Here is a 72,089-nt window from a genome sequence, read left to right on the forward strand (position 1 = left end):
CAAAATTTAATTTCAAAAATCTATCCCTCTCTCATCTTTTTCTATTTATTTATTTATTTACTAACACCTCTCTTCACCTCTCTTCATCTCAAGTCACTGCCCCTATCCTTACCTTTGTGTTTGGATTCTCCTTTCTTTATTCCCTTCTTCTTCTACTAATAATAAGGAACCTCTTTACTGTGACATAGAGGATTCCTCTTCTTTTTTTTTTTGTTCTCTTCTCTTTCATATGAGCAGGAACAAGGAAAAAGACATTCTTGTTGAAGCTGATCCAGAACCTGAAAGGACTCTGAAGAGGAAACTAAGAGAAGCTAAATTACAACAATCCAGAGACAACCTTGCTGAAATTTTTGAACAAGAAAAGGAGATGGCAGCCGAACCCAACAACAATAATGCAAGAAGGATGCTTGGTGATTATACTACACCTACTTCCAAGTTTGATGGAAGAAGCATCTCAATTCCTGCCATTGGAGCAAACAATTTTGAGCTGAAACCTCAACTAGTTGCTCTAATGCAACAGAACTGCAAGTTTCATGGACTTCCCTCAGAAGATCCCTACCAGTTTTTAACCTGCAGATCTGTGAGACTGTTAAGACTAATGGAGTAGATCCTGAAGTCTACAGGCTCATGCTTTTCCCTTTTGCTGTAAGAGACAGAGCTAGAACATGGTTAGATTCTCAACCTAAAGATAGCCTGGACTCCTGGGATAAGCTGGTCACGGCCTTCTTGGCTAAGTTCTTTCCTCCTCAAAAGCTGAGCAAGCTTAGAGTGGATGTTCAGACCTTCAAACAAAAAGATGGTGAATCCCTCTATGAAGCTTGGGAAAGATACAAACAGATGACCAAAAGATGTCCTTCTGACATGTTCTCAGAATGGACCATGATAGACATATTCTATTATGGTCTATCTGAGTTCTCTAAGATGTCATTGGACCATTCTGCAGGTGGATCCATTCACCTAAAGAAAATGCCTGTAGAAGCTCAAGAACTTATTGACATGGTTGCAAATAACCAGTTCATGTACACTTCTGAGAGGAATTCCGTGAATAATGGGACGCCTCAAAGGAATGGAGTTCTTGAGATTGATGCTCTGAATGCCATATTGGCTCAGAAAAAAATGTTGGCTCAGCAAGTCAACATGATTTCCCAAAGTCTGAATGGATGGCAAAATGCATCCAACAGTACTAAAGAAGCATCTTCTGAAGAAAAAGCTTATGATCCTGATAACCCTGCAATAGCAGAGGTAAATTACTTAGGTGAACCTTATGGAAACACCTACAACTCATCATGGAGAAATCATTCAAATTTCTCATGGAAGGATCAACAAAAGCCTCAACAAGGCTTTAATAATGGTGGAAGAAACAGATTTAGCAATGGCAAGCCTTTTCCATCATCTTCTCAGCAACAGACAGAGAATTCTGAGCAAAGCACCTCTAACTTAGCAAACTTAGTCTCTGATCTGTCTAAGGCCACTTTAAGTTTCATGAGTGAAACAAGGTCCTCCATCAGAAATCTGGAGGCACAAATGGGCCAGCTGAGTAAGAACATAATTGAAACTCCTCTTAGTGCTCTCCCAAGCAATACAGAAGAGAATCCAAAGAGAGAGTGCAAGGCCATTGATATAGTCAATATGGCCGAATGCAAGGAGGAAGGGGAGGACGTGAGTCCCAATGAGGAAGACTTCATGGGACATCTCCCAACCAAGAAGGAGTTCCCTATTGAGGACCCAAAGGAATCTGAGACTCATATAGAGACCATAGAGATTCCATTAAACCTCCTTCTGCCATTCATGAGCTCTGAAGACTATTCTTCCTCTGAAGAGGATGAAGATGTAACTAGAGAGCAAGTTGCTCAATATCTAGGAGCTATCATGAAGCTGAATGCTAAATTTTTTGGTAATGAGACTTGGGAAGGTGAACCTCCCTTGCTCATTGGTGAACTAGATACATGGGTTCAGCAAACTTTACCTCAAAAAAAAAAAAAAAAACAAGATCCTGGAAAATTCTTAATACCCTGTACCATAGGCACTATGACCTTTGAAAAGGCTCTGTGTGACCTAGGGTCAAACATAAATCTTATACCACTCTCTGTAATGGAGAAGCTGGGGATCATTGAGGTACAGCCTGCCTTATTCTCATTACAAATGGCAGACAAGCTTATGAATTGGTAGAGGACGTGTTGGTAAAGGTTGAAGGCCTTTACATTCCTGCTGATTTCATAATCTTAGACACTAGAAAGGAGGAGGATGAATGCATCATCCTTGAAAGACCTTTCCTAGCCACAGCAGAAGCTGTGATAGATGTTAACAGAGGAGAATTAGTCCTTTAATTAAATGGGGACTACCTTGTGTTTAAGGCACACGGCTATCCTTCTGTAACAAGGGAGAGTAAACATGCAGAGCTTCTCTCAGTACAGAGTCAAACAGAGCCCCCATAGTCAAACTCTAAATTTGGTGTTGGGAGGCCACAACCAAACTCTAAGTTTGGTGTTGAATCCCTACAACCAAACTCTAAGTTTGGTGTTGGGACTATACAACATTGACCTGATCACCTGTGTTGCTCTATGAGAGCCACTGTCAAGCTATTGACATTAAAGAAACGCTTATTGGGAGGCAACCCAATTTTTATTTATCTAATTTTATTTTTCTTTTTATTGTTCTTTTATATTTTATTAGGTTCATGATCATGTGGAGTCATGAAAAAAAATACTAAAATTAAAAAACAGAATCAAAAATAGCAGAAGAAAAATCACACCCTGGAGGATGGACTTACTGGCGTTTAAACGCCAGTAGGGAGTATCTGGCTGGCGTTCAACGCCAGAACAGAGCATGGATCTGGCGCTGAACGCCAGAAACATGCAGCAATCTGGCGTTTAAACGCCAGGATTGCACACTGAGGAAAGCTGGCGTTCAACGCCAGAAACATGCTGCAGATGAGCGTTAAACGCCCAGAACAAGCTTAGAGGTCAAGCACCAATCTGGCGTTAAATGCCAGGATTGCATGCAGAGGGCATTTTACACGCTTCATTGGTGCAGGGATGAAAATCCTTGACACCTCAGGATCTGTGGATCCCATAGGATCCCCACCTACCTCAACTCACCTTCTCTCTTCTTCCCTATCACCTCTTCACCACTCACATCCATCCATCTCTTTCCCACCCAATCCCACCCATATGGCCGAAACATACACATCTCTCCCTCTCCTCCATATTTTCTTCTCCTTCCATTCTTTCTTCTTTGCTCGAGGGCGAGCAACATTCTAAGTTTGGTGTGGTAAAAGCATAGCTTTTTTGTTTTTCCATAACCATTGATGGCTCAGTAATAGAGCATTTGACTGCACATCAAGAGAGCATGAGGAATTCCCTCATAAAAAATCATTGAGATACCTCAGGGGATACATTTTCCTCCACACAACTATTGGGAGCAACTAAGGATAAGAGCACCAAAATCACTAGGGATCAAGCAACAGAGGCAAGGAAGAGACATAAAGAAGCTCAAAAAGCACCATTGGTCCTTCAAAAGGCGCCACCCTCACTAAGGTGGACTCATTCCTTAACTTCCTTGTTATTATCTCTCTGTTTTTTTCGATTTTATGCTATATGTGTGTTTATGTTTTGTGTCTTTATTACATGATCATTAGTATGTAGTAACTATGTCTTAAGCCTATGAATAATTCCATAAATCCTTCACCTCTCTTAAATGAAAAATGTTTCTAATTCAAAAGAACAAGAAGTACATGAATTTCGAAATTATCCTTGAATTTAGTTTAATTATATTGATGTGGTGACAATAATTTTTGTTTTCTAAATGAATGCTTGAACAGTACATATTTTTTATCTTGTTGTTTATGAATGTTAAAATTGTTGGCTCTTGAAAGAATGATGAACAAAGAGAAATGCTATTGATAATCTGAAAAATCATAAAATTGATTCTTGAAGCAAGAAAAAGCAGTGAAAAAGCAAAAGCTTGCGAAAAAAAAGAAATGGCGAAAAACAAATAGAAAGAAAAAGAAAAAGCAAGCAGAAAAAGCCAATAGCCCTTAAAACCAAAAGGCAAGGGTAAAAAGGGGGTCCAAGGCTTTGAGCATCAATGGATAGGAGGGCCCAAGGAAATAAAATCTAGGCCTAAGCGGCTAAATCAAGCTGTCCCTAACCATGTGCTTGTGGCATGCAGGTCCAAGTGAAAAGCTTGAGACTGAGTGGTTAAAGTCGTTATCCAAAACAAAAAGAGTGTGCTTAAGAGCTCTGGACACCTCTAACTAGGGACTTTAGCAAAGCTGAGTCACAATCTGAAAAGGTTCACCCAGTTATGTGTCTGTGGCATTTTTTATCTGGTGGTAATACTGGAAAACAAAGTGCTTAGGGCCACGGCCAAGACTCATAAAAGTAGCTGTGTTTAAGAATCAACAAACTTAACTAGGAGAATCAATAACACTATCTGAAATTCTAAGTTCCTATAGATGCCAATCATTCTAAACTTCAAGGGAAAAAGTGAGATGCCAAAACTGTTCAGAGGCAAAAAGCTACAAGTTTCGCTCATCTAATTAGAACTAATATTTATTGATATTTTGGAATTTATAGTATATTCTCTTCTTTTTATCCTAATTGATTTTCAGTTGCTTGGGGACAAGCAACAATTTAAGTTTGGTGTTGTGATGAGCGGATACTTTATACGCTTTTTGGCATTGTTTTTAGGTAGTTTTTAGTAGGATCAAGCTACTTTTAGGGATGCTTTCATTAGTTTTTATGATAAATTCACATTTCTGGACTTTACTATGAGTTTGTGTATTTTTCTGTGATTTCAGGTAATTTCTGGCTGAAATTGAGGGACCTGAGCAAAACTCTGATAAGAAGACTGACAAAGGACTGCTGATGCTGTTGGATTCTGACCTCCCTACACTCGAAATAGATTTTTTGGAGCTACATAACTCCAAATGGCGCGCTTTCAATGGCGTTGGAAAGTAGACATCCAGAGCTTTGCAGAAATATATAATAGTTTATACTTTATTCGGGATTTGATGATGTAAACTGGCGCTCAATGCCAGTTCCATGCTGCATTCTGGAGTCAAACGCCAGAAACACGTCACGAACCAGAGTTGAACGCCAAAAACACGTTACAACTTGGCGTTCAACTCCAAGATAAGCCTCAGCTCGTGTAAAGATCAAGCTCAGCCCAAGCACACACCAAGTGGGCCCCGGAAGTGGATTTATGCATCAATTACTTACTTCTGTAAACCCTAGTAGCTAGTCTAGTATAAATAGGACGTTTTACTATTGTATTAGACATCTTTGGTCTCAGTTTTATTTTATTATTCATCTTAGGAGACTATTGATCACGTTTGGGGGCTGGCCATTCGGCCATGCCTGAACCTTCATCACTTATGTATTTTCAACGGTGGAGTTTCTACACACCATAGATTAAGGGTGTGGAGCTCTGTTGTACCTCAAGTTTCAATGCAATTATTACTATTTTCTATTCAATTCCGCTTGTTCTTATTCTAAGATATTTGTGCACTTCAACATGATGAATGTGATGATCCGTGACACTCATCATCATTCTCACCTATGAACACGTGACTGACAACCACTTCCGTTCTACCTTAGACCGGGCATATATCTCTTGGATTCCTTAATCAGAATCTTCGTGGTATAAGCTAGAATTGATGGCGGCATTCATGGGAATCTGAAAAGTCTAACCTTGTCTGTGGTATTTCGAGTAGGATTCCGGGATTGAATGAATGTGACGAGCTTCAAACTCGCGATTGTTGGGCGTGATGACAAACGCAAAAGAATCAAGGGATTCTATTCCAAGATGATCGAGAACTGACAAATGATTAGCCGTGCTGTGACAGAGCATTTGGACCATTTTCACTGAGAGGATGGGATGTAGCCATTGACAACGGTGATGCCCTACATACAGCTTGCCATGGAAAGGAGTAAGAAGGATTGGATGAAAGCAGTAGGAAAGCAGAGATTCAGAAGGAACACAACACCTCCATGCACTTATCTGAAATTCCCACCATTGAATTACATGAGTAACTCTATCTTTATTTTCTGTTTTATTTATTATTCGAAAACTCCATAATATTTACTATCCGCCTAACTGAGATTTACAAGATGACCATAGCTTGCTTCATACCAACAATCTCTGTGGGATCGACCCTTACTCACGTAAGGTATTACTTGGACGACCCAGTGCACTTGCTGGTTAGTTGTGTGGAGTTGTGACTAAGTGCGATTCACGTTTGAGAGCGCTACCAAGTTTTTGGCGCCATTGTTGATGATCACAATTTCGTGCACCAAGTACAATATGCACACCCAAACAATGCCATACAGATGCATATGATGAATGCCTACCCTGTGGCTGATGAGTCTCATCTGTCGGTTATCAAGTCAACCCGACAAGTCCAGTTTGCTAAACCCTTGGACTGTCCTCCGACGCGCATCCCCATGAGTCTATGCATAGCTTTTTCTCTCTCTCACACACACACACACACACACACACACACACACACACACACACACACACACATATATATATCAAATTGCTCAATGGGGGTACCATTACCGGAAATTTATAAGTGTCCGGTCACCCTTACGTCATAGGGTCAACAGAGTATCGAGTCTTAACTTGGAACACGTGGTGGCAAGCCACGATACTTTACCCAAGAAAACTTGTATCTTAGATAAAAGAAGTGCAAAAGCCACATATTCATTTATTAATCATCATTTCCGCACTTCATTAACAATTCATAACAAATCAATCATCATTCAAGCAATAAGTCACTTTTTCTCGAATCTCTTTACTTGGAAACCAAAAATCAATCCATCTAAGTCTTAACTTTAAAATCCTCATTTCTCAAATCATTTTAAACTTATAAGCCACTTTTTGTCAAACGTAAATTCCCCTTTTTAAAATACGGTCGCCCTTAAAAACATCTTTCCAAAACATTTCAAAAATCACACCAATTTAAAAGTCTCTTATGAGAGATTCAAAATCATTCACCCTAAAACAGGATTTGGTAACAAAAATTTCTCAGCAGAGTCTCAAGATATTAGGGGAGAATAACATAACTCATTTCCTCAAATTCGTTAAAAATCTTTAAAGCCTTAGAATTTTGATTTGAATAAATAAAACAGAATTTAAGCCAAACCAAATCAGGTAATCAATTACTTCGAACAATTTTCAAAACTATTTCTTTTACTTAGACCAAAAACCTCTTTCAATTGCCTGATAAAATCGGAAGCGTTCCCAACTGCTCGGAGCAAAATTCAAAATTAAAAGAATACTTTAAACTTCTTTCTAAAACGTTATAAAAATGAGGTTTTATCAATCAAAATTCACCTTCTTTCACAAGCACGTAAACTCCCCCGATTGAAAGATTTTAGAAACATAAATCCTTTTCAAATTTAAAACAGCTTAAAATATAAGTTTCTTCTAAAATATGTTGCTCCAAAAAATATAATACCTTTCTTAATAAATAAAGTTAAATCATAGTTCTCTTTTCGATAAGCCATTCCAAAACACAATTCATCACTTTAAATAGTTCAAGTAAAATAGTACCAGTCTTAAATTTATGACTTTCCAATTAATATTTCAAATAAAACCTTGAATTTCATAGGAATTTCGGCAGTACCTCCCCTAAAACTTGGACTTTACCACCCTTTCCGGGTCCCAACCAGACCATTCCGCAAACCTCTTTAATCGGTTCAAAACCAAATCAGTTTAAAATCAAGTTGGATTCCCAAAAATGCATACCATTTTCATTTTCAAGAAAACCAATTCAACTCAAACCAACCTCCAACGGATTGAACTCAATTTCAATACTTTAGAAGAAATAACTTTAAAGAAACACTTTGAAAACAATCTGTTTCACAAAACCGAACAACAATCCAATCAAACAAGCATTCATATCCATCCAAGATAATCAAACAATACATAAGACTTATATAATCAATAAAAATACATTTCTCACATGGATATCCATATATAATAATTCCAATTTATAAAGTATAATTTTCTGAAAATGACCCCTACCTCGATAAGTCGAAACCATAACCCAAACGCCTCTCAGAAATCCTTTCGTCTTGACCCGAGATCGATGGCAACCAAAACCTCAGCTCCACTTACTTTCTCAATAGCAAAAACAGCTTTAAAATACAACATGCAACCTCGGTTATTAACTTTTAAAACATTAATATCTCAAAGACTTTAGTACACGTAACAGAACACTAACGCAAGGGTTTTCGAAACATACTTACTTACTGAAATGACAAAACAAAGCAACCGCAACTCCGAGCACGATACACAAGCACCAATACACAACCCTATGATAGACAACGCCTAAACACTTCAGCATAAGGTAACATAATAGCGACTAAAAGGGATTTTCGGCACGAGAATGCTTACCAAGACAAAGGATTTAGCGACGGGAGTGGCGTTTCTCGGCGGCAGAGGCGGCGACGGCTCCTAGAATGACGGTACACAGCGGGACAACGTCCTTTTCCTCCTCAATTCAGAGATCTGATGGCGGAGCGATGACTACCACACAACGGCAGCAAGTTGCGAGCAGAAACGGCGACAAAGACCTCGTTGATGGTGACCTGCGACACTGACGGCGAAAGCTTCTTTTTCCTCGTGCTCAGTCATGTCGACGGCGACTGGGCAATGCGCGGCGACAGCGGCGGCGCAGCCCACCAGCTCCGGCACGTCTTCCCCCTTCCACCGGCACTCCCCCTCCATCTCGGATCTCTCTCTTCTCTCTTCCCTTTTCTCATCTTCGCTCACTCTCTCCCTTTCTTTCTTTCTTTCTTTCTTTCTTTCTTTCTTACTGTGTGCATGTGTTGGTGTTATGTGTTTGGGAAAGAGGGATGGCGGTGGGTGAGTGTGAGTGGCGGTGAGAAGTTAGGGTTAGTGGTTCCAATTTGGGGATTGAGTTAATAGATTAGGGTAATTTTAATAAAATTAAGTTATAATGTTTAAATTTAAAATATAACTTAATTTCCTTAAAATTACTATAAAAATTTTATTTAATTATTAATTTGCTAATTGAATTTTAATCAAGTATCCAAATTTAAAGTTAGAAATAATGTAATTTATTTTCTTTATTTATAAAATAAAAATATCAAATTCTAAAATTGCAATTATTTAAACTAAATCAAATAAAATTCTTATTCTTTTAAAACTATTAAGATTTATAATTTAAATATAGAAAAGTATTTAATAATTATAGAATTATTTAAAATTTTTATTTAATTATCAAACCTTAATTTAATTATTTTTAATAAAATAATTTCTAAAAATAAAATCTTTAATGAATAAATAAATTGAAATTGACTCATAATAAAATTTTTTCGAAATTTTTGGGTCTTATACAACCCACATATAGATCTTAGCACAAACAACCCATAATTAAAGTTAAACAAAGTTCAAACAAAAAAATCATCCTAAAATAGAAATAAAATTAGTAAATTGTAAAAATTATTAAATAAATAAGGACAACCCAACAAAATATAGGCACACTTTCTCAAATGCAATTAGTAAGCAAATATTAAATCTTAATATTTTAATTTAATCTATCTTAAATTATTCCTAATATGTGAACTAGTTAAAAAAGTGTTAGAGATTTTTTATTAAAAAAATTAAACTTTAATTCATCCGACTCTATAAAAATAGAATTTTTATCTCTTTTACACTACCAAAAAGAGAACTCAATTATATATTTATAAATTTTGTAAATGTTTAAAATTAACAAGTAAACAACCAAAAAAGAGAACTTAATTATATATTCATAAAGTTTTTTTTTTAATTTTTAAAATTAACAAGTACATATACACACGCAAGCGCACACATACAGAGGTGGTCGAACACATTGGGAGTAAAAAATAGGGTTCGAATTTTTTCATTAAAAAATTAAACAACAGTAACAAAGAGAGATGAAGGATTAGGAAACCTACCTAAAAGGGGAGGAGACACGCAACTCTAGCGACAGAGGGAACACTGACGGCAACGCTACCGATAGCGGCAAAGATGATAGGGAGCATTTGGCTCCGTTTCGAGCGACGAAACCTAATCTACTCGAATTTATGAACTCTTTGGAGAAGAATGTAGGTGGCTGGTGTTGGCAGATAGTGGCCGGAGGAGGCGCCAATGTTAGAGCGAGAAAGAGAGAGAAAAGTGGTGGAGAGAGTTAGGAGATCTCAAAAAAGAGGGAAAGATTTGCACTTTTTGAATTTAGGACATCATTACCGTCGGATTTTTATTGACGGATAAATCCGATGGTAACATAATTAACAACGTCAAAATGCAGCATTCCACTAAAACTCCATAAATTTGTCCTTAGTTTTCGTGGCAATTATTTTATTTTTTCCTCCAAAAATTACTGACAAATTTACCATGAGAGAGAGACTTATAATAGTGAAAGTGATGCTACCATTGCAAGCTCCAGCCACTCACGCACCATGTGTGCATGGTACACAAATCGGACCGTTTAATTTCTGTACTTTACACGGAGAAAAGTTATCTCTAGTGATCCAATACAGAAAAAAAAGTTCTTGCAAAATAAATAAAGAATAAACATTTTTGTAATTATATTTTTATTCCTTCTCACTTTTTTTCCCTTTCAACACCACCATTAGCTACCACCTCCTACAGTTATCGCCAACTACTTTCGTCAGTCATTCGTTACCAATTACCTTAAATTTTAAATTCTAAATCCTAACTTTAATTCTAAGGTTTAAAATTTAAATCCTAAACCCCAAATTTCAAATCTTAAATTATAAATTCTATATCTAAATTGGTTTTTATTTTGTTTCACCTGTGAATGTTCTTTTTACTTTAGTTTTAAATGCTTTTAATTTTAAATGTTTCTTTTAATTCAATTGTTGGTTGAAAAAGTATCGACTCCCAATACTTTCTAATAAATATAAATGATATATTGTACTTACTCTATGCTATATTAAATTCGAAAACTCTTTTATTTATAAATAAAACTTAGACAAATTCAACATTAATTATTTTAGTAAAGTTAGAACACATGTTTTTAATTTTTTTTTCTTAGAAGAAAACTTACAGATTACTTATTAATTAAAGTGACCTTCACATCATCGGTAACAAAGATGAAACTTAAAAATTCAAATAAAATTCGACTTTATTGATGTTATTAATTTCGCCAACTAAATTAGCTAATTAAATTGTGGTGAATAAATCTTTGAGACGTCTCAACCTTCATAATTTTAACATGCGTTTTAATTGATGGAATATATACATACAGTCAACATCACATTATTACAATTGTCGTGTAGTTATATACCATATATGATGCCGCATCCATAAACGACAAATGACATTAATTATTTAATTGTAAACCATGCATTTGCACTAAACTTCTTAGATGTGATATTTTAACCTATAATGCAACTGCAAAGCGGGGAGAATAAGAATGCGAGATTTCTAAGTTGGGACGAGAGGATGTAGTAGTATTTCCTATAAGATAACTTAAGGTCTAAGATTGGGTATGTAGCTGATTAATACACCTTCAACTAAATCTTTACTGTAAATAAAGTATGCTAGATCTTTGAGGGGATAGTTAGTTAGTGCCTTAGTGGTATGGAGCTAATGTAGCTCTCAAATTAGAATGACCAAAGGATAGAACGGTCATGATCTCGCTATTTTGAAGTTTCAGTTCACTTCTAGTCCGTCAAAGGGAGTTGCACTACTGACTCGTTTGAACTTTGAACAATGTTTCCTTGATGTATCACCATAACAGAAACTTTTGGCCCAGCCGCTTTTAGTAATTTTGGCCATTGTTTGATTAATATAAATATTAAATTATTTTTAATAAATAAATTTTATTATTTATATGCATAAATTTTACAAAATATAAATATAAATTGTATTAATTCATGTATATAAATTTTGATAAATAAAAATATAAATTATATATTTTTATGTATAAATTTTTATAAATATGAGTATAAATTATTACTGACTAAATATTAGTCTAAAATAATAATATTTGTTAATCACATAATATTGTTCATCTAATTTGAAAATTTGATTTTAATATTATTTTTTATTGTTAGAATTTATGATAATAACTCAAAAGTATATATTAAATATTATTGTTATATATTGTATTTGAGTATAATAAATAATGTGAATTTATTGGCCAAAAATACTATCTAATCATAATAACGAAATTAACATAATATCAAACTAAATAAATATAAAATTAATCTAAAATATACTTAATATTTTATTAATATATAATAATAAGTTTGTAAATAGGTATGATATATATGACCTAAAGGAAGACTAGTTTACTTTTCTCTTCAACCAAAATAATTTCATCAGTTAGTAATAATCACATTTTGTCCCTATACCACGTAGGAGGAGGAGTTCCGGGCGTGTGACCTAGATTAGGATTCAGGACTCGATCTTTTTTCTATTTGGGTCGTTAGCAGACCCGTTGATTTGTTGGGCCGGGAAGCTGTTTTCGTATGAGAGAATTTGTAGCTAATGTACAAAAATAAATAAATAAATAAATAAATAATACAAATATTAATTAATAATGTATGTTACATTAACAAAAAGTAATTTATTAAATGACTATTTTCTTAAAAAATATACAAATAGAACCATGAAATTAGATAATAGTGTAAGGAAGTTTTATATTAATAGTGGATCAAAAGTAATCTCTAATATTTGCAGAAATAATGATTTTTATTTTTTTTTTTCGTAAAATGTGTTAACATATAACATATAACATATAACTATAAATTATTATTTATAATCATATATCATATATGTTATACTAAAATCACATTTTAATGTGGGGGCATTAATAATAATAATAATAATAATAATAATAATAATAATAATAATAATAATATAGTAGGATAGTTACACAATCAAATTAAATATGATATTAATATTATTTACAGTATGACTTTTTCTAAGAAAATTATATGGTACAGATCTAAATCTGTACAGATTTAAAGATATAATGATGTGGCAAAATCTAAACCACACATTCTAAAGCTACACTTTTCACTCAAACCCATAACTCTTCACAAAAAAAAGCGTCACCTAATGGAAAAAAGTAAATTAGAAGATTTAAGAGAAGAAATAATTAAGTTATCAAAATTAATAGATCAAAAATTAATGATTTTAACTAATATTAATTGTAATGACACCGAATTCTTAAAATCAATACAAAATGATTTTTCTCAAAATCTTTATTTTACTATAAGTTTTATTGAAGGACTTCAAAAACCTGAAAAAACTTATTTTTCACACGGAATTTCTAAAAAATGTTACCATAGAAATGATTCCCCACATCTTTATCATACCTTCAACCCACAATTAAATTCTATAGTAGATATGCTTGAAGAAATATTAGTATCCATAAAATTTCAAAGGGATAAGGAAAAAGAGAATCCCAAAGAAGAAAAATTTTAAAATATAATCAACATAACAGATCTAAAAGTAAAACCACCATTGAAATTATGAATATTGAAGAAAAATTAGAAGAAGTTACAATGCTTTTTAAACAATTAAAAATGACTCAAGAAAATAATATTATGGAACATGGTTTTCAAATAGAAGAAGAGTTAGTTAATTCTGAAAATATAGAAAATGAAGAACACATTCTAGATTATTCAAGTGACGAAGAACCATCAATTCCAATACAAGTAAAAAATGAAGCTGGAACATCTAAGGATAATCAATCTCAATTTAAATGGGAAACAAGTTTTGATAATTATGCTTTCAAAAAAGGGTTTATAAATAAAGATTCAAAATATACAAAAATACCATTAAAATACGTTCCTAAAATCCAGGAAATGGAAGGAGAAAGAATGCTTGACTTAGACTGTAAAAAGAATGAAAAGGAAACTTTCGAAAATTGGTTGAATTCCTTTTTATTAGAAGCCTTTACTAATCCAAAACTTAGTGAATTGTCTGGAAGAGATATTTGGAATTACCTAGGGTTTCATACTAAAGGAACTATAAGAGATTATATGACATCAATAGAGAACCAAATAATAGAAGAATTAGCAACAAAAATAACATCTTATGATAAAATATTATATATAATGATGATTCTATATAAAGAATTTTTTGGAAAAAATATTATAGATCATAGACAAGAAGTCTATAATAAAGAATATCAAGAAGCAAAAAACCATCTAGCTAATATTCAGATATATGATCTATGTAATGTAGAATCTTATATATGTGAATATAGAATACATTATTACAAATTAAAAGAAGAAGATAAAAATTATTATCTTAGTATGTATATAACAAAACTTCCATATCCTGCTAATAAATTTATAATGGGAAGATTTATAAGAGAAATAAATAGAGGGACAATTGAAAATAATTTTGGTGGAGCAACCTCTGCAATAAGAGAGGAAATAAAAGAACGTTGTATGCAAGAAGCGACTCAAAAAAGATTTGCAAATATAATTAGAATTTGCTGTCATGATAATGAAGAAATACCCCAAAAATATGGTCTTAATAAAAATTTTCAAAGAAAAAGAAAATATCAATTTAGAAAAAGAAAATACTATCCAAACTGGAGAAAAAAGAGGTACTTTAGAAAAAGAGATAACAATAAAAACAAAAGACAAAAAAAATGACTATTGCCCGAATAAAAAAGAAAATTGCAAATGTTGGTATTGCCAAGAAGAAGGACACTATGCAAATGAATGTCCCAAAAAGAAGGATAAAAAAGATCTTACTAAGCAAATAGAAATTTCTAAGTCTTGTTTCATGGAACCATTAGAGGAATCTGATGATAACTTAGACTATATTTTTGAATATGTCACAGAAACAGACTCAGAGATTGAGTAATAATGCTACATTTATTACTATAAAAATAACAGAAAAGTTTATAAATGCTTTCATAGATTCTGGAGCAACACAATGCTTTGCTAGTTCAAATATAAAACTTGATTGGAAAAAATTAAAGAAACCATTAAGAGTTAGAATAGCTGACAAATCAATACATAAAATTGACCAAAAAGCAGAGATGGCTGAAATTTTTATTCAAAATTATAGGTTCATTGTTCCATCTATATATATGTTAGATTCTGGAATGGATTTTATAATAGGAAATAACTTTTTAAAGCTATATCATCCATTCATTCAAGAATTAACATATATAGTTTTAAAAGCTCCACACGATTCTTCAATAAATCAAAAATCAAAACGTATAAAAATACCGACTACTACTATAGATAAGATCTTAAAATTTAAAATATTTTCTATATTAGAAACATGTTATTTAAATTTATACTTTCAGATAAATATTCCAAAAAATAATATTGAAATAAAGATAGAAGAACTTTTGGATAAAATTTGTGCTGAAAATCCTTTAGATATTAAAAATACAAATAACGAATTAGTAAGCATTAAATTAAAAGATCCTATAAAAGAAATAAATGTTCCAAATAAAATTCCTTATTCCGCAAGAGATAGAGAAGAGTTTTCATTAGAATGTAAAGATCTTTTGGAAAAAGGAATTATAAGATTAAGTAAAAGTCCTCATGCGGCTCCAGCCTTTTACGTCGAAAACATTAATGAAATTAAAAGGGGAAAACGAAGGATGGTTATTAACTATAAGAAAATGAATGAAGCAACTATTGGTGATGCTCATAAACTTCCAAGAAAAGATTCTATTTTAGAAAAAATCAAAGGAGCAACGTGGTTTTCATCTCTTGATGCAAATCAGGATATTGGCAACTTCGTTTAGACGAAGAAACAAAGAAATTAACTGCTTTTACTTGCCCAACAAAAGAATCAACAAGTGTGTTGCTCTATGAATGGAATGTATTACCATTCGGATTAAAACAAGCCCCAGGTATTTATCAAAGATTTATGGAAGAAAATCTAAAAGAGTTAAATGAATTTGTTTTAGTATACATTGATGATATACTAATTTTTACAAAACAGGATAAAGAAGATCATCTTCAAAAATTATTAATTGTTTTAGAAAGATGTAAAGAAAAAGGATTATTTCTTAGCAAAAAGAAAGCAAGAATAGCAAAACAAGAAATAGAGTTTCTTGGATTAATTCTATCCACTCAAGGAAAGCTAAAACTTCAGCCAAATGTCCTAGAAAAGGTAAATTTATTTCCTAATAAAATAGAAGATAGAAAACAATTACAAAGATTTTTAGGGTGTATAAATTATATTTCTGATCAAGGATTTTTAAAGAATATAACAGAATACACTAAAAGCTTATTTCCAAAAATAAGTACTAAAAAAGAATGGAAATGGGATGAAAAAGACAGTATGCAAATTCAAAGGATTAAAGAATTATGTGAAAAACTTCCAGAACTTTATATTCCAGAAGAAAATGACTACTTAATAGTAGAAACAGATGCTTCAGACATAACCTGGTCAGGATGTCTAAAAGCTAAGAAAGCTATAAAAAGTTTGGAACAAGAAAAAGAATCACTAGATTCTAAATATTCCCCAAAGGAATTACTTTGCAAGTATATTTCAGGGATTTTTACTCCAACAGAACAGAGATATACCACTCATGAAAAGGAAACTCTAGCAGCAATTAAATCTCTTAAGAAATGAAAAATTGATTTACTACCCAGAGAGTTTACATTAAGGACAAATTCAAGTTACCTAACAGGTTTCATACGATATAATTTAAAAGTTGATTATAATCATGGACGATTGGTAAGATGGCAATTATTTTTGTTACAATATCCAATAAAAATTGAATATATTAAGGGTGACAAAAATGTTATTGCAGATACATTAACAAGAGAATGGAGTTCGTCTACAACGCATTAGATCAAGAAATTAAAAAATATGAGCAAGAACTCGAAAAATGCAAGCATTGCCAGCAACTAAGGACACAGATCCAATCTCTCAAGAAGGCCATTGAAGCAATGAAATCAACACAACAAGCAAAACCATCAAAGTTCAGCCAGCTAAGCATGGTGGACAAATCAGGTGAAGAAAAAATTTCGGAAAATAAAACAATTGCTGAAATCATTAAAAAATCCACCCAAGATAAAAAATATTATGTAATTTATAATGGCCCCATGAAAGGAGTATATGATGCCTGGGAAAAAGCAGCACCATTCACACACCAGTCAAGGATAATTCATAAAGGAGGATTTTCAACACTAGAAGAGGCAAAGGAATCCTTCAGGGAATATGGAGCTCTTCATCAAGAACAAACTCTAAAAAGAGCAGATAAAGCTCCGATTCAAGCCCAGAGAACAGGAATAATGAGAAATATTCCAACAAGAGCTGAAATCAAGGAAAAGAAAAGGGTTTGTAGATCAAATCTCAGAGAAACCCTCAACATAGTCCTAAATTGGACTGAAGAAAAAAGGGCAATTTTAGGATATTATCCTATTGCCAAAGAACAGCTAACAAAGCTGGTTATATTTCCAGATGCTTCCCCATCGGACACATATAAGTTTTTCCAGTATGGATTAATTGATACAATTTTAATTTTTAATGATCTAAAAAGTATTAGTGAGTTTCCTGCAGGATTCGTTGATGCAGTAAAGAGATTTAAAAATATGATTGACAATGTAAATCCAAGGGATATATCCCTAAAATTTACGAATAGTCAACCTATTTTTAATGAAGAAGAAGAATGCTTGGTTCCAGTACATCAAGTAATATTCATGTCCGTCTTCCCAGGAAATTTTCAACCAATTGATCAAGTTCAAGATTTAACAATCTACAGTCATGAAGGTAGACTAGCCAGCACACTAGCAAGGGTCTTCGAAAGAACTCAAAAGATAACAAGGGAATCTCACACAAGAATCAATTATAAAAGCAGAAATACTCTGCTTGTGTCCAGTAAAAGAAATGAAATTGAAGAGAGAGAGATGAGACTCTTGGTAGAGTTTGAATCTGCATTCTACAATCTATCTGGACTCTTAGAAAAACTCCCTGAAGGGATAAAAAGGAATCTCTGCTATTTGATAAAAAACAGAGAAGACCACAAGTGCCAGCTGTGTGTCTCCGAAATATCTGAAGAAAGCAATAATGAAATGGGGTCCACCCACGTGATAAAAGAAGAGGACAGCTCATCCACCCACATAAAAGAAGAGGACAGCGCATCTGAAGCATCTCTCGACATTATTGCATAATGACGTAAGCGCTTAGGTCATAGAGCACCAACAATGTAGCTGGTGCAAGATAATAAACAATGACGTCATAAGAAGGGTAAGGATGGGAATTGTCCATCAGACCCAACCATTATAAATAGATTGCTTAGGCAATTGTAGAAGGCATCAGACAATAGAAAGCAGAAGGCTAAGAGTACTCATATGCTAGGAGAGCAAGGAGGAAGCTGCCGAGGCGATTCTATAGTCTGAAGAAGAATTCCCTTAGGAAAAACCAATTCTAAACTCCCATCTGGAGTTAGTATCTACAATCTCCCCTCTGGAGATAAAAACATCTTATGTAAAATATTCTAAATAAAGGAAGTTTTTCTCCAGAAAGGTACGCCTTTATCCTAATCTCTTAGTTATGAATTATTTAGAAAGTTTAGAATTAACGGAAGAATCTGATTATTATAGATTATCTGCTTTATTAGATAATGAAAAACAGGCTGTTCTAAAAACAGAATTAAATCTCAAATCAAATGAAAATTTTAATAAACAAAATCTTTTAAAAGAAGTTTTTAATAGAAAAAATATAATATACTATGGAAAAATTCAACTTGAAGCCCCTATAAAGATAAAATTCGCCAATGGAGAACTTGAAATAGCTTTGATAAATGATGAAGAATTGAGTAAACAGATTGAGAAAATTAAGGATCAACAAAAAAGATCTAAAATTGGATGGATCCATATTAGTACTATACAAGTCTTAATCAAATCTACATATATGAAAGGAATTAATTCACCAATAAGCTTAGCAATCTGTGACAAAAGAATTATTGATGACCCAATAGATCAAATAATTGGAATTGTTCATGGAAACTTGGCAAACGTAAATGTTAAATTCAATGCCCATCTTGGATATGCTATACCTTTTTCAACTGAAAACCTTGGAAGATCTATAAGTTTGGCTTATAAATTTCACAGAAAGAATCTAATGGAACAAGATGATGAACCATTTTCAATTACATATGCAATAAATTATGCTTTAACAAATAGCCATCATAGTATAATATTTAAAAACAGAGAAAGAATTTATGTTGATGAATTATTTCAGAAAATTGTAAAAACAGAAATACCAAAATATAAAGCTATTGAAAATCCAGTTCTATTATTAAAAGAACCATCAGGAAAATTAGTTTCATCGAATTTTCAAATAAGAGAATCTAAAATTAATAGCCCTTTAAGTTTATCCAAGTTAAAGATTAAAGAAGAAAATTCTGAAATAAAAGAATTAACAAAAAAGGTTGAAAAATTAAATGAAACCCTAAACATTAAATTATGACAATAAATAAAGAAAAAATATATGTAACTTATCAAGACAAGAAACAAGAGCTCTTTGAAAGAGAAAATCGGTTGAATTATTTACAGTTTTCTGAAATAAATCAAAGAGCATTTGAAGCTCTAAAAATAATCTATGACAAGTTAAAAAGAAAAGTCGAAGAGCTAGAAAAATTAATAGAATCTCTAGAAAATAGTGATGAATCGATGATAGAATTTGCAGAAATTCTAAGATAAATAATGAAGCATACAAAGATTGAGAGACCAGAAAATAAAATAAAAAGGAAAAGGGCAAAAAAATTAAAAAGTAAAATAAAGGAGTATAAAAGGAAATTAAATAATCTTCAGATCGAAATTGATGACCTTATAATAAAAAGGATAGAAATAAGAATAAATATAAACAAGTTGGAGTTAAACTTAAAAAATTTTTAAATGCCTGGAAAACCATATTATGACTTAAAAGAATTAAAGCTATTAAAAGAAAAAATGGAGAATGAAATTGAAAAATTAAAAAGATATTTAGAAACAACAGAAAGTGTAGAAATAAAAGAAGTTTTTGAGGATTTAAGAAAATATATTAAAGAAAAAGACAAACAGATAAAAGATTTTATATACAATAATCCATGCAAAAAAGAATATTATAAACTAAAACAAGATTGAAAAACTATAAAAATCAGAATTATGGTCAATACTTTTGATTATGAATTGGCAAATTATTCGAAAAATTTTTAAAGTCGTTTTATTTTTAAAAATTGGTATCAGAGCCAAGTTAACGATTAAGGGTAACACTTTCTCTTTAAGCAACACTTTTAGTGACACGCTTTTAAATCAAAATCTGTAAATCTGTACAAACATGCATCTGTACAGTAGATGAACCCCTTTTTCTAAAACGAAATCTATTATATCTATTGCATAACCTTAGTTAGGTTCTTTTATTTCTGAGTGAAATTGCCAAATCCACCAAGTGAAATTTCCAATGTGATACAAAAGTATATAATATTTGACAAAATCAAATGTAATCTCTAATATATATTATGAGTTCACCAAAAACCCAACTTTCTAATAAAAGTTGCTTTTAAAAAAGAAATTAGATGTCTTGTCATATATGTTAAAAAGAATTTTCTAAAAACAATGGGTAATCTTTTTATTATTATTATCATCATATATCATTATATATTATTCTAAAAACATATAGTATTAAGAAAAAAATGCTCTCTCTGAATGCAGCAACAATTAGCCCTGAACCTGAAAAAAGATCACCAGAAGAGGAGAATCAGGTAGAAAGGAGCACAAAGAAAGTAAAAATGAATGGTAAAGAGCTATCAAAAAACACTATGAAGGTTACCCAAGAAGAAGAGGCACCAGAAATTACTATGGAGGAATCAAAAGGTACACCTATGGGAGGGATACAGGTTGATAATATTGCAACAACCAGCATTAAACCTTCCTATAAGGATAGGCTTATGAGTGATGGCTTGGATAAGCTAAACCCGTATGAAATTGTTGAGATGATCACTGAAGATTACATCTCCGATGAAGACCCCATGGAGCATATGGAGAGCCAGCAGACTCCCTTCACTCCCAACCCAGTTATAGATGTCTCTCTAGAAGAATATGATGAATGGTGTAGACCATGGAAGCAAGCACTCATCATCAAACCTCTAGGAAAGAATCTGAATCTTCAAACAATAGAGAGATGGATAAATAGGAGATGGTCAAAGAAAGAAGCAGTTCGAGTAATGGATCTGGTGGGGGGTTACTTCCTAGTTCGTTTCTCGAGTCAGGAGGACTATTCTCATGCCTTATTCAAGGGTCCCTGGATGATTGCTAATCACTACCTTTTGGTGCAAAGATGGAGACCCCTGTTTATTCCCCAAGAATGCGAGGTCCAGAAAGTGGCAGTCTGGGTAAGAATACCTAATCTTCCAGCAGAATTGTATAACAGGTATTTTCTATGGAAAGTAGGAAAAATGCTTGGAACAATGTTAAAAGTGGATGAACACACATCTATACACTCAAGGGGTAAATTTGCTCGTATTTGCGTGGAAATTGATCTGAGGAAAAAATTGGTGCCAACATTCACAGCTTTGGGGAAAGAATTCAGGCTTGAATACGAAGGTCTTCACCAAATCTGCTTCAAATGTGGAAGATATGGACACAAGAGTGATGGATGCCCTGAAACAGCAAAGAATGCTACGGAGAACAGCCAGAATCAGGCAGCAACGACACATCAGAACGGCCGGAACACCAACGGTGCAGCCGCAGCACAGAACCAGACAACTCGGGAAGACCAGGGTAACCAAATCAGGAAAGATATTAATGGGACGGATCTTCAGGGATTAACAGAATCAGAGGGTAGTAATACTAATAATAGAAACAAACAACAATCAGGAGCCGAAATTTCAGGAATAAAATCTGATATTTATGAGGAGAGTCCTTATGGCCCGTGGATGGTTGTCAAAAAGCCTCCAAGAAGATACAAACAAGGATGAAGAAATATAAATGGAGAGAATAAAAAAGGCAACTTTAATACCAGATTTGACGCTCTACAGGGAGTGGAGGAAGATCAGGCAAGAGAAGAAAGTAAAGGAAACATCAATCAGGCGAGTCAAAGGAGTAGAGTACAAAAGAAAGAGGGGTTTCCTAAAGCAAATCAGTCTCATGACAGACTAGACACCAAAAATCAAAGCCAAAAAGGAGCACAAAAATCAAACCCTCCAAACAAGAACACAAAAGGAAAGGACCCAGAAATTCCCAAAAAACAGAACCAGGATAATCTGATTCCGTGGAGCAATAATCAAAACAAACAGAAAGCTATCATTATTGCGGAAGCCAACCAACACTCACATGAAACCAACAAAAAAGATCAAGAACAAAGACATCAGGAATACTGGAGGCAGTTCAATAGAATGGCCAAGGAAGTCTACCTAAGCCACAAAGAAGGAAACTATATTTCTACAAATGGTTCTGGCAATGCAGTATCAGATGCTCTTATTGCGAAAATTATGGGTGGAGGAATTTCAACACAAGGCAATGATTATTCAAAGAATAAACCGCCAGAAGATGGGAACATGAGCAGTGAAGCTAATAAAATGGCTATTGATATGTATAAAATTGAAGAATTTGCTATTAATGCAAATGCAGCTGGAAAGGCTGAGGAACCAAAGGACATGGAAGCCTAGACTGACCTTCTCTAAACCAGGGAGTTTTGGTTTTTCTATATCTCCATGACTTTAATTTTTTTCTTGTTTTATTGTTATCCATGAATATTTTAATTTGGAATTGTCGAGGAGCCTCGGCTAAAGGCTTCAAATCTATTATTAATGACCTTAGGATCAGATATAAAACTGATTTCTGTGTTTTGTTGGAAACCCATGTCTCAGGTTCAAAAGCTGAATCAATTATTAGGAAATTGGGGTTTGACTCTTGGTGCATTAGTGATGCAGAAGGATATTCCGGGGGTATTTGGTGTCTCTGGAAACAAAATTATTGGAATATTAAGCCGTTGCTCATTCATAGACAATTTATTCACCTTGAAGTCCAGTGGCAAAATAGCGATCCTTGGTTCTATACAGCGGTTTATGGAAGTCCAAGGGTGGGAGAACGGCAAGAGCTTTGGACTAAATTAAAAGATATTGCCACTAATTTAAGTGGTCCTTGGTGCCTAGTAGGGGACTTCAACTCTATTCTCTCCCTAAATGACACAGGAGGATCCTATAACCTATCTCTCGACACTGATAAATTTAACGATTGTTTAAATTATTGTGATCTTAAAGATTTAGGCTTTATTGGACCCCCTTTCACTTGGCAAAGGGGTAACACAAAGAGAAGACTTGACCGTTTCTTAAGTAACGTTAAGTTTTCTGATGTTTTTTCAGATGTGGGTGTTAAGCACTTACCCAAGCTGAAGTCAGATCACTTGCCCATTTTGTTGGATTTTTGTTTGGCCTACAGGGATAAAGGACCTAAACCTTTCAAATTTCTTGCTCCTTGGGTTTTACATGAAGACTACAACAATTTGGTTAAAAAGAGCTGGTTGGAAGAAAGTGATTTCTTACATAATATAACAGGTTTCATTGAGAAGGCAAAGATATGGAACAAAGAGGTCTTTGGAAACATTTTCAAAAAAAAAACAACGCATCCTATCAAGACTGGAAGGCATCAACAATAAGCACTCTTTTAATCACAATCCCTTTTTGGATAAATTACAAAAAGAATTGTGGAAGGAATATGAGCTCATAGCGATTCAGGAGGAAACATATTGGCAGTAAATGTCTAGATGTGACACCATTTTCTTCGGGGACAAGAACTCAAAATACTTTCACTTAAAAGCTAACGGGAGGAGGAAGAGAAATAGAATAACCTCGCTTAAAAGTGAAGAAGGAGATTGGGTGGAAGATGCAAATACATTAAAAAATTGGGGTGTCGATTTCTTCAAGACTCTTTATTGCTCTGATTTTGTCTCTAATCCCTTTGGTATCTCTAACCAGTTTCCCAGATTGCAAGATAGGGATTATGAAGAAATTGCAAGAGAGGTGACGAACGAGGAAATTAAGAATGCTGTCTTTTCTATGGGAAGCTGGAAGGCACCCGGAAGTGATGGCCTCCCAGCAAAATTTTATCAACAAGCATGGGATGTGGTGGCTACCTCTCTCACAACATGGGTGAAGGGAGTGTTTAGTGAACCAAACAATATTGCAGAAGTTAACAAAACTCTAATTGCCTTAATTCCTAAGATTCCTTCACCGGAAAATTTTGGGCATTTTAGGCCGATTAGTCTTTGTAACGTCTGTTATAAGTTTGTAACTAAAATTATTGCTTCAAGATTGAAAAAATTTATGCCCACACTTATCTCTAACACCCAATCTAGTTTTGTGCCTGGCAGGGTAAGCGCAGATAATATTTTAGTCGCCCAAGAGGTGGTTCACACTATGAGGAACAAAAAGCATGGGAAGGGTTTTATGGCTATAAAAATTGACTTCGAAAAAGCCTATGATAGGCTAAATTGGGCGTTCATAATGGACACTCTTAAGGACGCTGGTATACCGGACAACATCATTAAAGTCATCAGCTATTGCATATCAACGACTTCCATGAATATTCTTTGGAATGGCTCTCCTTCAGAAACCTTCAGGCCTACAAGAGGAATACGACAGGGAGACCCCTTATCCCCCTATATTTTTGTTCTTTGTATTGAACGCTTATCTCACTTGATAAATAAATTAATTCATGAAAAACAATGGGAACCTATCATGCTTCCAAGGGGTGGACCTAAAATTTCTCATCTCTGTTTTGCAGACGACCTAGTACTTTTTGCTAAAGCGGATATGAAGCAAGTCCAGATCATCAAGAATGCTCTCTCCCTTTTTTGCGGTTGCTCGGGTCAAAAGGTCAATCTTGGAAAGTCTTGTGTGTTCTTCTCTAGTAACGTCAACCATAACACTAGACATCATTTGAGTCAGGAGCTAGGAATCAACCTCACAGTCAACTTGGGAAAGTATTTGGGAGTCCCACTCATTCACGAACGGTGTAACAAACAACACTTTTAGTTTATCATTGACAAGATGCAAAGCAAGCTGTCTAGCTGGAACAGGAAGACTCTTTCTTTAGCAGGAAGATGTACACTCATACAATCGGTTCTTGCAACGATTCCAAGCTATTGCATGCAGACCATGAAGATCCCAGCAGCAGTGTGTCAAAAAATTGACAAGATTTGTAGAGACTTTCTATGGGGAAGCAGTGAAGGGGAAAGAAAAATTCACTTACTAAATTGGGATAATATATGCAAGCCCAAAGAGAAAGGCGGGTTGGGTTTGAGGAAGGCTCAGGATTCAAACTCACTCTTTCTCATGAAACTCGCCTGGAGTCTAATTCACAACAGAGATAAGCTTTGGGTGAAAGTCATGAGAGCCAAATACGGCTGCGGTGAAGATACCTTACCAAAGATTTAACATAGATCAAGTAACTCAAATGCCTGGCTCGGAATTAACAAGGTTTGGGAGAAGTTTAAGACCAATCTCATCTGGAGACTAGGAGATGGGAGTAAAGCCCTTTTTTGGAAGGAGCAATGGATCCCTGGGTTTACTAATCTGAAAGAGGTTGCATTAACTAATCTGGAAGAGGACAAACTCAATGAAAAGGTTGTAGACTATGTCAACGAAAATGGAGACTGGGATTGGGAAGCACTAAATCGTGTTCTACCCGAGGAAGTCATAGATATTCTATATACAATCAAAGCTCCTAATTTGCAAATCGAGGAAGACTCCATCAGTTGGATGTCCTGCCCAAATGGCGTGTTCTCAATAAAATCAGCCTATGAAACTTTTTATATTGAAGATGGAGAGGAGCAGTCTCTATACAAACAGATTTGGAAAGCCAAATTACCACAAAGACTTAGATCTTTTTGCTGGCTACTCACTCATGAGGCATTGTTGACAAATCATAAAAGAAGAAGGAGAGGACTTACCGAAGATGGTAACTGCCCAAGATGCCAAGGAGAAGAAGAGACTTTGCTCCATACACTGCGTGACTGCCCTTTTATCCGCACTGTTTGGAACAGCATTGTCAATAGTAGTTTACAACAAGAATTTTTTAGCCTTTCCTATTCAGAATGGCTTAAAAATAACTTGGGTAAACATACTCCAACCCAAAATGGTACTCCGTGGACCATTACCTTCGTGACAACCTGTAACCTAGCTTGGCAATGCAGGAATGAATTAGTGTTTAACAACTTAATTACCCAGAATAATCAGATGCATCACAAGATTCGAAATTTGGCAGAGAACTACAACCACATTCTAGATATCACAGAACAGAGTAGAAGAGCACTTCGTCTTACCAAAACAGTTTGGATTGGGTGAAAGCCGCCGGAAAGAGGATGGGCCAAGCTTAACGTTGATGGTTCTGTGTTTCAACCTGATAGCAAAGGAGCAAGCGGATGCATAATCAGAGATTTCAGAGGACGATTCGTCGCTGGTTTCAGTATGAACATTGGAAAATGTACAATCACTATAGCTGAGCTTTGGGGTTTTTTTATAGGAATGAAATTAGCAGTAGATTTGCATATCCCCTACCTGGAAGTTGAATCTGACTCGAGCTGTGCTATTAATCTCATCCGAAGTACCGCGGCTGAGACTCACATTAGAGCTTCCCTAGTGAGGTCGATCAAGGAGTTGCTGACAAAACCACAGAAGGTGGTGATTCGGCACATCTTCAGAGAGGCGAATCAATGTGCCGATGCTTTAGCCAAATATGGGCAAGGAATGGAAAAAGGAATTACCTTGTTTGAAGAAGTCCCAGCTATGATGGTGCTCTTGGTGGAAGCTGATGAGCGTGGAGTGGAGTTCTGCAGAACTACCCCTGTTTAGTGTGTTTTTGTTTTTTGGGCTTTAAGCCCCGTTTAAGATAAAAAAAAAACATATAGTATTATGGTGACAAACATGTTAGCATCGCATTTTCAGATGCGAGTCTTTATGCGTCTCTTTTCTAAATCATCTATAGAAAGCAATATATTTAATGATAAGATTTTTTAACAATAAATTATTAATTATTATGAGTGTTTGAATAATATCTAGATTCTAGAATATATTTTTTAATAATTATTTTCATTCTTTTTTGTATTATTTGAAAACGGATAATATTCTAGTACTAAGCATGCTAATGTTGTGTAGTTTAGTGTCAGTGTTTATGCGTCTCTCTTCTCAATGTCATTTATAGAAAGTATTATATATTGATAATAAGACCTACTAATAATTAATGATTAATAATGGTGACATTTGTCATTAATTTTAAGATGTTATACTATATTTTTTTAGAGGCCTGTTACACATACAAGTCTTTTTGGCTTACAAGTCTTACAAGTTGGCACAAACTCAACAAAAAACACACATTACACTCCTACATTCAAGAGTAAATAAACGCACGTTATTTAACCACTTCCTGTTTCCAAAGCGCGCTACTCACCATGCATTATAAACGACTCTTCTTCTTCTTGCTCCATGAAAACGAGCTTCTTGCCAAATTTAAAGATAATGGAACTTCAGAAATACACCCAAACGATTACAGAATACACTCAAACGATTACAGAAATACACCCAAACGGTTACAGAAATTCACCCAAACGATTATAGAAATATCCCAAAAAATTACAGAAATACACCCAAAGGATTACAAAAACTACACCCAAAGGATTTAAGAAATACACCCAAAATTCGTTGAAGTACACTTTATGCATAATTCATAACTCTTTCTCTTTCTCATCCTCATCTTCTGCTGCTTCTTCTTCTTTAAAAACGATTTCAGAGCTTGATGTAAAAAAACAATAGAAATCGAGAATAATGAAGAAAGAAAATAGAGAGAAAAGCACGTAAATGAAGAATGAAAAAGAAAAGGCAAGAAACGAAAGAGAAGAAGAAGAAGAAGAAGAAGAAGAAGAAGAAGAGGAAGACGAACGTGCAGCAAGAAGAAGAAGAAGGTACAGTGAAAACGTGCAGTAACGGTTGAAGAAGGAGAAAGAGAAGGCAAGAAACGAAAGAAAAGAAGAAGAAGAGGAAGACGAACATGCAGTAAGAAGAAGAAGAAGGTGCAGTGAAAATGTGCATTAATGGTTGAAGAAGGAGAAAGAGAAGGTAAGAAATGAAAGAAAAGAAAAAGCAGAAGAGGAAGAGGAAGAAGAACGTGCGCAAGAAGAAGAAGAAGGTGCACTTGTAAAGACTTGTATAAAAAAACGTTTGTATGTGGAGAATTTCTCAGTTTTTTAATAATTATGTTGATTCTTTTTTATAAGATTGCAAGAACTGATCGGTCAATGAATTGGTAGAGTAACTAATTTAATGGTTTAAAAGTTCAACCGAAATTTAACTAGGATTTAACCAATTTAACTAAATATAAAATAAAATTATTAAAAATTTAATATATACTTTTAAATATTTAAATTTAATACTTTTTAAATTGATAAAATTCAAAATTTTATAATTTTATATAATAAATTATCCATTAAAAATTTAAAAATAATTTTAAAAATCTACATTTATAACTAACAAAAATCAAAAGGCATATAATATCACACAAGTTATTCCAATTTCATCAAAATAATAATAAAACTATAACGACAGCATAAACAATGATTGAAATATTGCACCATGACCCAGAATCAACAACTCAAAAAAAATCAATCTTACAATTTCAAAAAATTACTGAAAAGATTAAATAAACAAAGACCAAATTGCTAAGTAGTCAAAAGATTCAAAACTCAAAAGGGGCTAAGAATTCCAATTAACCAACTTGAAACAATAAAGACCTCAGAAGAGAATATGAAATTCCAATATCTATAAAATTGACTTAAAATCCAATGTCTATACAATTAACTCAATCCATATAATTAACTCAGAAATCAGAATATATACAACAACAATCTAAAAAATTGACAGGAAAAAAAATGCAACTCAAGGAGGAGTAGTAAATGAGTGCTTATGGAGATGATGACCGAGCAGTGAAACGGAGGTGACTTGCGAAGAGAAGACAGCCAAATAGACACGCTCACAAACGGCAAGGAGAACAGGGCTGCCAGCAGAGACAGGGCAAGGAGAAAAGGGTGACTGATGAGCGGATAATTTGTACGCTTTTTGGCATTGTTTTTAGTATGTTTTTAGTATCTTTTAGTTAGTTTTTATTATATTTTTATTAGTTTTTAGTTAAAATTCACTTTTCTGGACTTTACTATGAGTTTGTGTGTTTTTCTGTGATTTCAGGTATTTTCTGGCTGAAATTGAGGGATCTAAGCAAAAATCTGACCCAGAGACTCAAAAGGACTGCAGATGCTGTTGGATTCTGACCTCCCTGCACTCGAAGTGGATTTTCTGGAGCTACAGAAGCCCAATTGGCACGCTCTCAACGGCGTTGGAAAGTAGACATCCTGGGCTTTCCAGCAATATATGATAGTCCATACTTTGCCCAAGATTTGATGGCCCAAACCGGCGTTCAAAGTCACCTCAAGAAATTCCAGCGTTAAACGCCGGAACTGGCACCTAATTGGGAGTTAAACGCCCAAACTGGCATAAAAGCTGACGTTTAACTCCAAGAAGAGTCTCTACACGAAAATGCTTCATTGCTCAGCCCAAGCACACACCAAGTGGGCCCGGAAGTGGATTTTTATGTCATTTACTCATCTCTGTACACCCTAGGCTACTAGTTTTCTATAAGTAGGACCTTTTACTATTGTATATTTCATCTTTGGACATCTAGTTCTTAGATCATTGGGAGGCTGGCCTCACGGCCATGCCTAGACCTTGTTCTTATGTATTTTCAACGGTGGAGTTTCTACACACCATAGATTAAGGTGTGGAGCTCTGCTGTACCTCGAGTATTAATGCAATTACTATTGTTCTTCCATTCAATTCCGCTTGTTCTTGTTCCAAGATATCACTTGTTCTTCAATTTGATGAATGTGATGATCCGTGACACTCATCATCATTCTCACTTATGAACAAGGTGACTGACAACCATTCTTGTTCTACAAGCATCCGAGGCTTAGTGAATATCTCTTGGATTCTTTAATCGGAATCTTCGTGGTATAGGCAGGACCTGATGGCGGCATTCAAGAGAATCCGGAAGGTCTAAACCTTGTCTGTGGTATTCTGAGTAGGATTCAATGATTGAATGACTGTGACGTGCTTCAAACTTGTAACCTGCTGGGCGTTAGTGACAGACGCAAAAGAGGGATTCTATTCCAGTAGGGGAGGGAACCAACCGGTGATTAGCCGTACTGTGACAGAGTGCGTGAGCATTAGTTTTCACTGAGAGGATGGGAGGTAGCCATTGACAACGGTGAAACCCTACACGAGCTTGCCATGGAAAGGAGTAAGAAGGATTGGATGAAGGCAGTAGGAAAGCAGAGAGACGGAAGGGAAGGCATCTTCATACACTTGTCTGAAGCTCTTACACCAATGATATACATAAGTATCTCTATCTTTATCTTTATGTTATTTTCGTTCATCACCATTATACATTTGAGTCTGCCTGACTGAGATTTACAAGATGACCATAGCTTGCTTCATACCACCAATCTCCGTGGGATCGACCCTTACTCGCGTAAGGTTTATTACTTGGACGACCCAGTGCACTTGCTGGTTAGTTGTGCGAAGTTGTAGTGATCACAATTTCGTGCACCAAGTTTTTGGCGCCGTTGCCGGGGATTGTTCTTGTGTATGGACAACTGACGGTTCATCTTTTTGCTTAGATTAGGTATTATTTTTCTTCAGAGTTCTTAAGAATGAATTCTAGTGTTTCAAGGTGATGTTCTTATCATCACCAAAGCTGATTGATTATCATCAATTTAGCTCTTGAATGCAATGTCCTGCTGAAGCTTAGCCGGCCATGTCTAATTCCTTTAGACTAAAGCTTTAGACTAACATTGCATGATTCCTGGAATTCTCATTAAGAATTTTGATACCTTTATTTTCCTTTTCACTTAATTTTCGAAAAAGCACAAAAAAAATTACAAAATCATAAAATCCAAAAATATGTCTTGTTTGAGTCTAGAGTCTCATCTTAAGTTTAGTGTCAATTGCATGTTTCTGTTCTTATTGCATTCATGCATGTGTCTTCATTAATCTTCAAGTTGTTCTTGATGATTTCCTTGTTTTGATCTTTGAATTCTATTGACTTGAGTGTTTTGTTGTTTCTTATATGCATTCTCATTTTGTTAGTGTCAATGGTATACAAACTGCTAAGTTTGGTGTCTTGCATGCATTGTTATTTGATTTTAGTTGCATTTTGATTATTCCTCATTATTAAAAATCCAAAAATATTTTTAATTTGTGTCTTTTCAAGTCAATAATACAGAGAATTGAAGATTCAGAACATACTGCAGAGGAATCACACAGAAAAAGCTGAGCATTCAAAAATGCCCAGTGAAGAAGACAGACTGGCGTTTAAACGCCAGCCAGGGTGCCTGGCTGGGCGTTTAACGCCCATAAGGGTAGTGGTTTGGGCGTTAAACGCCAGAATGTGCACCATTCTGGGCGTTTAACGCCAGGATGGCAAAGGGGGAAGATTTTGTTTTCAAAATCAATTTTTTCAAGTTTTCAAAGTTCTTCAAAATCAAATCTTTTTCAAATCATATCTTTTCAATCAAATGTTTTCAAAATCAATTTCTTTCCTTTTTCAAAGATACTTACTAACAATTAATGATTTGATTGAACATTTTTTGCCTTTTCTGTTGAGGAAGGTTTTATGTTTGAATCATATCTTTTCTTGTTAGGCAAGTCATTAATTTTTAAAATCATATCTTTTCAAATTGTTTTCAAATCATATCTTTTAAAACTGTTTTCAAATCATATCTTTTTAATCACATCTTTTTCAAAATAAGTTTTCAATCAAATCTTTTTAATTTCTAATTTCAAAATCTTTTTCAAAAATCACTTGATTTCTTTTCCACTCTTATTTTCGAAAATCGATTAAGTGTTTTTCAAAAATATTTTCAAAATATTTTACTTAATTTTCGAAAATTACTTCCCTTCTTCTCACATCCTTCTATTTATGGACTAACACTATCCCTTAATGCAAAATTCGAACTCCATCTTCTTTGATAAGTTCGAATTTTCTACCTCTGTCTTCCATTTTTCTTTTCCTCTGACACCTCAAGGAATCTCTATACTGTGACATAGAGGATTCCATATTTTCTTGTTCTCTTCTCTTTCATATGAGCAGGAACAAAGACAAAGGCATTCTTGTTGAAGCTGACCCTGAACCTGAAAGGACCTTGAAGCAAAAAGCTAAGAGAAGCCAAAGCACAATCCTCTGTAGAGGACCTAACCGAATTCTTCAAAGAAGAAGAAGACATGGCAGCCGAAAACAACAACAATGCCAACAATGCAAGGAAGGTGCTGGGTGACTTTACTGCACCTACTCCCAACTTCTATGGGAGAAGCATCTCTATCCCTGCCATTGGAGCAAACAACTTTGAGCTTAAACCTCAATTAGTTTCTCTAATGCAACAGAATTGCAAGTTCCATGGACTTCCAATGGAAGATCCTCATCAGTTCTTAGCTGAATTCTTGCAAATCTGTGACACAGTCAAGACTAATGGGGTAGACCCTGAGGTCTATAGACTGATGCTATTCCCTTTTGCTGTAAGAGACAGAGCTAGGATATGGTTGGACTCACAACCTAAAGAAAGCCTGGACTCTTGGGAAAAGCTAGTCAATGCCTTCTTGGCAAAGTTCTTTCCACCTCAAAAATTGAGTAAGCTTAGAGTGGAAGTCCAAACCTTCAGACAAAAGGATGGTGAATCCCTCTATGAAGCTTGGGAAAGATACAAATAATTAATCAGAAAATGTCCTTCAGACATGCTTTCTGAATGGAGCATCATAGGTATTTTCTATGATGGTCTCTCTGAACTGTCCAAGATATCTTTGGATAGCTCTGCCGGAGGATCTCTTCATCTGAAGAAGACGCCTACAGAGGCTCAAGAGCTCATTGAAATGGTTGCAAATAACCAATTCATGTACACTTCTGAAAGGAATCCTGTGAACAATGGGACAAGTCAGAAGAAAGGAGTTCTTGAGATTGATGCTCTGAATGCCATATTGGCTCAGAACAAGATATTGACTCAACAAGTCAATTTGATTTCTCAAAGTCTGTCTGGAATGCAAAATGCACCAAGCAGTACTAAGGAGGCTTCATCTGAGGAAGAAGCTTATGATCCTGAGAACCCTTCAATGGAAGAGGTGAATTACCTAGGAGAACCCTATGGAAACTCCTATAATTCTTCATGGAGAAATCACCCCAATTTCTCATGGAAGAATCAAGAGAAACCTCAACAAGGTTTCAACAACAATAATGGTGGAAGAAACAGGCTTAGCAATGGCAAGCCTTTTCCATCATCTTCTCAGCAACAGACAGAGAATTCTAAGCAGAACCCCTCTGACTTAGCAACCATGGTCTCTGATCTAATCAAAACCACTCAAAGTTTCATGACTGAAACAAGATCTTCCATTAGGAATTTGGAAGCACAAGTGGGACAGCTGAGTAAGAAAATTACTGAACTCCCTCCAAGTACTCTCCCAAGCAACACAGAAGAAAATCCAAAAGGAGAGTGCAAGGCCATCAACATGGCCGAATTTAGAGAGGAAAGAGAGGAAGTGAACGCCATTGAGGAAGACCTCAATGGGCGTGCACTAGCCTCCAATGAGTTCCCTAATGAGGAACCATGGGAATCTGAGGCTCAAAATGAGACCATAGAGATTCCATTGGACTTACTTCTGCCTTTCATGAGCTCTGATGAGTATTCTTCCTCTGAAGAGGATGAGTATGTCACTGAAGAGCAAGTTGCTAAATACCTTGGAGCAATCATGAAGCTAAATGACAAGTTATTTGGAAATGAGACTTGGGAGGATGAACCTCCTTTGCTCACCAAAGAACTGGATGACTTCTCTAGGCAGGAATTACCTCAAAAGAGACAAGATCCTGGGAAGTTTTCCATACCTTGTACCATAGGCACCATGACCTTCAAGAAGGCTCTGTGTGACTTAGGGTCAAGTGTAAACCTCATGCCTCTCTCTGTAATGGAGAAGCTAGGGATCTTTGAGGTACAAGCTGCAAGAATCTCATTAGAGATGGCAGACAATTCAAGAAAACAAGCTCATGGACTTGTAGAGGATGTTTTGGTGAAGATTGAAGACCATTACATCCCTACTGATTTCATAGTCCTAGAGACTGGGAAGTGCATGGATGAATCCATCATCCTTGGTAGACCCTTCCTAGCCACAGCAAAGGCTGTGATTGATTTTGATGAAGGAGAGTTGATCATTCAAGTGAATGAAAAATCCTTGGTGTTTAAGGCTCAAGGATATCCCTCTGTCACCATGGAGAAGAAGCATGAAGAGCTTCTCTCAAATCAGAGACAAACAGAGCCCCCACAGTCAAACTCTAAGTTTGGTGTTGGGAGGCCACAACCAAACTCTAAGTTTGGTGTTGAACCCCCACATTCAAACTCTAAGTTTGGTGTTGAGAGGTTCCAACATTGCTCTGAGTATCTGTGAGGCTCCATGAGAGCCCTCTGTCAAGCTACTGACATTAAAGAAGCGCTTGTTGGGAGGCAACCCAATGATTATATTTTATCTATTTTCCTTTGTTATTTTATGTTTTTTGTAGGTTGATGATCATAAGAAGTCACAAAATCAATTGAAAAAGCAAAAACAGAATGAAAAACAGGAAGAAAAATAGCACACCCTGGAGGAAGAACTCACTGGCGTTTAAACGCCAGTGAGGCTAGCAGTTGGGCGTTTAACGCCTAGTCTGGCACCATTCTGGGCGTTTAACGCCAGAAAGGGGCACCAGACTGGCGTTAAACGCCAGAAAAGGGCAAGAACCTGGCGTTAAACGCCAGAAAGGGGCACCAGCCCAGCGTTTAACGCCAGAAATGGCTCAAAACGTGATTTTGAGCAACATTTGGTGCAGGGATGACTTTTCCTTGACACCACAGGATCTGTGGACCCCACAGGATCCCCACCAACCTCACCACCCACATCCATCCTTCATAAAACCCCACCTACCTCACCATTCAAATTCAAACCACTTTCCCTCCCTAACCCACCCATACATGGCCGAACACAAAGCCATTCCCTTCTTCCTCATTTCTTCTTCTTCTACTCTCTTCTTTCTTCTTTTGCTCGAGGACGAGCAAACCTTTTAAGTTTGGTGTGGTAAAAGCATTGCTTTTTGTTTTTCCATAACCATTTATGGCATCCAAAAGCCGGTTCAACTGAGAAGGCATGACCTCAAGCCCATCACTAAGAAAAAGATGGAGCAAACAAGAGACCCCTCTCATCATGAGATCCCTGAGACACCTCAAGGGATGCACTTTCCTCCACAAGACTATTGGGAGCAACTAAACACCTCCCTAGGAGAGTTGAGTTCCAACATGGGACAACTAAGGGTGGAGCACCAAGAACACTCCATTCTCCTCCATGAAATAAGAGAAGATCAAAGAATCATGAGAGAGGAGCAACAAAGGCAAGGAAGAAACATTGAGGAGCTCAAGCACTCCATAGAACCTTCAAGAGGAAGGAAGAGCCGCCATCACTAAGGTGGACCCGTTCCTTGATTTCCTTGTTCTTTATTTTTCTGTTTTTCGAAATTTTCATGCTTATGTTTATCCATGTTTGTGTCTTATGATCATTAGTGTCTTAGTGTCTATGCCTTAAAGCTATGAATATGAATCCATCACCTTTCTTAAATGAAAACTGTTTTTATCACAAAAGAACAAGAAGTACAGGATTTCAAATTCATCTTTAAAACTAGCTTAATTAGTTTGATGTGGTGACAATACTTTTTGTTTTCTGAATGTATGCTTAAACAGTGCATATGTCTTTTGAATTTGTGGTTCATGAATGTTAAAGTTGTTGGCTCTTGAAAGAATGATGAAAAAGGAGACATGTTACTGAGGATCTGAAAAATCATAAAAATGATTCTTGAAGCAAGAAAAAGCAGTGAATACAAAAAAAAAAGAGAAGAAAAAAAGGGAAGGAGAAAAACGAAAAAAAAGAGAAAGAGAAAAAGAAAGAAAAAGAAAGAAATAAAGTTGTGATCCAAGGCAATAAGAGTGTGCTTAAGAACCCTGGACACCTCTAATTGGGGACTCTAGCAAAGCTGGGTCACAATCTGAAAAGGTTCACCCAATTATGTGTCTGTGGCATGTATGTATCCGGTGGTAATACTGGAAGACAGAGTGCTTTGGGCCACGGCCAAGACTCAATAAGTAGCTGTGTTCAAGAATCATCATACTTAACTAGGAGAATCAATAACACTATCTAGATTCTGAGTTCCTAAAGAAGCCAATCATTCTGAATTTCAAAGGATAAAATGAGATGCCAAAACTGTTCGGAGGCAAAAAGCTACTAGTCCCGCTCATCTAATTTGGAGCTTAGTTTCATTGATAATTTGGAGTCTATAGTATATTCTCTTCTTTTTATCTTATTTGATTTTCAGTTGCTTGGGGACAAGCAACAATTTAAGTTTGGTGTTGTGATGAGCGGATAATTTGTACGCTTTTTGGCATTGTTTTTAGTATGTTTTTAGTATCTTTTAGTTAGTTTTTATTATATTTTTATTAGTTTTTAGTTAAAATTTACTTTTCTGGACTTTACTATGAGTTTGTGTGTTTTTCTGTGATTTCAGGTATTTTCTGGCTGAAATTGAGGGATCTGAGCAAAAATCTGACCCAGAGACTCAAAAGGACTGCAGATGCTGTTGGATTCTGACCTCCCTGCACTCGAAGTGGATTTTCTGGAGCTACAGAAGCCCAATTGGCGCGCTCTCAACGGCGTTGGAAAGTAGACATCCTGGGCTTTCCAGCAATATATGATAGTCCATACTTTGCCCAAGATTTGATGGCCCAAACCGGCGTTCAAAGTCACCTCAAGAAATTCCAGCGTTAAACGCCGGAACTGGCACATAATTGGGAGTTAAACGCCCAAACTGGCATAAAAGCTGGCGTTTAACTCCAAGAAGAGTCTCTACACGAAAATGCTTCATTGCTCAGCCCAAGCACACACCAAGTGGGCCCGGAAGTGGATTTTTATGTCATTTACTCATCTCTGTACACCCTAGGCTACTAGTTTTCTATAAGTAGGACCTTTTACTATTGTATTTTTCATCTTTGGACATCTAGTTCTTAGATCATTGGGAGGCTGGCCTCACGGCCATGCCTAGACCTTGTTCTTATGTATTTTCAACGGTGGAGTTTCTACACACCATAGATTAAGGTGTGGAGCTCTGCTGTACCTCGAGTATTAATGCAATTACTATTGTTCTTCCATTCAATTCCGCTTGTTCTTGTTCCAAGATATCACTTGTTCTTCAATTTGATGAATGTGATGATCCGTGACACTCATCATCATTCTCACTTATGAACAAGGTGACTGACAACCATTCTTATTCTACAAGCATCCGAGGCTTAGTGAATATCTCTTGGATTCTTTAATCGGAATCTTCGTGGTATAGGCAGGACCTGATGGCGGCATTCAAGAGAATCCGGAAGGTCTAAACCTTGTCTGTGGTATTCTGAGTAGGATTCAATGATTGAATGACTGTGACGTGCTTCAAACTTGTAACCTGCTGGGCGTTAGTGACAGACGCAAAAGAGGGATTCTATTCCAGTAGGGGAGGGAACCAACCGGTGATTAGCCGTACTGTGACAGAGTGCGTGAGCATTAGTTTTCACTGAGAGGATGGGAGGTAGCCATTGACAACGGTGAAACCCTACATGAGCTTGCCATGGAAAGGAGTAAGAAGGATTGGATGAAGGCAGTAGGAAAGCAGAGAGACGAAAGGGAAGGCATCTTCATACACTTGTCTGAAGCTCTTACACCAATGATATACATAAGTATCTCTATCTTTATCTTTATGTTATTTTCGTTCATCACCATTATACATTTGAGTCTGCCTGACTGAGACTTACAAGATGACCATAGCTTGCTTCATACCACCAATCTCCGTGGGATCGACCCTTACTCGCGTAAGGTTTATTACTTGGACGACCCAGTGCACTTGCTGGTTAGTTGTGCGAAGTTGTAGTGATCACAATTTCGTGCACCAGTGACGCGAGGAGAAGAATAGACCTTTGAGAGGAGAAGGCGAGGATGGTAACAACCGCACTGACGCCGGGGGCTGATGGTGGGGGCGTGGCTGGGTGCTCCTCTGAATCTCTAATAGGGTTAGGTTACTCAAATGAGGGATTAGGGATTTTGCATGAAGAGGGAAGGGAAGCTCTGTCTCTCTCGTTTTCCTTTCTTATATATAGAAGGGGCCAAAATGACGCCGCATTTGTGCTTGAGGAGAGAACCAGCTCTTTAAAAAACTAGTCTGGTTCACCGGTTAACTACCAGTTTGGCCGGTTTCTTAACCAATTTTTTGCAGAGTAGTTTTGTAGCTAAAACGGATCGGCCAAATGACTAGTTCCCGGTTAATCCGATCAAACCGACCGGTCTGGTCCGGTTTTCAGAATATTGCTTTTTTATATCTTTACGAACATTATAGAGTGTTGTATGGGTAAACTACGAAAATGTACTCGAATAATTTTGTTGCAGACAAAAATATACTCGAATTTTTTATTGACAAAAATATACTCAAATAATTTAAAAACGCGACAAAAATGACCAAAAAGAATATTACTTTTTATAAATAGCAAGCGACTTTTGTATTTGACAAACTGCTTATGCATTTCATCCAAAATTTTATAGAAAGTATTATTGGTTGTTGATACAAAATATTTAGTTAGCGAAAAATTACCAAATTTTAAGGATAAAAATATCTCATTTTTCTAATTATGCTTGCAAAAAATCGCATCAAAATTCAATCTCTAAAGCATTTTTTGAGAATACATATTTAATGTTGGGCATTTTTGTCGCGTTTTTAAATTATTTGAGGACATTTTTGTTGATAACAAAATTCGGGTGACTTTTTGTAATGACAAAATTATTCGAGTGCATTTTTTGTGGTTTATCTGTATTTTATTTAAAATTCATGAGTGTTGTTCTCTACTAGGCCCAAGCATACAAAACGGGCTAACGGACAACCCAAGCCCAAATGGCTATAACCCGTGACTTTACGCAATATCACAATAAACACGGACAAGATGTTAAATCATACGAATTTGGGACAATTAATATATAACATGCATGGCTGAGGCAGGGTGTGAGTGGCAAATCAGTTTGCCTCATATTAAGCCACACTTTGGATTAATTCCTCCTCCTAGCACTAATTGGATTTAGTGTGTATGTAAAAAAAAATGTAACATGCAAACAGTTAAATGTCTAAACAATACACCGTAAAAGCAAATAAATATACAATAAATGACTAGAAAACCGTTTACAAAGGGTGAATAAAAATAAGCTATAAGAGGGAGGTACAGTGTTTTTACAATCATTGAACTCACTATTGCCTCGGCTTGTATGCTATTGCCTCGGCTTGTATGCTTGAGGAAGATAAGGTCTCGAGTTTCCATCTTGGTTAACAATATAAACTCAAAAACCTTAATTCCATCCCCTTTGCTACGGCTGCATTGTGCCTTCATTGACCTCACTCACTCAGAATCTTGACTCCTCATCCTCTGTGCCTTCACTCACCTAACTCTTCTGTGCCGCCAGCCCGCCATTATCGTCCACTCATGGTTCCCTCAGTCTGTCGTTGTTCATTGCTCATCGATCGCTATTTTCATGTTTCTCTGTTCTGGTCGATTCCCTCAATAACAGGAGGCAACATGAACTTGAAGTCATTGGTTTAGGTTTTCAATTTGTTGCTGATCTCAAGCAATAGCAGCTCCCAACAAGCGATGCTCGCAACTCAGCTCAATGACCGAGTTCAAATCATATTCAGAGATATCAATAAGCTAAAAGTCCTTTTGTTATTGCTGGTGTTCCTCACCTCTGTTCATGTTTCCAGTTCGACAATTTTACACTTTTACTAGCCTTGGTCTACTTGCCTCACCTGGTACTATACTTTTGTTCAACTGTTCCTATTTGGTTTCCTAAGTTGTCTTGTCGTTCTGTCTCAGCCTCTATTATGAACTTTTGCTACAAATTTTTTTGAATTTCTTTTGAATTTTGAAAATTTTTAGGGATATTTTTAATTTTTATCCTAAGTTGTCTGATCTGATTTGCAGATTAGCATATTGGATCGGATCTGAACCTACAAGTTGTAAAGATACGATTTGAGTCAATCTAGTATTGTTGGTGCAGACTGGATTGGATATCATCTGCTCTGGTATTTTAGGAGGCATTGGGAATTTCGGATGTGTATTGATTATATAGACTTAAACATCAGGTCTGACCTGACTCGATGGGACTATGATCAGAAAGTGGGCGTGTGATTGCTACGGCTATCCAGGGTGTTAGGTGAGAATCGGATGGGGGGTGGACCTGCAATGACACTCCAATGCCAAAGTAAAAAAAGTGTCTATGAGGTAGAAACTTAGGGTTATGATGCATACCATGGGGGAATCATCGTTCTCGTTTTATGAGACTTGGGTGTTCCTTAAATCGGAAAGATACGATGCGTATCTGCGATATTAAGTATTGGAGATGGTACGAGCGGATTTCTTGGGATGAGTCGGGTCACTCTGCGGGTTCCTAACAAGTCAGGTCTAGGGTCTGTCCGTTATTGGGCCATTGAGTCCAGAACCTTGGCTTGGAACAGTAGCCATCCAAACATGACATGCAGAGTTTTAATAGCGTTGTCATGTTTCAGGGGTCTCGAGGTGGTGTTGGTCACAGAAGTTCAGCTGAAGACGAATGGTTTCTAGAATCTTCTGATCGTGGGGGACGTGTTGGCAACTTTCAAGGTGTCACGTCAATTCGATGGGAAGGGCATTTATTACCGTGGGGGCCAAATTTACCATATTGCCCCTTTTGTCCTTTCGGTTTGCACTTTCTCGGGTGCCTTCATTTAAAACTTGGCTTTAGTTTTGCTTCTCCCACTCCTCTAATTCCACTCCTTCTTCTTCGCAAACTTCCCCACTTTCCTCAGCTCATTTTTTTCTCTGCTTTGGGCTCTATTTCACTTGCTTAGGCAGTCTCTGATCACCCACTCATCATCGTTATTGTCTAAGTAAGTATTTATTTGCTTTGTCGTATGTAAGTCTCGCTTTGATATTTTATTTGTTTTACTACATTGGCTATGGTGGTTACACATCATCGTGGCGGTGGAGTTGGGTGGTTTAATGGGATGCCACTGCCTTCTTAGCCTGGGGTTTAGGCTAGCTTTCTTTTGTTTATTTCCCTTAGTCTTTTGAACTTTGTGTTTTGGTCGTAGCTTTTAGGCTCACAGTGGTAGTGGTGCCCTCCATTTGTAAGTATGGCATGGAGGAGGGTTGAACCTCGAGGACTTATCTTTTTGGCGGGGACTGTGCCCCTAACATACTTTTGGTGCAATACAAAGGTGTTGGGGACCCCCTCGAATGGTCTCCTTAGGTCTCACAGAGGGGGACCTCTAAGAACTTCGGGACACCAGAGCGATTTGTGGTGGGGGTGCCACAGAAGAACAATATGAGACGTGGGTTCTCGAGCCCCATGAGCGGGTCTTCTACATCAACCCGGATGCTCCCCGAGTTTCCGAATGGATGTGGGTTTAATAACCCATGTTCGACGTTGTTGGAGTTTGATTTCCATTTTCTGATTTTGTCATCGAGCTCCTAAACTGGTGCAATGTTGCCCCATCATAACTCCACCCTAATAGCTGGGTCATGATGAATCCACATTTAATGGTATTTATTTGCTTTAATTGAGTTGATTTTATTGACTTTTCTCACATTTATCCATTGAAATAGTATAGTTTTATGATTTCTTCCTAAATTGTGCTTGAAAGTAAAAACATGCTTTTTAGACCTTGTAATTACTAAATTTTATTCACTTTAATCCCATTCGATGTCTTGATGCATTTGTTGAGTGATTCCAGGCTTACAAGGCAAATGAGGATTGAAGAAGTGAGGACAAAGCATGCAAAAGTGAAGAACTCATGCAGAAATAGAATTTGGAGCTTTTCAGCAATTGTGTATACGCATAGTGATGCGTGCGTACGCACGAGATGAGAATCGGCAAGTGTGCGTACGCACACACCTGTGTGTACGCACATGTCCTGGCACATGACTTTATTTAATGCAAGACACTGACAGCAATTTTTGGGCTTCTAGAGCCCAATCCAACTCGTCTCTGAAGCTATTTCAAGCCTAATTTAAGACAGACCAAGGGGAGAGCAATTAGGTTTTAGTTTAGAACATGTTTTAGGTCATTTATAGAGAGAGAAGCTCTCTCTTTTCTCTAAAATTTAGGGTAGATTAGTTAAATTTCTCCTAGATTTAGGTTTTGATACTTGTTTTGATTTAGTTTTCCTTGCAATTTCTTGTTATTACTTCCTTGCTTTCTTAGTTTTACTTGTTATTTTCTTCATTTTGTTACTTTTGATCTTATGAACCTTTGTTGAATTTAATTTCCATTTAATGCAATTTAACATTTCTTTGTTTATTCTTATTTAATTGAGTTGTTATTATTGTTATCTTGCATTTGAGAGCTTTAGATTTTATTATTATTGCAATTTAATATGCTTTTATTTTTATGCACACCAAGTGTTTGATAAAATGCTTGGGTTAGTTTTAGTGTAATTTTTCACACTCTTGGCTTGGAATTGAGGACCTAGGTGACCTTGAGTCATTAATGTCCATTCTTAATTGATATATTAGGGTAGTTAGTTAATTTGGTTTCCACTAATGCTAGTCTTTCACTAAGATAATTAGTGAGTTAACTAGGACTTGTGGATTGAGATCAAATATGCTTATTTGACTTATCATTGATGTTAGGGTTGACTAAGTATGATTAACTCTTCATAATCATCTATTTGTGGGCAATGGCTAGGATAGGTAACCTTAACTCTCAATCCTTGCCAAGAGGTTTCTTAGCATTTGAATTTCCCTTTCTTTTGATTAATTTCCTTGAGCTTGATTACTTTTGATATTTAGTTATTATTTGTTTCTTTAATTCCTTGCTATTTACATTTCTTGTCTCTTGTCATCAACCCTCGTTACCTCATAGCCAATAATTGAGCACTTCATTTACAATTCCTAGGGAGAACAACCCAGAATTTAAAACTCCTGGTTATTTGTTTTGAATTATGACAATTCTATATTTAAACTTAGATGTGAAGATCCATTTTCGGTTTGGAATATACTTGCAACGGAAGTTATTTTGTGAATTCTGAATCGGCATAAATCTTTCTTCATCAGGCCGCAATTAGATGCTATGAGCTTGCGTGCGAGTATTTAAAGATCCCAGTCATGGTGGAGGTCTTTTTGTTCTTCTTTCGTCTGACCATGCCTCATCGGGAGAATAAGTTAAAAAAGAGGTACATGTCCTTCCAGGCTGTGCAGAGCCGAAAGATCATTGGTCTCTTTGAGGACTCATTTTATGGGTTCAAGGAGGAGTACTTTAAGATGCGGCTGGGCAGAGGTTATCACCCCTTTTAGTTGACCTTGGAAGGGGAGCACAGGTTGCCCATTTATTAAAAGTATGAAGCTGTAGCTGACTACGTCGTTAAAGTGACTTACGAGGGTTTGAGTCGGGAAAGCAAGAAAATTGTTTAGGTGTTGACGGCCATATTTGGGACTAGGCCACTGAACCTTCGCCATGAGATGAGTGACCGAGATGCTGCTCGTCAATAAATAGGTAAGTGTATTGGCATTCTATATTGTCTTTTATTTTCGTTTTTCTATTTTGCTTTTGTTAGGCTCACGAGCTTTCTTCTTTACAGTTGATATGGTAGGCAGTCTCACCACTATGGAGAAATTGATGGCTATCTTCCTTATCGAGGATGAAGATGAGAGTAGCCCCAAGTTGAGGAGGCAGTTGACTCGAGGGCTGCCTCGGGGGCCAAGGCTGGAGGGCCCCACGAGGTGGTTGGGGCTCATCCTGAAGACGATATTCATGAGATCGTGCCCCCGTCACCCCAGAAGTAGAGGAAGACTGTGCCTAGCAAGAAGGGAAAAGGGACCATGGTTCTAATAAACCCCAATTTTGTGTTTTATCTCGTGTTGAATTTAGGGAATGTTATCAATTTTTCTCACATTTATTCAATGAAATAGCATGGTTTTGTGAATTTCTCCTAATTTATGCTTAAGAGTAAAAACATGCTTTTTAGGCCTTTAAATCACTAATTTTAATTCACTTTAATTCTATTCGATGTCTTGATATGTTTGTTAAGTGGTTTCAGGATTAGAAGGCAAAGATTGGGTTGAAGGAATGAAGAAAAAGCATGCAAAAATGGAGAATTCATGAAGAAATGAGGATTTGCTGAATTGAAGACCACACGTACGCATCACCCACGCGTATGCGTGAGAAGGAGATTTGCCATCGACGCGCACGCGTCACCCACGCACACGCGTGATGTTGGTCACGTGACTCACTTAAAGGCAAAACCCTGGGGGCAATTTCTGAGCTCATGGAGGCCCAAATCCAACTCATTTCTGATGCTTTTGAACCCAAGAATTGCAAGAAAATTAGGGGGGGAGTAGTCATAGTTGAGTTTTTATCATATCTTAGGATAGAATTCTAGAAGGAGAAGCTCTCTTTTCTCTCTGGAATTTAGGTTAGAATTAAGGTAGATTTTCTTAGATCTAGGTTTAATTCTTGTCTTGATTTAGTTTTCCTTTTAGTTTCTTGTTCCTACATCTTTGCTCTCTTAGCTTTATTTGATATTTTCTTTGTTTTGTTATTCTCATGTTCCTGCACTTTTGTTCCCTTTGATTTCAATTAATGTAATTTATGTTTGATGTTCTTATTGTTTAATTGCTTTGCTATTATTGTTTTCTTGCTTTGGTAGTTGTAGATTTTACATTTCTTACAATTTTACCTTGTTTTCCTTTTGTGCCTTCCAAGTGTTTGATAAAATGTTTGGTTGGATTTTAGAGTAGATTTTCTATTCTTGGCTTGGGATGGTAACTTGGATGAGCTTGAGTTGCTAATGTCCAAGTGATTGATAATTGGTGTCCATTGACACTAGCTTTCACTAAGTCAATTAGTGAGTTACTAGGACTTATGGATTGGGATTGATAAAGCTCATTTGACTTTCCTTTACTTGTTAGAGGATGACTTAATGGGATTGATCCTTGCAATTATCATGTTGTGGTTAGTAACAAGGATAGAGATCCTTAACCGTCAACCCTTGCCAAGACCCTTTTATCATGTGAGTTTCTTTTACTTTCATGCAATTTGCATTTCTTGTCTCTTATTCCAAAATCCCCAAAACATACAACCCATAGGCAATAACATGTACACTTCCCTGCAATTCCTTGAGAGACGACCTGAGGTTTAAATACTTCGGTTATTTTTATTGGGGTTTGTACTTGTGATAAACAAATTAAATTTTGATTGAGGATTCATTGTTGGTTTAGAACTATACTTGCAACGTAACTACTTTTGGAAAATTCTATACCGACAAAAATCTTATATCAGGTTCCTTCCGTGATGTGAAAGTCCTTTGATTCCCCTGCCTTTATTGACGAGTAGCTACTCCATGGGACTGAGGAGTTTTTTGCCGACTATGACCTGACGGCATAGGCAAAGTGGGTTTATCGCTCTCTGCTTCGCTCAGGCGCCGTGGTGTGCAAGACAGAGACAGTTCTAAGACAATCTTGTGTATTGGATGACAAGCTTTGCCAAGCTAAAGTGGACCTAATGACGGTTCGTCAAGAGAATGAGTCGGCTGAAGATGCCAGGGTTAAGATGGAGAAGTCGATTATACTTAAGGGCCAGTTGTTGGTTAAAGGCTATTTTCCTCAGGTGAGCTAGGGCCTAAACTTCATCCAGCAGGTCTAGCTCCACTCCTCGGTCAATTTCCCGACGAGGAACCTAGGACTGGATTCCCCAATCACTACCGGGATCACGGCTTCCGTGGTGTAAGTTAATCGAAAGGGGGTCTCTCCCGTTGTTGATTGCAGAGTGGTCCAAACGGACTTAGTGGTTTGGTGCTTTCAAATGTCCTCATTTGTTATCATGTTGGTTAGGTAGAGGCTAGCAATAGAATCCATTAGGCCGTCGATCTCTAGAAATTCGTCGTTGAAACGGTCCAGATACTTCTCCATGGACTCACTTTTGTATTAGGTTACACCCAAGATGTTTATAGGATGTTTGGACTTCATGATCCTAGTCATGAATTGGGCTAGGAATCCTCGAGATATGTCTGCAAAACCCTCGATGGTTCCCTGAGGTAAGGAGTTGAACCATTTGATCGCTGGTCCAGTGAGCATTACTGGGAAAGCTTGACAACGTATCACATCAGGTACCCCTTCAAGATTCATTCGAGCCTCAAATTTCCATTAAATATTTTACGGGTATTTTATCCCATGATATTGCATATCTGTAGGCTTGTCAAAGTGCCTCGGAAGGCAGACCCGAAGGATCTTGTCGGAAAATCGGGTTTTTCCCATGACGATGGGCTTATCGTGCCACCTCCTCTTCCCCGTCAGAAATTGTTTGCATCCCCTGACTCATCATCCGAGATGTTACTGGCTTGGAGAACGTGAGTTGTGGTCATGTGTCCGGGTTAGATTAGCCCTTTTTCGTTGCCTTTAGGTTTGCTACTCCGAGGGACCTACGGAATGCCATTCTTGGGGTTTCGTCCCCAAATGTTCCTCTGAAGATAGTTGGAAATGATCATTGGCTCCTACATCTTTCTCTAAGTTTTGCAATCGGTGGCACAACTCTTGGATGATCCGAATGTTGTCTAACCTTGTTCCCCCGCAAGGTCGCAAAGCAGCTTTGGGGTTCGTGCTTTTGTGATTCTGTGCCTGGAGATTGGGCTTCACCGCCGTGTGGACTACACTCGGGATTCAAACCCTAGCTGGTGCAATGTCCTCCTGGGGATTATGTCTGTCGATGATATTTTCTGTGATCTGGTCACCCATGGGCCCATACGGCATATGAGTTTTCTGGTCACGCGGTCCCTATAGACGGTGCTAATGTTTACGTCTGACCTGACTCGACAGGACTACGACAAGACAGTGGGCTTGAAATTGCTGCGGCTTTCCAGGGCATTGGGTGAGAATCGGATGGGGGTGGAACTGTAATGACATTCCGATGCCAAAGTCAGAAAAGTGTCTATGAGGTCGAAACTTAGGTTTATAATGCATACCTTGGGGAATCGTGGTTCCTATTTTATAAGACTCTGGTGTTCCTTAAATCAGAAAGATACGATGTGTATATGTGATATTAAATGTTGGAGATGAGTCAGGTTACTGCGCGGCTTCCTGACGAGTCAGGTCTGGGATCCATCTATCGTTGCGCTGTCGATTCTGTAACCCGAGCCCGGAACACTTAAATAAAGCTTGTCCAAAGGATTCTTTTCCATTACGAAATAAAGATAATTTGATTGACTCTTTAGCAAAGGACCGATATTTGAGTTTCTTGGATGTATATTTAGGATACAACCAAATATCAATGCACCGACCTGATAAGGACAATAATGCTTTTATTACCTCTGAAAGAAATTACTGTTATAAAGTAATACCTTTTGGAATGAAAAATGCAGAGGCAACATATTTAAAATTCAAATTGGTGACACCATAAAAATATACATTTAATGATATGCTCAATAAAACCCAGGTTGATTTAGCATTGGTGAAAGATTTGGAAAAAGTGTTTGGATGTTTGAGGAAGCACCAAATGGGATTGTGTATTTTATCAGTAAATAGTTATGGGATCATAGTTCAAACTGACCAACCAATCAAAATAGTTATGCAAAAAACTGATCTTGCTGGTCTGATGGTTGCTTGGTTAGTTGAACTCTCATAGTTTGATATAAAGTATGAATCTTGGTATGCTATTAAAGCACAACTGGTGCACGAAATTGCAATCACACTTTTGCAATCCCGCACAACTAACCAGCAAGTGCACTGGGTCGTCCAAGTAATACCTTACGTGAGTAAGGGTCGATCCCACGGAGATTGTCGGCTTGAAGCAAGCTATGGTTATCTTGTAAATCTTAGTCAGGATATCAGAAATTATCAGGATTGATTGTGAAAAGCAAAAGAACATGAAATAAGTACTTGTTTTGCAGTAATGGGGAACAGGTTGAGGTTTTGGAGATGCTCCATCTTCTGAATCTCTGCTTTCCTACTGTCTCCTTCTTCAAGCACGCAAGGCTCCTTCCATGGCAAGCTGTATGTAGGGTTTCACCGTTGTCAATGGCTACCTCCCATCCTCTCAGTGGAAATGTTCAACGCACCCTGTCACGGCACGGCTATCCATCTGTCGGTTCTCGATCAGGCCGGAATAGAATCCAGTGATTCTTTTGCGTCTGTCACTAACGCCCCGCCTTCAGGAGTTTGAAGCTCGTCACAGTCATTCAATCATTGAATCCTACTCAGAATACCACAGACAAGGTTTAGACCTTCCGGATTCTCTTGAATGCCGCCATCAGTTCTAGCTTATACCACGAAGATTCCGGTTAAAGAATCCAAGAGATATCTACTTAATCTAAGGTAGAACGGAGGTGGTTGTCAGGCACGCGTTCATAGTTGAGAATGTGATGAGTGTCACGGATCATCACATTCATCCGAGTTAAGAACAAGTGATATCTTAGAACGGAAGCAAGCATGATTGAATAAGAAACAGTAGTAATTGCATTAATCCATCAAGACACAGCAGAGCTCCTCACCCCCAACCATGGGGTTTAGAGACTCATGCCGTGGAAGGTACACAAAGAAACGTGTAAAATGTCATGAGGTACAGATACAATGTCAAAAGATCCTATTAGTAGTGAACTAGTAACCTAAGGTTTACAGAAATGAGTAAATGACAGAAAAATCCACTTCCGGGCCCACTTGGTGTGTGCTTGGGCTGAGCATTGAAGCTTTCATGTGTAGAGACCTTTTCTGGAGTTAAACGCCAGCTTTCATGCCAGTTTGGGCGTTTAACTCCAATTTTTATGCCAGTTCCAGCGTTAAACGCTGGAAATTCTGAGGCTAATTTGCAAAGCCGGTTTGGGCCATCAAATCTCGGGCAAAGTATGGACTATTATACATTGCTGGAAAGCCCAGGATGTCTACTTTCCAATGCCGTTGAGAGCGCGCCAATTGGGCTTCTGTAGCTCCAGAAAATCCACTTCGAGTGCAGAGAGGTCAGAATCTAACAGCATCTGCAGTCCTTTTCAGCCTCTAAATCAGATTTTTGTGCAGATCCCTCAATTTCAGCCAGAAAATACCTGAAATCACAGAAAAACACACAAACCCATAGTAAAGTCCAGAAAAGTGAATTTTAACTAAAAACTAATAAAAATATACTAAAAACTAACTAAATCATACTAAAAACATACTAAAAACAATGCCAAAAAGCGTATAAATTATCCGCTCATCACAACACCAAACTTAAATTGTTGCTTGTCCCCAAGCAACTGAAAATCAAAATAGAATAAAAAGAAGAGAATATACTATAGACTCCAAAATATCAAAGAAACATAGTTCCAATTAGATGAGCGGGACCAGTAGCTTTTTGCTTCCGAACAGTTTTGGCATCTCACTTTATCCTTTGAAGTTCAGAATGATTGGCATCTTTAGGAACTCAGAACTCAGATAATGTGATTGATTCTCCTAGTTAAGTATAATGATTCTTGAACATAGCTAGTGTATGAGTCTTGGCTGTGGCCCAAAGCACTCTGTCTTCCAGTATTACCACTGGATACATACATGCCACAGACACATAATTGGGTGAACCTTTTCAGATTGTGACTCAGCTTTGCTAGAATCCCCAATTAGAGGTGTCCAGGGTTCTTAAGCACACTCTTTTTGCCTTGGTTCACAACTTTATTTCTTTCTTTTTCTTTCCTTTTCTTTTTCTTCTCCTCCTTTTTTTTTCTTTTTTCGAAAAATTTTTTTTTTCACTGCTTTTTCTTGCTTCAAGAATCAATTTGATGATTTTTCAGATCCTCAATAACAGTTCCCCTTTTTCCTCATTCTTTCAAGAGCCAACAAATTTAACATTCTCAAAACAACAAGTTCAAAAGACATATGCACTGTTCAAGCATTCATTCGGAAAGACAAAAATTATTGTCACCACATCAAACTAATTCAACTAGTTTCAAGGATAAATTCGAAATCCTGTACTTCTTGTTCTTTTGTGATTAAAGCATTTTTCATTTAAGAAAGGTGATGGATTCATAGGACATTCATAGCTTTAAGGCATAAACTTTAAATTTTATTAATTATGAATTAAGAATAAGACTCAAAAATAGATATAGAATGAAACTAAAAATAGAAAAAAATAGAAAACAAAAATTTAAACTAGGCTCCTAATGATAGAGGTTTTCACAGAGTTAGGACTCAATAACCTTGATTTTGAGAAGTGGATGCTCCCTCAGCTTGAGAGGGGAGCTTTTGGCGTTTCCACTCTTGGAGTTCACGCCCCTGCTTCTCTTGTTCCTTCAGCAATTTGCAGAGCATGCAGTTCTGATTCTGCTGTTCTTCCTTAAGTTGCTCCATAGTCTCTTGCAACTTGTTGATAGATGCTTCTAGGCTGGCCCAGTAGCCAATTTCAGGGAATTCAGGGAGGAACTCCTGCGCCCTCCTTTTGATAGAGTTGTCTTGCATTTGTCCTTCCATTGACTTCTTGGTGATTGGATGTTCAATGGGTATGAACTCATCTACTCCCATCTTTACCCCAGCCTCTTTACAGAGCAAGGAGATCAAGCTTGGGTAAGCCAATTTGGCTTCAGTGGAATTCTTATTTGCAATTGTGTAGATCTCACAAGCAATCACATGATGAACCTCCACTTCTTTTCCAAGCATAATGCAGTGAATCATCACTGCTCTCTTGATGGTGACCTCAGAATGGTTGCTAGTGGGCAGTATGGAACGCCCAATGAAGTCTAGCCAACCTCTTGCAATTGGTTTGAGGTCTCCCCTCTTGAGTTGGTTTGGGACACCCTTTGAATTGGTTATCCACTTAGTTCCAGGGAGGCATATGTCCTCTAGAACTTGATCCAACCCTTTATCTGCTCTCACCATTCTCCTATTAAGGGATTCAGGATCATCTTGCAGTTGAGGCAATTTGAAGATTTCTCTTATTTTGTCCAGATGGAAGTACATAACTTTCCCTCTGACCATGGTTCTGTAAGTATGGTAAGCGGTTCCAGTCATTCTCTGCTTATCTGTTAGCCACAGATTTGAGTAGAATTCCTGAACCATATTCCTTCCAACCTTTGTCTCAGGATTGGTTAGAACTTCCCATCCTCTGTTTCGGATTTGCTCTTGGATTCCCGGATATTCATCTTCTTTCAGATCAAATTTTACTTCCGGGATCACTGACCTCAGACCCATTATTTTGTGATAATGGTCTTCATGTTCTTTGGTTAAGAACTTCTCTTGATTCCAAAGATTCTTTGGATTGTTCTCTTTCTTTCCTCTTAAATTGGTTTGTTTTCCCTTAGGAGCCATGACCTTGATGAATCTTGGCTTAATGATCATGGAAAAGCACACCAAACTTAGAGGTTTGCTTGTCCTCAAGCAAAAGAAAGGAAAGAAGAGAGAGAGAGGAGAAGAGCAAATTCGAATGGTGTGGGGGAATGAGGAGGCCGAACTTGTTTTTATAAGGGGGGGGGGAGGAGATCTCGAAAAATTGAAAAGAGATTTGAGAAGATATGGAGAGGATTTGAGAAAAGGGTGAGTTTTTGAATAAGATATGGGGTTGATTTGAGATAGATTTGAAGAATGGTTTTGATTTTTTGAAGATTTGAAAGTGGATGATGAAAGGTTGAAGTGTATTTATGTAGAAGGGTATGGGTAAGAAAAGGAAAGTTTGAAAAAATTTGATTGAAAAACGAAATCTTGGTCCCCCACCTTTCTGGCGTTAAACGCCCAGAATGGCACCCATTCTGGCGTTTAACGCCCATTTGTTGCCCCTTTTGGGCGTTTAACGCCCAGCCAGGTGCCCTGGCTGGCGTTAAACGCCAGAATCCCCTTTGTCACTGGGCGTTTTGCTAAACGCCTAGGATGCTGCACACCTGGCGTTAAACGCCCAGAATGGTGCCCATTCTGGCGTTTAACGCCCAAAATGGCACCTTTACTGGCGTTAAACGCCCAGAATGGTACCCATTCTGGCGTTTAACGCCCAAAATGCCCCTTACTGGCGTTTTTTCGCCAGTAAGCTCTTTTTCTCTGCTTTTTGCGCTGAATCCTTCTGTAACTCTGTGAATTCCTTCATTTTTGGTACTTGCCTCTGTAAAAACAAAACATATGACCTACTAATGACTGGGTTGCCTCCCAGCAAGTGCTTCTTTACTGTCTTTAGCTGGACCTTTACTGAGAATCACTCAAGTCTCAGTTTTGAGCATTCCTGCTCAAAATTGCCTTCAAGATAATGCTTGATTCTTTGTCCATTAACAATGAACTTTTTGTCAGAATCAATATCCTGAAGCTCAACATATCTATATGGTGACACTCCTGTAATCACATACGGACCCCTCCACCGGGATTTAAGTTTTCCTGGAAACAATTTGAGCCTAGAGTTGAAAAGCAGAACTTTTTGTCCTGGCTCAAAGACTCTGGTTGACAACTTCTTGTCATGCCATTTCTTTGCCTTTTCCTTATAAATTTTTGCATTTTCAAAGGCATTGAGTCTGAACTCTTCTAGCTCATTCAGCTGGAGCAATCTTTTTTCACCAGCTAACTGAGCATCCATGTTTAGGAATCTGGTTGCCCAGTAGGCTTTATGTTCCAGTTCCACGGGTAGATGACAGGCCTTCCCATACACTAGTTGGTATGGAGAGGTTCCTATAGGAGTCTTGAATGCTGTTCTGTATGCCCACAGAGCATCATCCAAACTCTTTGCCCAATCCTTTCTTCGGGCTATCACAGTCCGTTCTAGGATTCTTTTTAATTCTCTGTTTGAGACTTCAGCTTGCCCATTTGTCTGTGGATGATAAGGAGTTGCCACCTTGTGGCTAATTCCATATCTGACCATAGCAGAGTATAGCTGTCTATTGCAAAAATGAGTGCCCCCGTCACTGATTAGTACTCTGGGAACACCAAACCTGCTGAAGATGTGTTTCTGGAGGAATTTCAGCACGGTCTTGGTATCATTAGTGGGTGTAGCAATTGCTTCTACCCATTTAGATACATAGTCCACTGCCACCAAAATGTAAGTGTTTGAGTATGATGGTGGGAATGGACCCATGAAGTCAATTCCCCATACATCAAACAATTCTATCTCTAATATCCCTTGTTGAGGCATGGCATATCCGTGAGGCAAGTTACCAGCTCTTTGGCAACTGTCACAGTTACGCACAAACTCTCGGGAATCTTTATAGAGAGTAGGCCAGTAGAAGCCACATTGGAGGACTTTAGTGGCTGTTCGCTCACTTCCAAAATGTCCTCCATACTGTGATCCATGGCAATGCCATAGGATCCTTTGTGCTTCTTCTCTGGGTACACATCTACGGATCATTCCGTCTGCACATCTCTTAAAGAGATACGGCTCATCCCATAGGTAGTACTTGGCATCTGAAATTAATTTCTTTCTTTGCACTCTGCTGTACTCCTGGGGTATGAACCTCACAGCTTTATAGTTTGCAATATCTGCAAACCATGGAGCTTCCTGAATGGCAAAGAGTTGCTCATCTGGGAAAGTCTCAAAGAATCTCAGTAGAAGGGAGGGACGCCCCAGCTACTGGTTCTATTCGGGACAGATGATTAGCTACCTGGTTCTCTGTCCCTTTTCTGTCTCTTATTTCTATATCAAACTCTTGCAGAAGCAACACCCATCTTATTAGCCTGGGTTTTGAATCCTGCTTTGTGAGTAAGTATTTAAGAGCAGCATGGTCAGTGTACACAATCACTTTGGATCCCACTAGATAGGATCTAAACTTGTCAATGGCATAAACCACTGCAAGTAACTCTTTTTCTGTGGTTGTGTAATTCTTCTGTGCGTCATTTAGAACACGGCTGGCATAATAAATGACGTGCAGAAGCTTGTTATGCCTCTGTCCCAACACTGCACCAATGGCATGGTCACTGGCATCACACATTAATTCAAATGGCAATGTCCAATCTGGTGCAGAGATGACTGGTGCTGTGACCAGCTTAGCTTTCAGGGTCTCAAACGCCTGCTGACACTGTGTGTCAAACACAAATGGTGTGTCAGCAGCTAGCAGGTTACTCAAAGGTTTTGCAATTTTCGAAAAATCCTTTATGAACCTTCTGTAAAATCCTGCATGCCCCAGAAAGCTTCTGATTGCCTTAACATTGGCAGGTGGTGGTAACTTTTCAATTACCTCTACCTTTGCCTTATCCACCTCTATTCCCCTGCTTGAAATTTTGTGCCCAAGGACAATTCCTTCAGTCACCATAAAGTGACATTTCTCCCAGTTTAAAACCAGGTTAGTCTCTTGGCACCTTTTCAGGACAAGTGATATGTGGTTAAGACAGGAGCTGAATGAGTCTCCATATACTGAGAAGTCATCCATGAAGACTTCCAGAAATTTCTCCACCATATCAGAGAAGATGGATAACATACATCTCTGAAAAGTTGCAAGAGCATTACACAGACCAAAAGGCATCCTCCTGTAGGCAAACACGCCAGAAGGGCAAGTAAATGCTGTTTTCTCTTGGTCCTGAGGATCTACTGCAATTTGGTTGTAACCTGAATAGCCATCCAAAAAGCAGTAATAATCATGACCAGCTAGTCTTTCTAGCATTTGGTCTATGAATGGTAAAGGAAAATGATCCTTTCTGGTGGCTGTATTGAGCCTTCTGTAGTCAATACACATACGCCACCCTGTGATTGTTCTTGTAGGAACCAGTTCATTTTTTTCATTATGAACCACTGTCATGCCTCCCTTCTTGGGGACAACTTGTACAGGGCTCGCCCAGGGGCTATCAGAAATAGGATAAATAATCCCAGCCTCTAGTAATTTAGTGACCTCTTTCTGCACCACCTCCTTCATGGCAGGATTTAGCCTCCTCTATGGTTGGACCATTGGTTTGGCATTATCCTCCAACAGGATCTTGTGCATGCATCTGGCTGGGCTAATGCCCTTAAGATCACTTATGGACCACCCAAGAGCTGTCTTGTGTGTCCTTAGCACTTGAATCAGTGCTTCCTCTTCCTGTGGATTTAAAGCAGAGCTTATAATCACTGGAAAAGTGTCACCCTCTCCCAGAAATGCATACTTCAGGGATGGTGGTAGTGGTTTGAGTTCAGGTTTGGGAGGCTTATCCTCCTCCTGAGGAATTTTCGAAAATTCCTTTGTTTCCTGTGGTTCTTCTTGATCAGGTTGAACATCCTTGAAGATGTCTTCAAGCTCTGATTCTAGGCTTTCAGTCATATTGATCTCTTCTACCAGAGAGTCAATAATGTCAGTGCCCATGCAGTCATTTGGTGTGTCTGGATGCTGCATAGCTTTTACAGCATTCAACTTGAACTCATCCTCATTGACTCTCAGGGTTACTTCCCCTTTGTGTACATCAATGAGAGTTCATTCAGTTGCTAGGAAAGGTCTTCCTAGAATGAGAGTTGCACTTTTGTGCTCTTCCATTTCCAGCACCACAAAGTCAGTTGGAAAGGCAAATGGCCCAACCTTGACAATCATATCCTCTATTATGCCTGATGGATATTTAATGGAGCCATCAGCAAGTTGGAGGCATATCCGGGTTGGTTTGACTTCTCCAGTCAACCCAAGCTTCCTGATAGTGGATGCAGGTATTAAATTGATGCTTGCTCCAAGATCACACAGGGCTGTCTTGGTGCAAGCACCTTCTAATGTGCATGGTATCATAAAGCTCCCTGGATCTTGAAGCTTTTCTGGTAAGCTTTTCAGAATGACTGCACTGCATTCTTCAGTGAGGAATACTTTTTCAGCTTCTCTCCAATCCTTCTTATGACTTAAGATCTCTTTCATGAACTTAGCATAAGAAGGTATTTGCTCAAGTGCCTCTGCAAACGGAATCTTTATTTCAAGAGTCCTTAGATAGTCTGCAAAGCGGGCAAATTGCTTATCCTGTTCCGCTTTGCGGAGTTTCTGGGGATAAGGCATCTTGGCTTGATATTCTTCAACCTTAGATGCTGCAGGTTTATTCCTTACAGAAGTGGTTGAAGAAGCCTTTTTAGAGGGATTACTGTCAGCACTCTCAGGTGTCTGATCCTCCCTTGGCGTCTGAACGCCAGGAATGGATGAAGATTGGGCGTTAAACGCCAACTTCTCTCCCTTTTCTGGCGTTTGAACACCAGAGCTGGGCAGGGAATGGGCGTTTAACGCCAGCTTTCCCTCCCTTTCTGGCGTTTGAACGCCAATAACATTCCTCTCTGGGCTCTTACTGTCCTCAGAGGGATTTTGAACAGTGGTTTGGTTATCCTCTGTCAATTGTTCCTTGTTTGGCTTTTTGCTCTTTTGAGCAGTGTTATTCAGTGTCTTTCCATTCCTCAGTTGAACTGCTTGACATTCCTCTGTTATCTGTTCAGATATTTGCTGTTTTGCTTGATTCAACTGCAGTTCTATGTTCTTGTTAGCAACCTTAGTTTCATGCAGCATTTCTTTAAATTCTGCTAATTGTTCTGTCATCAGGAGCAATTGTTGATTAAGCTCAATCATCTGTTCTTGAGGATTAGGATCAGTGACTACTATCATGACTTCCTCTTTTGGAGAGAACTCATTGCTAGAGTACAAATATTGGTTTCTAGCAACAGTGTCTATAAGCTCTTGAGCCTCTTCAATAGTCTTCCTCATGTGTATAGATCCACCAGCTGAGTGGTCTAAAGACATCTGGGCTTTTTCTGTAAGCCCATAGTAGAAGATGTCTAACTGTACCCACTCTGAAAACATTTCAGAGGGGTATTTTCTTAGCATACCTCTATACCTCTCCCAGGCATTGTAAAGGGATTCATTATCCTCTTGTTTAAAGCCTTGGATGTCCAGCCTTAGCTGTGTCATCCTCTTTGGAGGGTAAAAATGATTCAGGAATTTGTCTGATAACTGTTTCCATGTCTTTATGCTTGCTGTAGGTTGGTTATTCAACCACCTTTTAGCTTGATCTTTTACAGCAAATGGAAACAGTAATAGTCTGTAGACATCCTGATCCACCTCTTTATCATGTACTGTGTCAGCAATTTGTAAGAACTGTGCCAGAAACTCAGTAGGTTCTTCCTGAGGAAGACCGGAATACTGGCAATTTTGCTGCACTATGATAATGAGTTGAGGGTTTAGCTCAAAGCTGCTTGCTTTGATGGGAGGTGTACAGATGCTACTCCCATATGCAGCTGTAATGGGGTTAGCATATGACCCCAGAGTCCTTCTGGACTGATCAATTCCACTTAGGTCCATAGTGGATAAAGGGAACTGATATGGATTGCAAATAGATAAATTTTATTTTATTTTTTTTGAATTAACCGAAAAAATAAAATTAAAATAAAACAAAAGGAAAATAAAATAAAAAAAATTCGAAAATTAAAAGAAAATAAGATTAAAGCAAATTGAAAACTGAATCAATTAGTTAATTAAAAAGATTTTGAGATTAGCAATTAGAAAGATATGATTGAAAAATTTTTATGAAAAAGATTTGATTTTTGAAATGAAGAAAGAGAAAAACAACAAAATGACACCAAACTTAAAATTTTTAGAAAATCAAACACAATTTTTCGAAAATTTTAAAGGAAAAACACAAAGAGGACACCAAACTTAGAATTTTTACGGATCAATAAGGGACTAAAGACATGCAAATTCGAAAATTAGAAGAAAAACAAAAGCATGCAATTGACACCAAACTTAAAATATGAAACTAGACTCAACTAAAAGACTCTAAACCAACAAAAATAAAACAGTCCTAATCTAAGCAACAAGATAAGCCGTCAGTTGTCCAAACTCGAACAATCCCCGGTAACGGCGCCAAAAACTTGGTGCACGAAATTGCAATCACACTTTTGCAATCCCGCACAACTAACCAGCAAGTGCACTGGGTCGTCCAAGTAATACCTTACGTGAGTAAGGGTCGATCCCACGGAGATTGTCGGCTTGAAGCAAGCTATGGTTATCTTGTAAATCTTAGTCAGGATATCAGAAATTATCAGGATTGATTGTGAAAAGCAAAAGAACATGAAATAAGTACTTGTTTTGCAGTAATGGGGAACAGGTTGAGGTTTTGGAGATGCTCCATCTTCTGAATCTCTGCTTTCCTACTGTCTCCTTCTTCAAGCACGCAAGGCTCCTTCCATGGCAAGCTGTATGTAGGGTTTCACCGTTGTCAATGGCTACCTCCCATCCTCTCAGTGGAAATGTTCAACGCACCCTGTCACGGCACGGCTATCCATCTGTCGGTTCTCGATCAGGCCGGAATAGAATCCAGTGATTCTTTTGCGTCTGTCACTAACGCCCCGCCTTCAGGAGTTTGAAGCTCGTCACAGTCATTCAATCATTGAATCCTACTCAGAATACCACAGACAAGGTTTAGACCTTCCGGATTCTCTTGAATGCCGCCATCAGTTCTAGCTTATACCACGAAGATTCCGGTTAAAGAATCCAAGAGATATCTACTTAATCTAAGGTAGAACGGAGGTGGTTGTCAGGCACGCGTTCATAGTTGAGAATGTGATGAGTGTCACGGATCATCACATTCATCCGAGTTAAGAACAAGTGATATCTTAGAACGGAAGCAAGCATGATTGAATAAGAAACAGTAGTAATTGCATTAATCCATCAAGACACAGCAGAGCTCCTCACCCCCAACCATGGGGTTTAGAGACTCATGCCGTGGAAGGTACACAAAGAAACGTGTAAAATGTCATGAGGTACAGATACAATGTCAAAAGATCCTATTAGTAGTGAACTAGTAACCTAAGGTTTACAGAAATGAGTAAATGACAGAAAAATCCACTTCCGGGCCCACTTGGTGTGTGCTTGGGCTGAGCATTGAAGCTTTCATGTGTAGAGACCTTTTCTGGAGTTAAACGCCAGCTTTCATGCCAGTTTGGGCGTTTAACTCCAATTTTTATGCCAGTTCCAGCGTTAAACGCTGGAAATTCTTAGGCTAATTTGCAAAGCCGGTTTGGGCCATCAAATCTCGGGCAAAGTATGGACTATTATACATTGCTGGAAAGCCCAGGATGTCTACTTTCCAATGCCGTTGAGAGCGCGCCAATTGGGCTTCTGTAGCTCCAGAAAATCCACTTCGAGTGCAGGGAGGTCAGAATCCAACAGCATCTGCAGTCCTTTTCAGCCTCTAAATCAGATTTTTGCTCAGATCCCTCAATTTCAGCCAGAAAATACCTGAAATCACAGAAAAACACACAAACCCATAGTAAAGTCCAGAAAAGTGAATTTTAACTAAAAACTAATAAAAATATACTAAAAACTAACTAAATCATACTAAAAACATACTAAAAACAATGCCAAAAAGCGTATAAATTATCCGCTCATCAATAACCATTAGTGAATTTCCTTGCTGAGTTGACTTATAATGAAAGTGATGACCTTGCTTGGGAGTTATATGTTGATGGAGCCTCCAATCACTAAGATGGAGGTGCTCATCTCATTCTAACTAAATGAGAAGATATAATAATAATTGAAGGTTCCACCAAATAGGACTTTCCTATCTCTAATATGCAAGCAAAATATGAGGATCTTCTTGTAAGAATTGAACTTGTTATAGAGATTAGTGCTACTAAAGCCACTGTCTATAGTGATTCTCAAGTGGTGACTTCCGAGATAAATGAGGAATATCAAGCTCATAATCCTTTGTTGCAGTTGTATCTATAGAAGGTTAAACAACACTGTGAAAGAATTTAAAGTATTTCAAATAAGACACGTACCAAGGGAGTAGAACACACAAGCAAACATGCTTTCTAAATTAGCAAGCACGAAACCTAGAGGAGGCAAGAGGACTTTGGCAGAAGAAGTGCTACATGAACCCACTGTAAGCATGGTTAGTTCTATGGTGTATGTGGAAGAAGCTGCCTCATAGATGATTCCGATAATGGATTACCTAGTAAAAGAAATTTTGCCCATGGACCCAAAAGAGGCTCGAAAGCTCTATTTACATACTTCTTGTTACACTATCCTACAAGGTCAACTCTATAAGAAAAGGTACCTCTCAACCTTTATTGAAACATCTTGGCCCAAGTCAAGTAGCCTGTGTGCTAAGAGAAGTTCACAAAGGTTGTTGTGGACACCATATTCGAGGGAGAGTTTTGAGAAAAGGTTATTGTTGACCAATCCTCTTCTGGGATATTATAGAATATGTCAAAAAATGCTCCAAGTATCGATTATATGCAAACCTACATGAAGGTCTACTTTAGGAGCTAGTTTCTTTGATACTCACAAGGCCTTTTGCAAAATGAGGTATGGATCTTCTAGGCCCATTCTTAACGGTCCCAGAACAAGTCAAGTTTCTAATAGTAGCTGTTAGTTACTTTATTAAATGGATTGAAGCTAACACATTAGCTAAGATCACTTCAGCCTATTGTCAGAAATTCATTTGGAATCATATTCTCATAAGATTTAAAATTTTCGAAGTCAAATAATTTGTAGATCTTTTTTTTCTGTAGAACATCTTCAAACCAAGGGTCAAACCAAAGTGAAAAACAAAGTGATATTCAATGGCATGAAGAAAATATTAGGTGAGGCAAAAAGTCTATGGGCAGATGAGCTTGGAGTAGTTTTTTGGTCATACAGGACCTTCCAATTAATTTATGGTGAAGATGCTACAATAATAATAGAGATTGGGTTAGTCCTCATGTACCTCTTGAAAACCCTGATAATAGTGGTATAAAAAAGACCTCTTGAAAGAAGTACACCTTATGGCAAATCTGACGAAACAAGCGTTGAAGCAGCAAGTTGCAAAGAGGTATAACACAAAAATTATTCTAAGAGTCTTTAAGCAAGGTGATTTGGTACTAAGGGAGGTTGATCTCGAAACTTTGACTACAAGTTGTGATGGAAGTTATCCTATAATTGAAAAGGACCATTCTGTATAAAAGTGGTACTAAAAAGGGGGCAAATAAGTTAGAAACTTTGTTAGGGAAGAAAATCCCAAGAACTTGGCATGCGGTCTATTTGAGGAAGTATTATTCATAAAATTATTATAAGGGCACTCTTTTTTCCTTAAGATAAAGTTTTTTAATTAGGCCCAAATCATTTAAATTTTAAATAAAGCTGTATTTTTCATAAGTGCAATACTTACTCAATATTTTCAATTTATTGTTCTATAAAACAAATATACAGAAAAGTAAATACGGGTTATTGCTTTTACTTAAAAAATTGTAAATGCTAACACGAGATCCAAAAGCGTAATATGTTTAATTACATATAATGTAAAGAAATACAAAGAAGTTCAAAAAGTATATAACTTAGAAATAAAATCTAAGGATAATCAACAATTTTTCGATCTTCAACATAACGATAAGCCCCAATCTCGGAGACATCTGCCTATTGGGCCACGAATTTGAACTAATCAATCATATTCTTCTTAATCATAGAGACACCATCTAAGACTACCTTCTTGACGCAAGCTTTCTCAGCTTCCAAAGAATTTAGTTTCTCCTCAGTAGCCTTGAGCAAAGCCGCTAGCTCGGTAATCCATATTTTAGGGTCTGCTTTTTTGTTATCTGAATTTTCAATTTTAGAATTGAGAGTATTCTTTGTCTCCTCAAAGTTTTTTATCTCTGCAATGATCCTTTACCCTTTGATCCAATTTTTTATGTTCACCAGACATGGAGATAATACTCTTATTTTTCTCATCCATTAATTTCTGTAAAGTTGGGATCTCATCAGTTCCTCTCTGGATGTCTCTACAGCAAATAGCTATATGAAGCAGCATCCTTTGAACTCTAACAATGCTATCATTAGCCTGAAAGGCTTCAACCAACTTCTCTATTTTAATATTTATTAAATAGTGGTCAATAAAGACTATAGGATTGTAATCCTTTGCAATCACACTTCCAGAAAAGTCACCCCTTTTAGCTCCTTTTTTTCCTTTTCTTCCTTTTCCTGTGTTGGGGAGAAAGAGGAGAAGAGTTCTCCACATCCATCAACTTGAGAGTTTTCTCCATTTCAAAGTTTTATGCCACATGATTCACTATAGAAGTGGCAAATTAATCAACTTCGTAGACTTTGGATGTTTCTTCGAGTGTAGGCTTTAATAAGATTATACGCCTTACGTTGACCAAAGATGTAAACCCGTCTGCCATTTCGACTACAAAATCATAAAATAAAATTCAAAATATTAATGTATAGAAAACAAGAAGATTTCTTTAAAAGTATGATAAAAAAATTGAAATATCTAATTACCAATGCGTTGACGGGCATCATATTCATTGTTAAGAACTAATTTGAAATTTAAATTATTTTCATCCCACAAATATAAAAAGACGTTCACGACATCCTTTTCATTTTAGGAGAGTTACTTGGGTTGGATCTTTGGTGACTCAAAATTGACATGCTAATAAAGATCAAACCGTTTCTCACCTTCTAAAGTAAGAAAGAAAGGTCAGTTTCCCAAGGCGGCTTGTATTTTAAAATACATTTATTTAAGCCTGGGGAATGATTTCTCATCAATTTCAAAAATCTTGCAACCCGAATGGGCATGAAAGGATAAAAACCCATGACCACAGTTCACTATGTAAAAAATTACGTTACCAGAAATTGGCACGTCGGGTGTCTGACAATCTATTTCAAAAGCCCTAATAATTGTCCAACTATTAGAATGGAGTTGTGAAGCAGCTACGACATTACGACATAAAATTTCTTATTGAAAAGAAGAAAAAATAACGTTTTTTCCTAGCTTGGTGAAAAAGACATCATAAACCCACAATTAGTCTGATATCAAACCACCTCAGTGATTCAGAAAGCACAAATGCTCATAGGAATGACGGGGAATATACCTGTATAGACTATCATTATCAGGAACTCCGAAGTGATATTGGAAGGGGTCCTAAGAACCTCATCTGAAATTTTATAAGGAAATGGGAGATGATTTGATTGATGAGAAGTTGAAATAAAAAAAGTAGTTTTTAAATAAACCGTTTGGTATCCATGCTAAATCTTTTAAAGCTAATAAATTGAAATGTTATTTTTTAAAAAAAGGAAATTTAAAGGTTTGAGCACTAAAAAGTAAGATATCCGAGCACGAAAATAACTCGAATAAATCATTTGCGAGATGCAACGATCATTCGAGTTTGGGACACTGTTCCGTACTAGGCCCAAGCGTAGAAAACGGGCTAATGGACAAACTAAACTCGAAAGTCTATAACTTGAGACTTTACCATATATCATGATAAATAGGGATGAGGTATAAATTGATATGAATTTGGGACAATTAATACGTAACGTGCAAATGGCTAAACGGCTAGGTGATACACCGTAAAAGCTAATAAATACCCAATAAATGCCTAGAAAAGGGCGAATAAAAAGTAAAGTGGATATAAATTCCTTTAGGTAGTGTTTGGAAGAGAGACAGAGATCGGGAGACAGAAACTGAGAGACAAAGATTTAATTAAGTCTCAGTATTGTGTTTAGTGTAAAATGTACAAAACTGAATTATATCTCGGTATTTTGTTTGGTTCAAATTAAATACAGAGACTAAAATAAATGAAATGATCAAATTATCCCTACTAAGTAAAAAAAAAAACAAAAATAAAACCATCACCCAATCTTCTAGACAACCATTTCCCCTTCCTCCTTTCTCAATCCCCAATGTCTCTTGTCACTTTACCCCATTTCATCGGCGTCACTCTCCTGCTTGGCGTCGAGTTCGCTGTTGATGAGGAAGCCTTGCCATCGTTTCTCCATTGCTTCGCATACGGTTTTCTTCCTTTGTCTCTCTCCCACTTTCGATCTCTCTCTCTCTTTCTCTCTCACTTTCTTCTATTGGTTGTAGGGGATACTAGATAAGAGCAAATTGGTTGCTATTGATGCTAAAAATAGGGGCTATCCTCTGAATAAAGTATGTAAGTTGATGATTATGATATTTTTGATACCAAATTTCTGATGATTCGATGATGACACTGATATGAGATAGTTAACATTGTTGTTAACTTTGCATAAAGTCACAATTTGAAAAGTTATTTTTCACAGTGAGTGCTTTTGAGTTTGTGGTGTTTGAATTTTAAGGGGAGAAAATGGTTACATGGTGATTGAATTTTGGAGCACATAACCTAGTCATGTGTTTGCTGTTTTTCATTGTTTTTCAAGAACCAAAATCGCTTGTAGTTGATATGCTTATTGCTTGCAATTCTTTTACTCTGCCAAATATTTTCAACTATATCATTGAGAGCTAAAAAGAAGATAATTTTGTTTTATTACAATTTTGTTAGCTGAAATCGAATTTAATCAACTCAATTTTAAAGCTGACAAAATGTCACACTCACGATTTGCTTTTCACGTAATGCATGATTCTCAAAGAACTGTTGGCTGGGTTTGTGGTCAAGTCTTATATTATGGTCAAGTTGAGATTTTTGTTCTTATTTCTCGGTTTGCTGCTTTGGTGTTTGCTCTTGCATTAGTGTATATGGTGGTGTGCCAGGTTTCAGTTGCTTGCTGTTAAACCATGTTTCATGCGTTTTCATCCTTTTTTTGCCCTTATTTTGTGAATGCAGATTGGCCCTTCTTTTTTCATATGTTAAACCAGGTTTTAGTTACTTGTTTTGCTATGTGTTTTATCTATGATTCGTTTATCATTATTTTTCCTATATTGTTTAATGCTATCTTTTACAGCTACAGAATAATTAAGTGTTAATTTTAACCTAACATACAAAGCTATAAAAAATGAAGTAGCTTAGTTATGCATACACTACTTTTATCCTTCAATTGTTAATTATGCGATCCTTCTTTGGTTTCTTTGTTGTTACAGGGTTGAAGCTATAAAAAAGTCCATTGTGAGATCTCTATTTACTAAAATATATAAGCTCTTTATGCACACTATAATTCTTTTACTTGTGTTCTATTTAACTATTATGCTTTTGTATTCTCTTTAGCTGAAATCCTACAATCAAACTTCAAGCTGTTGTGGATTAGAATTGAAGTTAAATTTATTTCATCTCTTTTGCTGAATAGATCTGGTACATACGCTATCATTTATTCTGAGATATCCAAACTTCATTGATCACACCAGTGAGAAATCCTAGGAAGCTAACGATATACAAGTGAGAAAGCTAGTGGATACATAGCATATGCTTCACAGAAACTCTTGGAAGCAAAAGGAAGTACAGATTAAGTTATAGTGTTGGGTTTTAAATCGTAGTAGGAGCATTTATTTGTATTTGTAAACATGTTGTAAAAGGAAGTATATGAATGAATTAGATTGGCTGGTTTGTTGACATTGATTTTGAAATTAGACTGGCTATTTTGGAAAATTCTTGTATTCTTTTCCTACTTACAAACAAAACAACTGCAAAATCTGATTCAATAAGGTTTTCCAAGTAAAACGGTATATTGTCATAGTTCCATACAAAGCATTAATATAGATGGGATAACAACTTGCTAATAACATAGATGGTAGGAGACTATGAATTTGGCATATTGAACTCATCAATATAAATTCATGAAGCATTAATTTGAAAATTCAGTATCTAATATTAGCTTGAAAATTATGAAGCAATAATTTGAAAAGTCGGAATCTAATAATAACTTGTGAATTAGGATATTTCACTTAAAAAAGTTCTTGAATTCATAAAAATATCTAAAATCATCTTAAATATGTTCAACAAGAATCGTTAACAAGAACCACTTATTCTGATTGAGAATGGATTGCACATAACCACTCTTCTGGGAATCTTTCAAACCCCAGAAAACATTATCCATTTGTGCATTATTAGCAAACTTCGCCACAACTTGCACCACCTCATCATTATCAAATCTAAGATGTTAAAACTTCTCACTGACCATGAACTTCTCATTCACCCTAGATATAGCATTGGCAAGAACTTGGACATTCTTTCCTTGGGCAGCAGTAAAAAACTACACTTGTTCAACCATTCTCTCAAGAATATTATTTTACTTTTGCTTATTTTCCGAATGCCTTCTGCTAGCTGCACCAGCATCAGAGTGTGAACATGCTCCTTGCCCTTCATGAAAACTTAAATTTGCTTACATTCCAAAATCGTCCAAACTTGGACTATGATCTTCCTTCTCCTCTTGAACTTGCTCCTGTGCGTCAAAATCACTGACTGCACCTACACCCATGGCTCGATCCTTTCCGAATATGCCGTCTAATCAGTGGAACAAAGGGAATGGCTTACTAGGAGTATAGAATTTGGTCGGGTGTGCCTGTGATGAAACTTATAGAAGTTACTATACATATTCTAAAGTCACAAACCAATTAATTTCAAGTAATTTTGTTAACAACCTTCATCCATGCATCAAGAACATTTCTACTGTCAACATGCACACACTATTTATTAGAATTCCACCCAAATTCACTGCATGTCAGCATCTCAGAGGCATATTGATACATCTCCTTCAGTCGCTTATGCTTATTCTTGCAATGCTTGGCGGTTAGCGTACAAGTTGGGAATGCTTCCAATATCTTCAAGGGTAACTTTTCAAAAGTTTCTGGTCTGAATTGTCCACAATCAGCTTTCAAACCGTCAACAACACACTCCTTCATGAAACCATCAAACACTTTAGTTTCTTCATCATTCTACGTGTGTTTGTCCATTGTCACTTAAGAAAAAATGTAATATGCAATAAGTTGTACAATCCAGTAAAATCAAACATCACTTATGAAAATAGAAGACTAACAAAGTACTTCAAACAATGCAATAATAAGTCATTTTAATAATTATGAAAAACTTACAAACAACTCTTACCATAACTATTTATAAATTTCAATGACAATGAGTCCAACAACACAATAGAAAGTCTTGCAAACACAAATTTAGCTATTACATTACAAGTGTCATGCCAAATTAAATAAGAAAATTCAAGTTGGACCTATAAGCTATTCCTATTCCGTATGACTAGTTCACCACTCTTCATGCATCTCAATTGCAATGTTGTCATGCCATTGTGTCCACTCATTCGTATTTTCAGCAACATCAATCAACTCATCTAGTGCTTCCTCTCCAATGGGTAGAAATTCACATAAGAAGCTAGTTTGCTCTTCCGGATCCATATCCATGTTCTTCCGAATTAAATTTTACAACAGACAACAAGAAATTATGATCCAATTTTGTATTTTCATAGGGTAAAATCTAGGACTTCTTAAAATTGACCATCTCTCCTTAAGTAACCCAAAGCATTGCTCTATAACATTCCTAGCAGAAGAATGCTTCCAATTAAAATACTCCTGGTAGTCGCAAGGTGCACGTGCTCCTTGAGCCCACTCTCTAACATGATAGCGAGTGCCTCTATATGGTGCTAAGAACCCAAGACCTTTTGTGTAACCCGTATCCACTAAATAGTAATTAACTATAAACATGAAATACAAACAACATAAGCTCTACTACTGTACAGTCAAGCTTAATGTCAAAATCTAACTTATGACTTATAAATTAGATATTACCATGAGGTATCTTGAGACTATTACCCTAAGTGATTGCATCTCAAAGTATTCTTGAATCAGATACCGATCCCTCCCATCTACTAAGTACATAAACAAAGTTTATATCTCGGTTACACACTCCTAGGACATTGGTACATACAGTGACGGATCCAGAAAATTTTGATAGTGGGGGCAAAATATATATATAATGTAATAAAATTTATAATAAAAATATTATGTGTACATAAAAATCAATTATCAAATTTTTCATTAATCGTTATATATTTATATAGGGTAAAGTATACTTTTTATTCCTGAAGTTTGACAAAAGTTTCAAAAATATCCCTAAGTTTTATTTTGTTTCAATTTTGTCCCAAAAGTTTTTTATTTACATCAAATATACCATTGACAGCTAAATTTTCAAAAAATTTAAGACTAATCTAACAATAATGCATGAAAATTATGCTTGATTTGCTTGTGTTGAGAGTTGTTCTTATGAAATTGTTGTTGAATTAGTCTTAAACTTTTTGAAAAATTAGCCGTCAGGGAGTATATATTTGATGCAAATCGAAAACTTTTGTAACAAAATTGAAACAAAATAAAACTTAAGGGTATTTTTGAAATTTTTGTCAAACTTCAAGGACAAAAAATATTTACCCTTTAAAATTTTATTATTTAGGTTTTATATTTTAAAAAAATTGAATAATATTTTTCTTAATAATACAATCGAAATATCTCTCTTTTTATGTAGAATAATACTACATATTCAAGTTTATTGTTAACTAAGTCCAACCAAATTAGTCTAAGATAACAAAAATCAGTTATGACTAACATTATTCAAATTCTTATTGTTTAACTTGATTAGACTTAGTTCATAAAAATACTTGAATGTGTAGTATTAATCTTATATATATATATATATATATATATATATATATATATATATATATATATATATATAAATATTTAAAAATTTACTTCTCATACAATTAAAAGCCAATTTTTATTGAAATTCATAGTTAAAAAAGTTCTTTCAATTAATGCAGTTGTTACAGAAAAGAAAATTAAAATTAATATAAAAAAAAGATAAATAATGCTCTTTCGAGTCGATTTCTAAGAAAAAAACACAAATTTTATTTAAATTGAGAATTGATAATTCTAACAATATCTAATATAAAATTTTTAAATTAATTATGAAATACCAAAAATTGAGTAAAAAATTATTGTGGGGTCAAATTCAATAATTTAGTGGGGGCAAATAAATTTTATTATCATATACTACTCAAAAAAATTTCAAATTGTAGTGGGGGCGCTTGCCCCCACACTTATTAACGTGCATCCATCCCTGGGTACATATTTTATTCTTCCTTGTTCGATATCTTGACTTGTCAGACTCGAGGACTGTCATCTCTATATAAGTATCATCTAATACTCCCAAGTAACCTTATAATTCACAAAAAAATTATGACTTTTAGATAGACAATTGATGAGCGGATATTTTATACGTATTTTGACATCATTTTCATATAGTTTTAAGTAGTTTTTGTTTAGTTTTTATTATATTTTTATAGGTGTTAGTGTTAAATTCACCTTTTTGAATTCTACTATGAGTTTTTGTGTTTTTGTACAAGTTCAGATATTTTCTGACTGAAATTGAAGAGTTGGAGCAGAAGTCTGATTCAGAGAAAGCACTGCAGATGCTGTCCGAATCTGACCTCCTTGCATTCGTAAGATCTTTTCTGGAGTTACAGATATCTAAATGGATCGATATCAATGGCTTTGGAAAGCTGACTTCTAGAGCTTTCTAGAAATATATAATAGTTTATACTTTGATTCGGATTAGAAGACCTAAAACTATCCAACTCCAGCTTCCTGCCCCCCCTTCCTGGTGTCCAGCGCCCAAAAGCCGAGACCGGCATCCAAACGCCCAAAGAGGGCCCCCTAGCCAGCGTTCAATGCCCAAGGAGTCCCCTACTACGTGGATCTCATCAAAGCTCAGCTCAAACACTCACCAAGTGGGCCCCAGAAGTAGATTTTAGCACTAAGTAGACTATTTTACCTTTACTAGTCATCTGTTTAGTATTTAAAGTGTATTTTACATAATCATAAGACATCTACACACATCATTCAGCCCTATTTTTGTTTTTGCTTTGTATTTTACTTCAGCATGAGTTTTTAAACCTCCTAGGTTGAGGGGAGGAGCTCTGCTAAGTCCTATGAATTAATAAAAGTATTACTGTTTCTTCTTCGATCCGTGTTTGATTAATTCTAAGATGTATATTCGTACTTTATCATGGTGAATAGGATGATTTGACAAATTAGCTCTGTTCATCATATTGAGACGAACGTGTCTGACAAACACCCACGTCTACTTGGGTTCAGAATGCGTCTTTCACCGGACAGTGACGAACCAACAGCTTGAATATACGTCTCTCAGATGGCTAATCCACGACTTTGTTGGGGACTTCTCAAGACATCAGTTCAGCCGATTTTTGGGGAGATTAGGGTCCCTGTGGTAGAGGCTAGAATCCAAGGTGCAGCATTCTCTGATCCGGAAGATCTGACCTTGTCTGTGACATTTTGAGTAGGATCATTAAGGAGAATGGATTGTACGAGCTTCACCCTTAATCAGAATGGATCCACACTAAACCTGGGGTTCATATCTGGAGGAGTATTGGCAGTTGCTCAAACCAGTATCAATCACATACAGCCTGCCATTGAAGAAATCACTCACAAGCAAAGAGAGCAGTAATACCGGAGTTAATTCAGAAAGATAACGCAACTCCAATCCTTAGCCCTATTCCTATCAGTATTTTCTACCTTTTTTGCTTTCATAGTTTCATGATCATCATAATTCAACAACCTCTTAATTTAGCCTGACAAAGACCTGCAAGATAACCATAACTTGCTTCAAACCACAATTCTCATGGGATCGACCCTGACTCGCTCAGGTATTACTAGGACGACCCAGTACACTTGTTGGTATAGCTGTACGAATGTGTGGGGATTCATGCACCAAGTTTTTGGCGCCGTTGCCGGAGATTGTTAAGTTTGGACAAACTAAAGGATTGTCTTGCTCCCTAGATCAGGTAATTTTTATTTTTGTTAAGTCCTTGATTTTGATTGTCTTCTTCTTCAAATTTCCAAAAAAATAAAAACTTTTTCAAAAATATTTTTTTATTTTCTTTGTTTAATCTTTGCTCTTTATTTGAGTCTTATGTTCTTGTTGAGTGCAGGGAGGTCAGAATCCAACAGCATCAGCAGTCCTTTTTCAGTCTCTGAATCAAATTTTTGCTCAGGTCCTTCAATTTCAGCCAGAAAATACCTGAAATCACAGAAAAACACACAAACTCATAGTAAAGTCCAGAAATGTGAATTTTGCTTAAAAACTAATAAAAATATACTAAAAAGTGAATAAAATATACTAAAAACTATATAAAAACAATGCCAAAAAGCGTATAAATTATCCGCTCATCACAAGACCAAACTTAAATTGTTGCTTGTCCCCAAGCAACTGAAAAAAATAGGATAAAAAGAAGAGAATATACAATGAATCTCACAATATCAATGAAACTTAGTCCCAATTAGATGAGCGGGGCTAGTAGCTTTTTGTCTCTGAACAATTTCGGCATCTCACTTTATCCTTTGAAATTCAGAATGATTGGCATCTATAGGAACTCAGAATTTTAGATAGTGTTATTGATTCTCCTAGTTCAGTATGTTGATTCTTGAACACAACTACTTTATGAGTCTTCGCCGTGGCCCTAAGCACTTTGTTTTCCAGTATTACCACCGGATACATAAATGCCACAGACACATAACTGGGTGAACCTTTTCAGATTGTGACTCAACTTTGCTAAAGTCCCAAGTTAGAGGTGTCCATAGTTATTAAGCACACTTTTTTTGCTTTGGATCACGACTTTAACCACTCAGTCTCAAGCTCTTCACTTGGACCTTCATGACACAAGCACAAGGTTAGGGACAGCTTGATTTAGCCGCTTAGGCCCGTATTTTATTTCCTTGGGCCCTCCTATCCTTTAATGCTCAAAGCCTTGGATCTTTTTTACCCTTGCCTTTTGGTTTTAAGGGCTATTGGCTTTTTCTGCTTGCTTTTTTTTTCTTTCTCTTTTTTTTCGCCATTTTTTTCGCTACTTTTTTTTACTGCTTTTTCTTGCTTCAAGAATCAATTTCATGATTTTTCAGATTATCAATAACATTTCTCTTTGTTCATCATTCTTTCAAGAGCCAACAATTTTAACATTCATAAACTTCACTATAAAAAATATGCACTGTTCAAGCATTCATTCAGAAAACAAAAAGTATTGCCACCACATCAAAATAATTAAACTAATTTCAAGATAAAAGTTGAAATCCAAGTACATATTGTTCTTTTGTAATTAGGCACATTTTTCATTTAAGAGAGGTGAAAGATTCATGGAATTATTCATAACTTTAAGACATAGACACTAGACACTAATGATCATGTAATAAAGACACAAAACATAGCCAAACATTAAGCTCAAAACTGAAAACAGAAAAATAAATAGACAAGGAGATTAAGGAATGAGTCCACCTTAGTGAGGGTGGCGTCTTCCTCTTGAAGAACCAATGGAGCTCTTGAGCTCCTCTATGTCTCTTCCTTGCCTTTGTTGCTCCTC

General features: G+C 36.7%; 2 non-coding genes across 2 annotated transcripts; both read right to left on the bottom strand.

Annotated features, from left to right (window-relative positions):
- Positions 1 to 759: 759 nt before the first annotated feature.
- On the bottom strand, positions 760 to 863 carry LOC130958881 (small nucleolar RNA R71). The gene has a single exon (XR_009077984.1). It is a non-coding gene; the product is annotated as a small nucleolar RNA R71 (small nucleolar RNA).
- A 31,814-nt stretch (positions 864 to 32,677) lies between these two features.
- LOC130959674 (small nucleolar RNA R71) lies at positions 32,678 to 32,785 on the bottom strand. The gene has a single exon (XR_009078743.1). It is a non-coding gene; the product is annotated as a small nucleolar RNA R71 (small nucleolar RNA).
- Positions 32,786 to 72,089: the final 39,304 nt, after the last annotated feature.

Source organism: Arachis stenosperma, chromosome 10 (genome assembly GCF_014773155.1).
Source record: "Arachis stenosperma cultivar V10309 chromosome 10, arast.V10309.gnm1.PFL2, whole genome shotgun sequence".
NCBI lineage: Eukaryota > Viridiplantae > Streptophyta > Magnoliopsida > Fabales > Fabaceae > Arachis > Arachis stenosperma.